General features: G+C 38.8%; 2 protein-coding genes across 5 annotated transcripts; both read right to left on the minus strand.

Annotated features, from left to right (window-relative positions):
* Positions 1 to 31,399: 31,399 nt before the first annotated feature.
* On the minus strand, positions 31,400 to 33,617 carry TCEAL8 (transcription elongation factor A like 8). Of its 2 annotated transcripts, XM_021932479.2 has the most exons (3): positions 33,489 to 33,617; positions 33,016 to 33,088; positions 31,400 to 32,428 (listed from the first exon to the last, which is right to left on the minus strand). In XM_021932479.2, the coding sequence occupies exon 3, from the start codon at positions 32,388 to 32,390 to the stop codon at positions 32,037 to 32,039; it is 354 nt and encodes a 117-aa protein (XP_021788171.2). In that variant the 5' UTR covers positions 32,391 to 32,428; positions 33,016 to 33,088; positions 33,489 to 33,617; the 3' UTR covers positions 31,400 to 32,036. The 2 variants fall into 2 exon arrangements, with proteins under 2 accessions (XP_021788171.2, XP_021788172.2); XM_021932480.2 differs by lacking the exon at positions 33,016 to 33,088 and having other exon boundaries at positions 33,489 to 33,609.
* Positions 33,618 to 52,123: 18,506 nt separating this feature from the next.
* On the minus strand, positions 52,124 to 55,221 carry TCEAL5 (transcription elongation factor A like 5). 3 transcript variants are annotated; one of them, XM_021932483.2, is made up of 5 exons: positions 55,101 to 55,221; positions 53,709 to 53,776; positions 53,512 to 53,593; positions 53,353 to 53,415; positions 52,124 to 53,025 (listed from the first exon to the last, which is right to left on the minus strand). In XM_021932483.2, the coding sequence occupies exon 5, from the start codon at positions 52,996 to 52,998 to the stop codon at positions 52,378 to 52,380; it is 621 nt and encodes a 206-aa protein (XP_021788175.1). In that variant the 5' UTR covers positions 52,999 to 53,025; positions 53,353 to 53,415; positions 53,512 to 53,593; positions 53,709 to 53,776; positions 55,101 to 55,221; the 3' UTR covers positions 52,124 to 52,377. The 3 variants fall into 3 exon arrangements, with proteins under 3 accessions (XP_021788175.1, XP_021788174.1, XP_003918092.2); XM_021932482.2 differs by lacking the exon at positions 53,512 to 53,593; XM_003918043.4 differs by lacking the exons at positions 53,353 to 53,415; positions 53,512 to 53,593 and having other exon boundaries at positions 55,101 to 55,220.
* Between the last annotated feature and the right edge of the window lie 16,868 nt (positions 55,222 to 72,089).

The following is a 72,089-nucleotide window of genomic DNA, read 5'->3' on the forward strand; positions in this document are numbered from 1 at the left end:
ATTCTAAATACCTACACACCCAACACGGAAGCAACCAGATTCATAAAGCAAGTTCTTAGAGATCTTCAAAGAGACTTAGAACTCCACACAATAATAGTGTGAGACCTCAACACTCTACTGACGGTATTAGACAGATTATAGAGGCAGAAAATTAACAAAGTTATTCGGGACCTGAACTCAACACTGGACCAAATGGACTGTTAGACATCTACAGAACTCTCTACCCAAAAATAACAGAATATACACTCTTCTTGTTGCCATGTGGCACATACTCTAAAATCAAACACATGCTTGACTGTAAATCAATCCTCAGCAAATGCAAAAGGGCTGAAATCATACCAAACACTCTCTCAGACCACACTACAATAAAACTGGAAAACAAGATTAAGAAAATTGCTTACAACCATACAAGTACATGGAAATTAACCAACTCAATCCTGCATTACACTTGGGTAAATAATGAAATTAAGGCAGAAATCAAGAAGTTCTTTGAAACTAATGAGAACAAAGATACAACATACCAGAATCTCTGGGACACAGCTAAGGGAGTGTTCAGAGGGAAATTTATAGCATTAAATGTAGACATCAAAAAGTTAGAAAGATCTCAAATTAACAACTTAACATCTCAACTAAAGAACCTAGAGAACCAAGAGCAAACAAACCTCAAAGCTAACAGAAGACAATAAATAACCAAAGTCAGAGCTGAACTGAAGGAGACAGAGACACAATAAAAATCATTCAAAACATCAACAAATCCAGGAGATGGTTTTTTGAAAAAAAAAATTAATAAGATGGACAAACTGCTAGCTAGACTAATAAAGAAGAAAAGAGAAATGATCCAAATAAACACTATCAGACATGACAAAGGGAATATTACCACTGATCCCACAGAAATACAAATAACCATCAGAGAATACTTCGGATACTTCTATGCACATAAACCAGAAAACCTAGAAAAAATGGATTAATTCCTGAACACATAACACCTTCCCAAGACTGAACCAAGAAGAAATTGAATCCCTGAACAGACCAATAATGAGCTCCAAAAGTGAATCAGTAATATCTTACCAATTAAAAAAATCCTGGGACCAAATAGATTCACAGCCAAATTCTACCAGATGTATGAAGAAGAACTGGCACCATTCTTACTGAAATTCTGCCAAAAAAAAATTGATGAGGAGGGACTCCTCCCCAACTCATTCTATGAGGCCAGCATCATCCTGATACCAAAGCCGGGCAGAGATACAATGAAAAAAGAAAACTTCAGGCCAATATCCTTTAAGAACATTGATGCAAAATCCTCAAAGAAATACTAGCAAATTAAATCCAATAGCACATCAAAAAGCTAATCCACCATGACTAAGTGGGCTTAATCCCTGGGATGCAACATACACAACATACACCAATCAATAAACATGATTCATCACATAAACAGAACTAAAGGCAAAAACCACATGATGATCTCAATGGATGCAGAAAAAGCTTTTGATAAAATTCAACACTTCTTCATGTTAAAAACTCTCAACAAACTAGATATTGAAGGAAAATACCTCAAAGTAATAAGTGCCATCTATGACAAACCCACAGCCAACATCATATTGAATGAGCAAAAGCTGGAAGCACTCCCTTAAAAATTAGCACAAGTCAAGGAAATCCTCCCTCATCACTCCCATTCAACATAGTACTGGAAGTTCTGGCCAGGGCAGTCAGGCAAGAAAGAAATAAAGGGCATTCACATAGAAAGAGAGGAAGTCAAATTATTCCTGTTTGCAGATAACGTGATCCTATATCTAGAAAACCCCATAGTCTCATCCCAAAAGCTTCTTAAGCTGATAAACAATTTCAGCAAACTTTCAGGATACAAAATCAATGTGTAAAAATCACTAGCATTGCTATACACCAACAACAGTTAAGCTGAGAGTCAAATCAGGAATGAACTCCTACTCACAATTGCTACAAAAAGCATAAAATACCTAGGAATTCAGCTAACTAGCAAGGTGAAAGATCTCTACAAGGAGAACTATAAAACACTGCTCAAAGAAATCAGAGATGACACAAACAAAAGGAAAAACACTCCATACTTATGGATAAGAAGATCCAGTATTACAAAAATGGCCATACTGCCCAAAGATATTTATAGATTAAGGCTATTTCTACCAAACTATCAATGACATTCTTCACAGACCTAGGAAAAACTATTTTAAAATTCATATGATATCAAAAAAAGAGCCCAAATAGCCAAGGCCATCCTAAGCAAAAAGAACAAAGTAGGAGCTTTACAGTACCCAACTTCAAACTATACTACAGGGCTACAGTAACCAAAACAGCATAGTACTGGTACAAAAACAGACACATAGACCAAAGGAACAGAATAGAGAACCCAGAAATAAGATTGCACACCTACACCTACAATCTATCTGATTTTCGACAAACTAGACAAACACAAGCAATAGGGAAAGGATTCCCTATTCAATAAGTGGTGCTGGGATAAGTGGCTAGCCATATGCAGAAGATTGAAACTGGACCCCTTCCGTATACTACATACAGACATCAACTCAAGATGGATTAAATGTAAAACCCCAAACTACAAAAACCCTGGAAAACGATCTAGGCAATACTATTCTGGACATAGGAACTGGCAAAGATTTCACAACAAAGACACCAAAAACAATAGAAACAAAAGCAAAAATTGACAAATGGAATCTAGTTAAAGAGCTTCTGCACAGCAACTAGCAACAGATTAAACAGGCAACCTACACAAAGAAAGAAAATATTTGCAACCTCTACATCTGACAAAGGTCTGATATTCAGAATCTACAAGGAACTTGAACAAACATACAAGCAAAAAACAAACAACCCCATTAAAAGGTGGGCAAAGGACATGAGCACACACTTTTCAAAAGAAGACATACATGCAGTCAAGAAGCATATGGGAAAAATGGTCAATATAACAAATCTTTAGAGAAATGCAAATCAAAATGAGATACCATCTCACATCAGTCAGAATGACTAGAATTAAAAAGTCAAAAAATAGCAGATGCTAGTGAGGTTGTGGAGAAAAGGGTATGCTTGTACACTGCTGGTGGGAGTGTAAATTAGTTCAACCATTGCGGAAAGCAGTGTGGTGATTCCTCAAGGAACAAAACCAGAACTACTGTTCAACCCAGCAATCCCACTATTGGGTATACACCCAAAGGAATATAAATTGTTTTACCATAAGGACGCACGAACACATACGTTCATTGCAGCACTATTCACAATAGCAAAGATGTGGAATCAACAGCAGACTGGATAAATAAAATGTGGTACATATATACCATGGAATACTACACAGCCATAAAAAAGAATGAGATCATGCCCTTTGCAGGAACATGGATGGAACTGGAGTCCATTATCCTTAGCAAATTAATGCAGGAAGAGAAAACCAAATACCACATGTTTTCACTGATAAGTGGGAGCTAAATGATGAGAACATGTGGACACAAAAAGGGAAAGAACAGACACTCATCTTACTCAATGGTGGAGAGTGAAAGGAGGGAGATGTTCAAGAGAAAAAAAAATTGGGTGCTATGCTTAGTACCCAGGTGACAAAATAATCTGTTCACCAAACTCCCAAGTCACAAGTATACCTGTATAACAAACCTGCACATCTAACCCTGAACCTAAAATAACGGTTAAAAAAAACCCACACAATAAAATACCAAAACAGTTTGCCTCTTTCAGTTCTTTCAGTCTATATCTACATGGGAGTAATTATTTTAGCTTTATTGGTATATAACTAAAGTTTACAAAGCACATATTTAAAGTATTCAATTTAATCCAGTCTGTCACTGATGGACATTTGGGTTGATTCCAAGTCTTTGCTATTGTGAATAGTGCCGCAATAAACATACGTGTGCATGTGTCTTTATAGCAGCATGATTTATAATCCTTTGGGTATATACCCAGTAATGGGATGGCTGGGTCATATGGTACATCTAGTTCTAGATCCTCTCGGGAAGGGGAACATCACACACCGGGGCCTATCTTGGGGAGGGGGGAAGGGGGAGGGATTGCATTGGGAGTTTTACCTGATGTAAATGACTAGTTGATGGGTGCTGACGAGTTGATGGGTGCAGTACAGCAACATGGCACAAGTATACATATGTAACAAACCTGCACGTTATGCACATGTACCCTAGAACTTAAAGTATAATAATAATAAAAATAATAAAAAAATTTTAAAAAAGTATTCAATTTAAACTATTTTGTCTATATTTAATCCTATGAAACCATGACCACAATCAAAATAGCAAAACTAAAAATTTTTGAAATTAGCAAAATAGCAAACACTTTAATCACTTCCAAAAGTCTCTTTTTTCCCATTTGCAATCCTTCCTTCCTTCCTTCCTTCCTTCCTTCCTTCCTTCCTTCCTTCCTTCCTTCCTTCCTCCTTCCTCCTTCCTTCATTCCTTCGTTCCTCTCTCTCCTTCTCTCTTTCTTTCTCTCTTTCTCTTTCTTTTTTTTTTTTTTGGACACCGGATCTCGTCAATTTGCCCAGGCTGGTCTCAAACTCCTGGGCACAAGCAATCCTCCCTTCTCAGCCTAGCAAAGTGGTGGGATTACAGGTGTAAGCCACTATGTCTGGCCAAGAGCAGAGTTTTCAATGGAAATTTTAAACAAGTGTGATCAAGATCCTGAAGCACTTCTTCAAAGAATTGTAACAGGAGATGAAACATCACTTTATCAGGATGGTCCTAAAGACAAAGCACAATCAAATAAATGTTTACCAAGAGGTGAGAGTGGCCCAGTCAAAGCAAAAGGAACAAAAGTCATAGCAACAGATTTTTGAGATGCTCAATGCATTTTTCCTGTTAACTTTCTGGAGGGCCAAATAATGATAACATTTGCTTATTATGAGAGTATTAGAGAAATTTAGCCAAAGCTTCAGCAGAAAAATGCCCAGGAAATCTTCACCAGAGTCCTTCTCTACCACAACAATGCTCCTGCTCATTCCTCTCATCAAACAAAGGGAATTTTAGGAGAATTTTGATGGGAAATCAGTCTTTAGGTATCCACCTTCTAGTCCTGATTTAGCTACTTTCGTCGTCTTCTTGTTTCTTTTCTTTTTTTTTCTGAGACGGAGTTTTGCTCTTGTTGCCTAAGCTGGAGTGCAATGGCTCAATCTCCGCTCACCGCGATCTCGGCTCACTGCAACCTCCACCTCCTGGGTTCAAGCCATTCTCCTACCTCAGCCTCCCAAGTAGCTGAGATTACAGGCACGTGCCACCACACCTGGTTAATTTTGTATTTTTAGTAGAGATGGGGTTTCACCCTGTTGGCCAGGCCTGTCTCGAACTCCCAACCTCAGGTGATCCACCCGTCTCGGCCTCCCAAAGTGCTGGGATTACAGGCGTGACCCACCGCGCCCGGCCTGTCTTCTTGTTTCTTCATCTTAAAAAACCTTTAAACGGTACCCATTTTTCTTCAGTTAATAATGTAAAAAAGACTGCATTGCATGGTTAAATTCCTGGGATCCTCAGTTCTTTAGGAATAGACTAAATGACTGCTATCATTGTTTACAAAAGTGTCTTGAACTCGATGGAGTTTATGTTGAGAAATACATCTTATATGTTTGATTTTCAACTTTGAATTCCATTTTTCCATGAACATTTTGAAGTTGTATGTGGAATGTATGTATGTATATGGAATGTCTAATACAGACAAATCTGTTGAGACAGAAGGTAGATTAGTGGTAGGTGCTGGCTGAAGGGAGCAGGAATGAAGAGTGTCTACTGAGGGGTATGGAGTTTCTTTCGGGGTAATGAAAATGTTCTGGAATTAGATAGTGGTGATGATAATACAGCCTTGTAAATATACTAAAAACTACTGAATTACATAATTCCAAAGGTATTTATTGCATATGAGTTACATCTTCTAAAAATTGTTATTAAAAATAACATATGGCCAGGTGCAGTGGCTCATGTCTGTAATCCCAGCACTTTGGGAGGCAAAGGGAGGAGGATCATTTGAGCCCAGGAGTTTGACATCAGCCTGCGCAACACAGCAAGACCCCATCTCTATTTTTAAAAAAATATATTACAGGTCGGGCGCGGTGGCTCAATCCTGTAATCCCAGCACTTTGAGAGGCCAAGGCAGGCGGATCAGGAGGTCAGGAGATCGAGACCATCCTGGGTAACACAGTGAAACTCTGTCTCTACTAAAAATACAAAAAATTAGCCAGGTGTGGCGGCAAGCACCTGTAGTCCCAGCTACTTGGGAGGCTGAGGCAGGAGAATGGTGTGAGCCCAGGAGGCAGAGCTTGCAGTGAGCCAAGATTCCGCCACTGCACTCCAGCCTGGGTGACAGAGTGAGACGCCATCTCAAAACAAACAAACAACAACAAAAACAAAACAAAACAAAACAAAGATACTATTACAAAGAAGAACAGCAATAGCCAGACAGGACTGTTTTCTATAAATAAAACAGTTTGGTTGTCTCCCAATAATACAAAAGTATGTAAACAGTAGCATGAAAAATATAGACATATTTAAGTATAAGAAGCATTTTACTATATGATAACGTTGCTATGTCAAATTAAGAAGAAAATATGTGTCATTTATTAAATTTTCTTTTTCTTCTATGTTATGCTGACTTGGGAACCAGGTAATTAATGTAGCTCCCAGAACTAAGCTTCTCAGCCCAAAAAGAAAGCATTTCATCTCCAGCCTCCCTCCCTGTTAAAAGGTGTTGCTGAAAAAATCCCCACCTATGTATGACAGGGTATGGATACATAGGTGGATACCCTGTCATACATATAATAAACCATATAATAAAAATTTGTAATAAATAATTTCATCATCTAATAATCTGGAATATAAGCTACAATCCCAGTTCTACCATTTATTAGGTGTATGATCTTGAAAAACTTTTCTGAGTCTCAGTTTTCTCATCTATCAATTGGGACCAATGATATTTAACTGTGGCTGCAGGTTCTTTGGAGAAGTACATAGTGGAGAAGAACTAGTATGTATTCCTAGTACATACTTATGATGTTATAGTAAGGTCCTCCCTCAAGGGGCTCTGGGTATGATAGTTGAACTGACTTGAGTCTTGTAATTAAGAGAGAACCTAGACTATCTAGTAGCTTATATCAGCCCTCTGTTTGCTATGATTAGGAGTTTTTGATCACCCAATCAAGTAAAAAATTAGTGGGCCACCTGTATTAGTCAGAGTTCTCTAAAGAAACAGAAATAATAGGACAGATGTATATATAAAGGGGAGTTTATTAAGGATTTTTGACTCACACGATCACAAGGTGAGGTCCCACAATAGGCCATCTGCAAGCTGAGGAGCAAGGAAGCTAGTCTGAGTCCCAAAACCTCAAAAGTATGGAAACCAACAGTGCAGCCATTAGTCTGTGGTAAAAGGCCCAAGAGTCCCAAAGCTGAAGAACTTGGAATCTGATGTTTGAGGGCGGGAAGCGTCCAGCACAGGAGAAACATGTGGGCTGGGAGACTAAACCAGTCTAGTCTTTTCATGTTTTTCTGCCGGCTTTTATTCTGGCCGTGCTGGCAGCTGATTAGATTGTGCCCACCCAGATTGAGGTGGGTCTGCCTTTCCCAGTCCACTGACTCACTCAAATGTTAATTTCCTTTGGCAACACCCTCACAGACACACCCAAGAACAATACTTTGCATCCTTCAATACACTCAAGTTGACACTCAATATTAACCATCACACCACCTATTCATTTCTCTCCTGGTAATACATAGATGACAAAGTAGGCTAATTACTATACAATCATTTCCAAAATCTCAGAGGTTTAGCAAACTTAATTTTTAATTTTCATTCAGATAGTAGTTCAATGCAGGTCGGACGGGATGGGACCAGCCTCGTGCAATCGTTTAGGGACTATGGTTTGCAGGAAGCTTCACAATCTGTAAATGTGATTTCCAACGTTGCCTTGGGTGTTTACATTCATCAGGAAAACAGATGAAGGGAGAGGACTCATGGAAGATTATGTTGGAGCTTTCATATGGAAGAGACATGAAGTTGGTAAATATAACTTCTGCTCACATTCCAATGGCCAGAAACCAGTCACCTAACTGCAGCATAGTCTGGGAAAAGCAGTACCTGAATATGAACCTCAGAGAAAAATGGAACATAATTTAGTTAACAAACATACTGTCTCTACCATTGTATCACAGGATCAATTAGCTGCAGATAAAATTTCCTCCAACTCAAAGTATTCTGTCTATCATGACATTCCTGGTGCATATTAAGGTAACCAGACCTTCCTTGGTTAATCACCCAAGTGATTAAGTTCAGCCTCTTAATTTACTTTATGTGAGATCCTGGCATCACTGTTGAAATGAAAATGACATATCAAGCTTTAGAGTCACTCTCAGCATCCTCTGCCTAAGGAGAATAGCCATTTTAAGACTTTAAAAATATACTTGCCTGTTCATTACTCAATTTCTTGTTAGCAGTAACATCTTATGGCCCTCTCTCCGGGCATAGTTAGGAAGTAGATGTACTCATAATACATGATAAATACACAACAACATTCCCTTTTCCATGATTATTCAGGTTCTTGCCTCTACAGCATACCAAGCAATCTCTTGTATACCAATCTCGTTTAGTGTGATCCATCAGAAACCCATATTTCAGTCAACCAACTGAGCAAACAATTAGAATCCAGCTGCATGAGATAACAGATTGAATTTAGAATCTCTGCTGTATGCGCAAATATTGATTAATAGCTAATTATTATATATAACATAATATATATTATATAATAATAAAATAATAATTATTATTAATAGCTAACTAATATTAAATAATAATTTAACAGATTATTATTCGGCACTATGTGTCTGGTGCTGTCCTAGGTGTTGAGGATTACTGGACTGAACAAAACAAAAGAAAACAAAATATTTTCAGTCTTTTGGAACTTAAATTCTTATTGAAGAAAAAACAAAAGAAGGCTTGTGAGGAAACAGCTGAAGGAGGTGAGGGAGTGATACAGGTGGATATCTCAGCGTAGATTTCTAGGCAGAAGAAATAACAAATGCAGTGGCTCTAAGTTGAAAGGATGCCTGACTACAGTAGTTAAAATTATGTTCCTTCCTACCTTTAGCTAATATCCTCAGAAACTATTCTCAAACATATTCTGGAGATTATTGGCAATGTGGCAAATACATTAAATAAGCAGAATCTGTAGGATGAATAATATACCAACTTTTTTTTTTCCTGCTGCCTATGCAAACCTGTTCTTTGGAACTAGTTCTACTCTTGTCCCTTGGGTGAAATCTAGGGTATGCTCCATAACTTTTCTGCCTGCTCACGTAAAGTAAAAAATCCTTCTGTCAGTTCCAGTCATAAAACAGTTTCTATTCAATGAGGGCAGAGACGATGTGAGAAGAAATTAAAATCTTATATAATTGATACTGTTACAGCCATCCAGTATCAGCACTTTCTATGACTCCTCCTCTTGTGTGACATTTTTCAGAGTATATAGGGAGTCTCCCATTGTTGAGGAGCTCTCCCTTGCTGTTCTCTTGAAAAACATATCCCTGGGCTAGTTGCTTTTGACTCCTTATTTAGCCTTTAACCTTCCAGCAATATATCTCCAGGTTTTATTTTAAGGTGGTTTTTTTTTTTCTTCTCCAAAAGACCATCATGATCTAAATCTATGACATCTCCAAGCTACTTCTGTCTTCCATATGGCCCATGTCAAATCTATGGGAAGCACTTACACATCCTTTGCCCAAAATGACTCTCAAATACAAAGAGTCCAGGCTCTCCCCAAACTTTCTTCACTCTGATATCAAGGTAGCAGGTCAACCAGTCTCTTGTGTTTTGGATTTCTCAGGGATAATTCGGATGCTTACTATGTTATCAAGTTCCAAGAACTCTGAATGGTCAAATTGAAGATTTTTGCTGCAAGCTTGATGTGATATGAAAAGCCCCTGTGCCTTCCTCATGTGGGGGCACTCATGGAATACCAACAGCTCTCATTAGAAACTCCTTTCCAGGCCAGGCGCAGTGGCTCATGCCTGTAATCCCAGCACTTTGGGAGACCGAGGTAGGTAGATCACTTGAGCTCACAAGTTCGAGACCAGCCTGGGCAACATGGCGAAACCCCCATCTCTGAAACAACAACAACAACAAAAACCCACAAAAATTAGCCAGCTGTGGTGGTGCAAGCCTGTAACCCCAGCTACTTGGGAGGCTGAGGTGGAAGGATGGCTTGAGCCTGGGAGGTGGAGGTTGCAGTGAGCTGAGATTGTGCCAGTGCACTCCAACCTTTGTTTTTTTTTCTCGACAGGAAAAAAAAAAGAAAACAAACTTTCTTTTAACCTCCAGCAATCTTCCTGGCCTCTCAAATGTCTTTTGTAGGCTGCAAGTCGGTGGTTATTTAAGTGCAGCAAAATCAGTGCTCATTCATGTCCATCGCAAAACCTGCTTTTATCACCTTACTCTCCACTTTGGAATTTAGCAGTAGTTGACACCCAGTTGTCTTGGGGCCTCAACCAAAAAAGAGGCTGAAATAGGTAAGGTTATATTTCCCATTATAACAATATAAATATTAAAAAGTTTGTAATTTATCTGGTGTGTGAGCTATTTGATTTTCTAATTTCAATCTTCCCATTTTCCCACACTCCAGCATCCTGGGATTTGATTCTAATTATAGATTTAGAGAAAATAAGTACATCTGTGGGACAATGAGGAGGGAATGAGGACAATTGGTCTCCCTTACAAGGGACCTTGAGGCAGGTTGTTATGGATCTTCAAACAAAGTAGGAATAGCCTCACTTATATAGGGGAAGAGGAGTTGATTTAGCTAGTAAGGAAGACCTAATAAGGGTTGAAGGAAGCTGTTAAGGAAGACCTAATAAGGGTTGACCTAGGGGTATTCTGAAGCAGAGTTCCATTCTCCTCCTTCTCTGTCTTGGCTTCCTCTTCCTTGCACTACTCATTTCTTAAGGCCCAACCCTGAACATAGAGTGTCTGAGATCATGCCAACTAGAAGCAATCTCTTCCATTTCGGTCATTGATGCACAGCATATGGGGCCTTGACCTCTTCTGTGGCCTTTAACAAAGGCTGCCCTGTCTCTTTCATCTTAGGTGTGTGTGTGCATGCGTGCGTGTGTGTGTGTGTGTGTGTGTATAGAGAGAGAAAGCCCACCTCCTCAGAAAGTTACGTGCCAGGATAGTAGGCAGGTGCCCACTCTCATTCTGCTTTAGTAGCATCTGTAATGTTTACTTGGTGTGTCTCCAGAAATCTCTTGGAGGCTTGAGAGAAGCTGTTTGCTGATTGGCTCACAAATATACCTTTTTTCTTCCTGCACCAAGTTAAACACAAAGATTCTATTGACTCCTCTGCTGCTTACATGTAGTCAGAGGCAACCTTACCATCATTTTAATGCAGTTATTGACAGAGGATATCCTCAATTGGGCATGAAGATGGTGATCCGTTTGTGATCAAGTGCTGTTTTCTGAGAAGTTGCACCACACATGGGCTATACTTACTTTTGAATTTAACTTAAGCCCAAGGCTGCTTACATCTTTTAGCTTGGTAATATAGTTACATAGTTCAGTCATAAAACAGAAATAAACGTTTGTTTTTCTTGTCCTCAGCCCTTCCCTTCCCTTTCTCACAATTCAGTCCTAACACTGTCAGATGGGGAAGGTCAAAGTAGGTGTCTTTATCAGATGAGAGGAGGGAGCTGTGTCTGCCTGAGCAGGGTGAGGAAGGCATTCATGCTGGAAGAGCAGCTCATTGCAGGGTGTCAGAGCCTAAGAATTATGATGAGGGCTTCCCAGACAGGAGACAGCCAAGTGAGGGATACATGAATTTTATCTGGTTGAAAAGGGTGTCCATGTGGAGGAAGTGTGTGGCAGACTGGAGCAGGGTTTTAAAGTCTGAGCAGGTTAAGAAGCATGGCCATGCTGCCAACAGTGTGAGGAAGGTACCTGTATGGTAGGAGTTGCGTAGGGAGGAAGTCTGTTGCACTATGTCTCAGCCAGAACAGGTTTACAAAGTGGGTCGGAAAGCAGGGACTGTAATCCACAGTTGGGAGGATGTCAAGTGGAGCTTCCAAGCAGAGAACAAGGAGTGCAGGAAATGGGAGATTGTTTACATATAGGGGGATTGATCAAATAAAGGTAATGGGATCCAAGGTTCTAATTGTCATAGTAGAAGAGAGTTACAAATATAGAAAGGGAGAAAACTAGAATGAACCTGGTGGTATAGTATTGGAGTTAGGTATCTGTGTGAAGTCATGGCTTCAATGGATAGAGAGACAGAAATATAGATGTAAATGTGTGAATGTATATTTATGTGAGAATTTGTGTGTGTCTTTCTCTGTGTATATACAAATATTGCCTGATTCCTTCCACTTAGAGGGCCTGGGGCCACAACACCCCAATAGCAATAAGCACACCTAATTGTTCATATCTTGCTTTCAAAATGCCATTATTAAATAAAAGGAACAAAGAATCCTTGGAGAATTCCTTGGATGGAATGTTGGATGGGACAGGAAAATAACACAATGAATCTGGAACATCTTGATGTGCCAGAAAGCAAAGTGCTAAAGAAATGATGGAGGCATTCCAAAAGGACGTGGAAGCAAGCCTGAAGAAGTTTCTACGAGTCAAGTAGCAGATACTATGAGCATCAAAATAAAGAAATATGGAACACATTATAGCCTGTTGAATCAAAAAAGGAAAACATGAGTCAGTATATAAATAAATATACATATATAAATACACGATAAATATTTACATAATTTCAAAATTCCTTACCATAAAATATTAATAATTACAACGGAAAAAAGAGTACCGAAATGACCTGGCAGTCACTATCTTAAACAAATGATCAGTGCGGATATTATAAGTAATGAGACAAATCAAAATTGTGTGCCACCTGATAGGACAGAAAGAGAATACTACAGGCCAGGTGCAGTGGCTCACTCCTGTAATCCTAGCACTTTGGGAGGCTGAGGCGGGCGGATCACGAGGTCAGGAGATGGAGACCATCCTGGCTAACATGCTGAAACCCCGTTTCTACTAAAAATACAAAAATTAGCCAGGTGTGGTGGCGGGCGCCTGTAGACCCAGCTACTTGGGAGGCTGAGGCAGGAGAATGGTGTGAACCTGGGAGACGGAGCTTGCAGCAAGCAGAAATCATGCCACTGCACTCCAGCCTGGGTGACAGAGCGAGATTCCATCTCAAAAAAAAAGAAAGAAAGAAAGAAAGAAAGAAAGAAAGAAAGAAAGAATACAACATCACTTCCATAATAGTCCTGCCAAAGATGCATAACCTGAATCCATTCAAGAGGAAATATGAAGCAAATCCGAAATAAGGGACATTCTAGAAAATAGGAACTATAAGATCATGAAAGTCAACGAAAGCCTAAGGACATACTCTACACAAAAGGATGATAAAGAGTCACCAATGAAATGCAACAGGTGATTGTGAACTGGATCCTTTTGCTATAAAGAACATTGCTGGAATAACTGGTGAAAATTTATTGGGTTCTAAGTTTAGATGGCAGTAATATATCAATGTTAATTTTTAAAATTTTGATCATCGTATTGCAGTTATATAGGAAAATGTCTGTGTTTGGGGGAAATATGCACTAAAGATATTTGGGGTTATATTTAGTTTCTATCGCATGTAACATATTACAACACACTAAGCAACTTGTAACAACACTCATTTATTAACTCATAGTTCTGCAAGTCAGTATTCTGGGTAGGGTTGGCTGGTTTTCTGCTTAGGGTCTCCCAAGACTGAAATCAAGGTGTTGGCTGTCTTGGGCTATTATCTGTTGGGCCAGGAGAAGAATCCCCTTCTAAGATCATTCAGGTTGTTCGCAGAACTCAGTTCCTTGCAGTTGTAGAACTGATGGCTCCATTTCTTTGCTGGTTTTTGACAGGCAGCTGCTCTCAGCTCCTAGAGGCTTCTTTCTGGTCCTTGCATGTGGCCCCCTCCACCTTCAAGGCCAGCAATGGAGATGCATTTAACCCTTATCATGATTCAAATCTCCCTGACTTCCCTTTCTGCCATCAGCCAGATAAAACTTTCTCCTTTTAAAGAGCTTACGGGCTTAGATTAGGCTTACCCAGATAATTTCCTTTTTGCTGTGTAATGTAACATAGTGATAGGAGTAACCCCAGGAGGTGAAAGTCATAGGGATTATCTTAAAATTCTGCCTCTCATAGGATAGATGGGACATGAGGCTGGCAACTTACTTTCAAATAATTCGGGAAAAATTATCTGTACTGTCCCTGCAATTTTTTATAAGTTTACTATTCTTTTCCTTCAAAATTAAAAAAAAAAGGAAATATAAAAATTTATACAGTGCAGTTCTGATTCTAGGTAACACGGAATAAACACATTTCAACTTTCTCTAGCAGTGAACACAGCTATGAAAACCAGACAGAATGTATGGTGTAGATATTTGAGATATCTGAAAAGTAAATATTAACTAGAAGATGTATCAGAGAAGAAGATCAGTATTTGAAGTACCATCAAACTGGTAGATTTGAACAAGACCCAGAATTTCAGAACATAATATTCAAAATGTTCAGCATGTAAACCAAAATTATTCAGCATATAAAGAACCATAAAAATCTCAAAAAGCATGGGAAAGGGCAAATCAATAATACAGATGTTGCAAATATCTTACAGACTTTAAAGCAGCTACTATAAAAAAGCTAATAAGAGCCATCACTCTTAAAATAGAAATTATCAGCAAAGAAATGGAAGACATAAAAAAGAACCTATGGAAATTTTAGAACTGAAAAATGCAGAAACCAAAATTTAAATCTCACTGGATGGACTCAGTGGAAGGATGGAAATGACAGAGGAGAAAGACAGTTAACTTGAAGATAGATCAAGAGATACTGCTCAGTTTGAACAACACCCTAGATTAAATAGATATCTGAAGAGCCCTATTACTATTAAAGAAATTCAGCTCATCGCTAAAAACCATCCAAAAACAAAACTCAAGGCCCACATTGTTTCACTGGCAAATGCAAACTAACATTTAAAGAAGAAATAGCACTAATTTTATATACTCTTCCAGAAAATAGAATATGTGGTAGCAGAATAATGTTCCTTTGGTTCACATCTAATTTCTAATAGATCCGCATCTAATTTCTGCAAACTCTACACTACATTGCAGAATGGATTTTGTGCTGATTTGATTAAGGGTTTGAAACTTGAGTTGAGGAGATTTTCCTGGATTATCCAGATAGACCCAATCTAATTCTTAAAAGCAGAGAACACTTCCCAGATTGATTAGAGAGATAAGATGAAGGAAGGAGGAGGAAAAATTCAAAATGTGAGGATCTGACCAGCCTTTGTGGCTCTGAAGATGGAGGAAGAGGGTCATAAGCCAAGAAATGTGGGTTAGCCTTTGGAAACTGGGAATGGCTCTTAGCTTTAAAGTCTGTCAGATATTTACAACATCTATGTTGTTGATTTGCCCAAGAAAACAGAGATCTCAGTTCTACAAACACAAGGATTTGAATTTTGCCAACAACTTCAGTGAAGAAGGAATAGATGTTTCCCTAGAGCTCCCAGAAAGAAATGAGACATCTTGGTCTCTTCCTGGTGAGACCTATGTTGTTCTGACCTAGATAATTGTAAGATAATATATTTGTATTGTTTAATATGTTAAGCTTGTAGTAATTTCTTATGACAGCAATACAAAACCAATACAGAAGAAGAGGAAATACTTCCCAACTGATTTTACAGCCCTAACATTACCCTGACACCAGTGAAGACAAATATAGCGCAAATAAAGAAAACTAAGACAAATATCCCTTGTATTAGTCAGGGTTCTCTAAGGGACAGGACTAACAGGATATATGCATATATGAAAGAGAGTTTATTATTTATTATTTATTTTTTTGAAACAGCGTCTCATTCTGTTGCCCAGGCTGGAGTGCAGTGGCACTATCTCGGCTCACTGAAACCTCCACCTCCCGGGTTCAAGCGATTCTTCTGCCTCAGCCTCCCGAGTAGCTGGTATTACAGGTGCATGCCACTACACCTGGCTAATTTTTGTATTTTTAGTAGAAACAGGGTTACACCATGTTGGCCAGGCTTGTCTTGAACTCCTGACCTTGTGATCTGCCCACCTTGGCCTCCCAAAGTGCTGGGATTACAGGCGTGAGCTGCCGCACCTGGCCAAGGGAGTTTATTGAGTATTGACTCACAAGATCACGAGAAGTCCCACAATAGGCCTTTGGCAAGCTGAGGAGCAAGGAAGCCAGTCCGAGTCCCAAAACCTCAAAAGTAGGGAAGCCAACAGTGCAGCCTTCAGTCTGTGGCCTAAGGCCCAAGAGCCCCTGGCAAACCACTGGTGTAGATCCAAGAGTCCAAAAGCTGAAGAACTCGGAGTCAGGTGTTCGAGGGCAGAAAGCATTCAACATGGGAGAAAGATGGAGGCCAGAAGACTTAGCTAGTCTAGTCCTTCCATGTTCCTCTGCCTGCTTTTATCCTATATGCACTGGCAGCTGATTAAATAGTGTCCACCCAGATTGAGGGTGGGTCTGCCTCTCCTAGTCCACTGACTCAAATGTTAATATCCTTTGGCAACACCCTCAGAGACACACCCAGAAACAATACTTTTCATCCTCCAATCCAATCAAGTTGATACTCAATATTAACCACCACATCCCTCATATTACCAGACTGAATTTGTCAATATATAAAAGGAATAATTTACCACAACTAAGTGGGATTTATCCCAGGAATGAAAGCCAGTTCAATAGTTGAAAATCAATCAATACAATCTAGTCTAAAGAAGAAAAACCACATGAGCATAGTCATTGATGCAGAGAAGTCTTTTGACAAAATTCAACTTTTATTAATGATAAAAACTCTCAGCAAACTATGAGTAGAAGTAAACTTCTTCAACCTGGTGAGATGCTTCTACAAAAAAATCCTCAAGCTAACATAATATTTAATGGTGAGAGACCAAATCCTTTCCCCCGTGACTGGAAACACGGCAAAGGTATCCATTCTGAGCACTCTTATTCAACATCATAACAGAAGTCTCATCCAGTGCAACAAAGGAAGAAAAAGAAATAAAAGGCATACAAATTGGAAACTAAAAGTATTTTTTTTTATTTGCAGATGACATGATTGTCTATGTAAAATCCCAAGAAATATAGATTTGAAAAGAAGGAATCAATTGAAACAACGATGCATGTCCAAAATACAAACTTTAATACATGCCTCACAGCTTACAGAAAAATTAACTAAAAATGCATCATATATTGAAATGTAAATGTGTTAAGTATAAATTAAAAACAGAAACGGTAAATGTAAAACATAAACAATGTTGTAACTTCTAGAAGAAAATGTAGAAAAACTGTGTGATCTTGGCTTTGACAACATGGGTTCAGGTATGACACCAAAAACATTATCCATAAAAGAAAAACAAAGACAAATTGGACTTTAGGAAAATTAAAAGCTTTTGTTTTATAAATGACACTGTTAAGACAGTGAAAAGATAAGACACACTGGCAAAAGTGTTTGCAGATTACATATTTAATAAACGACTTGTGTCCTGGATATATAAAAACTCATAAAACTTGACCAATATAAAACCAATTAAAAAATTGTCAAAATATCTGAACAGTCACTTTAACCAAAAAAGATATACAGATTGCAAATAAGCGTAAATGAAAACATGTTTAGTATTGTTAGTCATTAGGGAAATTCATATTAAAACTACAATTAGTTATCAGCACAGACCTATAAGAATGGATCAAATAAAAACAATCTTCCACAATTGCAAATGCTGGTGAGGATGTAGAACCAGAGGAACTCTCATTCATTGCTGGTGGGAATGCAAAACTCTCACCAGCAGCATACAATAATTCTGTTTACCGACACCCAGACAAGCACAGAATCTTATCAGTCTTTTAAATTCTTTCTGATTTGAGAGGCAAAGGAAGAATTTTGTTTGTTTCCATTTGTATTTCTTTCATTGTTAGAGTTTCTATTTGTTTACTGGCCCTTTATGTTTCCCTTATTTAAATGTCCTGTTCATATCCTTTGTCCATTTTACTCTTTAGTTGTAAGAGCTGCTGAAATAGTAAAGTTATAACCCAAATCTGTAATACATGCTGTAAATATTGCATTACATTATTTATGTGTAGTTTAACATGCATTACGATATTATTTTTAAGGCATTTGTAATACTTGGTATGGTATTTTCAGATTATAATATTAGCACATGATTATGGCAAAAAAGAAAATTTGAACATGTTAATTGTAAAAACAAAATCAAATACTGATGTGTGCTAAAACCTTTTCTAATATTCTAATGGTAAAAGCCACTGATTTGGCACTGAGGGTGCAACAGGACATAGTTGTTAAGAAGTGTGACTTTAGATTTAGGCAACTTGGGTTCAATTATTGCCTAGCACAATTCACTTAACTTCTTTGTCCTCCAGCTGCCTTTATTTGTAAAAAGTAATTCTGATATATTTCAAAGGGTTGTTGTTAAAATTAATTTATTTTATTCATTTATTCAACAAACTTACTGAGTGCCTACCAATTACCAGGCATTATTTTAGGCTAGTGGTTCTTAAAATGTAAGAGTACACATACACACACACACATACATATGTATATATGAGATGATTTCAACTTAAGGAAACAGGCAAATAAGGCTATGTATGTCAGAGTGTCAGGGTAGGAGCAATCCTTACTACAGCATGGTGGGTGTCTGTTGCTCAAATGTATCTGTACCATCTTCTCTATTCGCCTACCCCCATGCATTCATTATGGAAAGGAGGGCCCTGTACGTTAAAATGACTTTTTTTTTTTTTTTTTTTTTTTTGGTTTTTGGTAATACATCAGGTCCCAATAAACATTGGGACAGTTCCTATCTGGGTAACTATATTGTCAAAGTGGAAAGAAATACATTCCTTACTTCTTTGGCCCACCAGAGCCTCCAGATAAATCAGTAAAATTTGTGTCATCTTGAAGACTCCAATAAATCTGCAACATTGCCAAGCAGCACATGGCAGTTCCTTAGGTAAGTCGGCACGTGGAATTGGATGGTGTATAGTACCAGAGGAATGAAAAACTGTTTACTCACCTCTGCTGTCTGAACTTGTTCCTACTGAATTCTGCCCCTACTAATAACTGAAGGAAATCTGAAGGGAATTGAGGCTCTGCATGTACTGAGGTTGGGAGAAGGGAGCTAATCAAACAGCTCATATTCATTTCATACTCATTACTTCACTTGATCTACTCAGCAGTTCTATGGAATATTTTCCTCATACAGTACATAAAAGACTGATTGTGAAGTGAATGTATGTGCAAAATTACCTGGTTTGTACTTCTAGCCTAGAGATTCAAACATCACTTGAAATTTATCCTTTTTAAAGTTTTTTTCAAGTATTTATTAAAGTGTTCTCTATTGCCTTTATAAGCCAACTGACCTACTTTCATTTTTTTCTTTTTAGACTCTTTATTAATTTTGTGACACAAGTTAAACATATTCTTTTGAAAAAATGAAAGAATACAGATATTCAAAACAGAAAATTTTCCATACATCTGCCCCTTAAAGAGAAACCAATATTATTAAGTTTTTCCTGTGCATCTTATCCAAATTTTTTCTATGCACACATGTAACATATAAATATGCCTATTTTAAATTGGGATATCATATATATGTGTGTGTGTCTGTGTACTTGTGTATACATATATGAACTTTTTCTATGCAAATGGAAAAAATCCCGTATTAAAATGTAGACTTGCATATGAAACCATAAAGCAAAATCTAGTGAGATACTGGTGACAACAAAAACATCTAAAACCAATATCATCAAAAGGTTAAAAACACAAAAATGAGCCAAAGTATGACTAGAAAATGCAACCTAAAATAAAAGTGAAGCCCTAAAAATATAAGAAAAAATAATTCAAGACAAAAAGCACTAAATGGGATAAGGCCACTTCCTGGACTGTCTTTTCATCCAATGCATTACTCTAAATTTATTTCTTAATTTTTAAAAATCTGTTCTGGACACTTTTCTTCTCCTCCTCTTTCTCCTCCTCCCCATCTCCCTCCCCCCTCTTCCTCCTTCTCCTCCTCCTCCTCCTCCCTCTCCCTTCATTGTTATTGACATGCCTATGGGACATGCCCGTCTCCATCTTCCTGGGTAGGTGGTGCTTGTTCCTGGTGATTATTTCCTCTAGCTTCCTGGCCTTCAATTTCTTCCAAATGTAGCTCTTCCTCTACATTATGAACGCTTTCTTCATTTTCCTGGTGGGAATTTTCCATGTTGAAAGTTGTTTTTCCCTTTTCCTCTTTGACTGCAATTACTCCTTGGAGAAAAAAGGGAGGAAATACTGAATGTGTGCTGTTCATTCCAGTACCCATGTGTTTTCCCGAATTAGGGGGATGAGTGCAAAGGTCTCACCTTTGCTCTAATTCACTCCTCTATTCCCTCCAGGTTTTTGCCCTTCTCCCATACCTAAGGAACACATACATATTCTCTCAGTCTCTCTCAACAATTTTTCCTCTAGATCATTCTACCAGCCTCTCCCTGGACTGAATGAAACGTAAGTAGGAGCAATGTCTCCTCCTAGTTATGTTCTGGCCTGGGCCATTTCCATCCTTTCATCCCCAACCCTCAGAGGTTCTAGTCCAGAGCATGGCACATAGTGACCTGCCCAAATCCCAGTCAGTTTCCTATTCCCCTTTCCTTTCTTGAGCCTAATAGGCATTTGGACCTGCAGACAGAAGAAGGATAGTGGTACTGAAGTGCTTGGTGGATGGACCAGTATACTAGACAAGGGCCTCTTTGAAGACTGGACACCTAACCACTTCAAGTCTCAAAGCTCCTTTTCCCACCCCTGTTTCATCCCCATCTCCTGCTCTAAAATGCCCACCACATTGGATTAAGGGAAGTAGTTTCAACGATTTCTTAGTATCCATTTGCCCACATCTGCACCCCCTACATAACTACCATTTCTTTTACGTCCTTCCCCTTTCATCTCAACACTCCTCATCTTGGTGCTTATGCAGCACTCCCTTGCAGGCAGGGTGTAAAAGAAGTGAATTATTTACAAGCTACCCCCAGGTCTATGTGTTTCCTCCTGGCCCTCTTTCTCCAGCCCTTCCCTCCATCCCAAGGCATATCATATCTGTTTCAAAATATTGAAGAGGTGTCAAAGCAAACAGACCTGTACCTGCTTCAGTTTTTGCCTTCCTTCCCTTTCACATGTACCCCCTTACACCACCACCACTGACGCACAGCTCCAAGTCCAGCTGCTCACACAGACCTGCTCCATTCTGGGAAAGTGTCTTTCTCCCCCTCATCCTCTGGGCCAGACACTAGCCTGTCTCAACAGAAAAGAGGAGTGCTGCAAAAATAAAAGAGATCTGAATAAGAGGAATTTACTCACACCTTGGCTCCTGGTCACGTGAGGGTCTCAACTAACGGCAGAGTTTAATTTCCCAACCCCCGCACCCCACCTCTAGGCTGGCAGGCAGTGCAACAGAAATCCCCACCACACTACCACCATACACACAGAGAGACCCACCTCCACCCCTCTGTGAACAGTGCCTCAGTGCACACCACCCTGTCACTCTGGTCTTTGCCAATCTTGAGGGGCCACAAATGGCATCACCGATGAAGGTTGGCATTTGCCCTTCTCTGGTTATTAATGAAGGTCTGCACCCCCTATCCAACCAATCCTCCTACACCCTACCCCACCAGGCCTTGCTTCTTATTACCTGTCCCTCCTGTCACCACTCTTCCTCCTCACCCCACCCCAAGCCACCAGTGCCCACCAACTTCCTTGATTTTGTCATGCACAGTGTCAGGGATCTATAGTGCAATTTTCAATAATTCTCAATATTTTCCTGCATAGTTTCTTTAAAAATCATAGATATAATAAAGCTACTTTCATTTGGGAGGGGAAAAGGTTTTTCTTAAGGCCTTTATTTAACATTCCACTAGCTCCAGATTCAATTTTTGCATTACTCCTTTCACACTTCTTGGTCATTGTTACATATTTTACTTTAGAAACTTTAGTTAGAAGCAAGAGTTTTGAAAAACAGTTCAAGTTTATGCTCTTAGGAAGAGATAATTTATCGTTAATGTAACCATGTAACCATTTCAATGTAAATGTTACCTGAAAATTCTAAGAAGAGGAGAAAGGAGAAAGACCTTAATAGAGAATGTGGCATTGTTCTCACAGATATAAAGTAACTATCAAAGTAGAAAAAGATTTTACTACTGTCTCAAATCCTCAACAAGCTGCATTTTGGCCTGTTTGGTCCCAAAAGTACAAATGCAACACACACATGCACACACACACACACACACACTCACAGAGAGCGAGAGAGAGAGAGAGAAAGAGAGAGAGAGAGAGCAGTCCACATAGATGCTTTATTTATTTATTTATTTATTTATTTATTTATTTATTTATTTGAGATAGAGTCTCCCTCTACCACAGGCTGGAGTGCAGTGATGTGATCTTGGCTCTGGCAACCTCCACACCTCCCAGACTTAAGTGATTCTCCTGCCTCAGCCTCTCAAGTAGCTGGGATTACAAGCATGTGCCACCACACCCGGCTAATTTTCTTTTTTTTTTTTTTTTTTTATTTTTAGTAGAGATGGGGTTTCGCTATGCTGGCCAGGCTGGTCTCAAACTCCTGACCGCAAAAGATCCACCCGCCTTGGCCTCCCAAAGCGCTGGGATTACAGGCAAGAGCCACCATGCCTGGCCAGATGCATTGTTTATTTATTTATTTATTTATTTATTTATTTATTTATTTATCTATTTGTTTGTTTGTTTGTTTGAGATGGAGTCTTGCTCTGTCACCAGGCTGGAGTGCAGCGGGGCTATCTTGGCTCACTGCAACCTCTGCCTCCCAGTTCAAGCGATTATCCTACTTCAGCCTCCCGAGTAGCTGGGACTACAGGAGCGCCACACCCAGCTAATTTTTGTGTTTTTAGTAGAGACGGAGTTTCAACATGTTGGCCAGGATGGTCTTGATCTCTTGACCTCGTGATCCACCCACCTCGGCCTCCCAAAGTGCTAGGATTACAGGCGTGAGCCACCGCGCCCAGCCCAGATGCATTATTTTTAACAATGCAGGCTTTGGTCCCAAGCCTTCATATAGTCTCTTACATTGCTGAACTGAGATGGATAATTCAATACAACTTCTCTAAAAGAATAGCATTCAGTGTTGGTTTATCGCCACATTAAAAACATTTATTAACTACACAGTGATTATCAGCTGTAAATCATGCTAACACACTTGCATCTCCAAAGCAACCACTTATGAATCACTTGCTATGTACAAAGTACATTAATTGGATATTAGCATTTAATCCTGACAAAAGTCCCTTGAGGTATATGCTATTATTATCCCAATTTTACAGGTAGAAAAACTCAATATATCATTTAAGTAACTTGTACAAAGTCACATAGCTAGTGAGTATAGAGTTGAATTTGAATACAGATCTCTTTGACACCACTGCTTGTGGTCATAGCCAATAAACTATATTGTAACCCAACTGAAATATCAGTACCCTTCAGGTATTCTTTCATAGACCTTTTCTTCTTTCTCAAGATGTTTGTATTAGGTTTCTATTGCTGCTGTAACAAATGACCATCAATTTGGTGGCTTAAAACAACAGAAATTTGTTGTTTTACAGTTCTGGAAGACAGAACTGTAAATTGAGTCTTACAAGGCTAAATTCAAGGTGTTGGCAGGGCTGGTTCCTTCTGTACCTTTCTTCTTCCAGCTTTGGTTCTGGCAGCATTTTTTGGCTTGTGGTTTCATTACTATAGGTTCTGCTTCCATTATTGTATTGGGTTTTTTACTTCTGAAGTGAAATCTCCCTCTGCCTCTCTCTATAAGGGACACTTGTGATTGTATTTAGGGCCCACCAGAGTAATCTCCCCATCTCAAGATCTTTAACTTAATCACATCTGCAAAGTCCCTTTTACCACATAAGATAAAATTAACCTAGTCCAAGGATTGGGACGTGGATATCTTTGGGGGACATCATTAGCCTACCACAATGTTCAAATATCTTATGGCTTTCAGTACCATATTAAGCATTGACTCCCAAATCTGCATCTCCAGCATATATCTCTCTTTTGAGCTCCATAATATTTTACCCAACTTATTTTGAACTTTGACACTCAAATATCTCACTTTGAAGTAAATATAATCTTCTCTTTCAGTTCTCTCACTGCACCTCAAATCTCACTTTGGGTCTCTATCTATATTAATGACACCAAGATTCAACTAGTTCCCCACGCCAGACTTTCTTAGTGTTCACATCCAATCAACCACCAAGACCTGTTGTTTTTACCTCCCATAAACTACTGCAACAGCTCCTTCCTGGTGTCCCTACCTGAAGTATTGTCCCATCACATAAAAGAATGACTCCAGAATACCATATAAAAAGATATCACATTCAATAATCCTTAAAACAACACTATGAAATTGATATTTCTTTGGGAAATCCTCATTCTGCAAAAGTAGACTTCTGTAAGACAAAAAGAAAGTGACTTGTGGAGAATACTTTCATGTATTCTTATATCAGCTGTTTTTGGAGATGAACTCCACTTGTGGAATGTTTAGAAGATTGGAGGAAAAATATAGCTCTTGGGAAACAACTTTATGTCCTGAGGGATTACTATACTATATCCCTGATACATTTTTAGTCTGAATCCAGTTTCACCTCTGGTCCTTGTGTAAATACAGATTATGTTACTTTTACTTTGGAGTTTTGCTCTATTCCCATCCTTCCTACATCTTCACACCACCCGATACTTCATTCCTATCATTCTTAAGTTTCCTTCCACTCTCTTTCTGAACACTTGTTCTGGAGCTGCAGATCACTGTTTTCATCCCATAATAGATGGTGGTTGAATGGGACAAGGCCAGCCTTGGTCCCTGTGACCAATATATCAATATATGTTCTCGTTGCTGGCAAAGCAGCTCACACATTGTCTTTCCACGTCAAAGTCTGATACAATAAACTAGGTTTTTCTTACTAGAACATTATCTTTTTTGTCATAATTCTTTATGGTTGCTTCCAGTCTACCTAAATTGATATTAAGAAATTCTCAAGCTCCCCAACTCTCTTCTTCCCACAGGAATCAGATCATATCTATAATATATAAATACTGCTATTTTAATTCTTACAAAAAGTCTTGATGACATGTGGTGGTCTGTTTCAATAAGCCGGCCTATAGAATGATTTCTTAAACTACCACCAGAAGCAGGCATCAACCTGCTGTCTCTCTCTTTTTGTTACTCTATAAAGGTGTTACAGCAAGCTATCTTTTCATGATTTCATATAACCTAATTTGTCAATCTTATGCTTGTTCTCATTCAACCACCTTTTCTTCTGGAAGGCTGACAGATATCATTGCCTCCCTCCCCATCAAAGTTTTGTTTTGACAACAATTCAGACCGACAGAATGTTTCAAGGATAATAAAGTAAATTGAAATATACTTTAAATTTCTTCATCTAGACTGTGTTCGCCAGTTAATATTTTGCCAATTGCTTTATCTCTCTCTATATATATATATATAAATATATAATATATATATTTAACTTTGCTGAACTATTTGAAAACCAACTATAGATGATGTAGACATCATCATAATACTCCAGCATTTTATCTCCTGACAACAAGGACACTCTCCTAAACAACAATACAATTATCACATTCATAAAATTTAAAATTTATATAATACCATTATATAACCTACAATCCTTATTCAAACACTACATGTAGTTGGTATGTCTTTTAATCTAGAACAGTTCTCTATCCATCTTTCTTTCATGACATTGATACTTTGCTGAGGATGTTGAACAACTGAGATTCTCATACATTGGTAGTATGAAATGGTACAACCACTTTGGAAAACTGTTTAGCAATTTCATATCAAATTAAATGTTTGCCTTTTCTATAATGCAGAAATTCCACTCCTAAGTATTTCCCAAGAGAAATGAAAACATATATTCACAAACAAGCTTTCACAAGAATGCTCACAGTAGTTATATTTATAATAGACAAAAATGGATACAACTCATATGTCCAATAACATCTTGAATAGATATACCAAATTTTTATATATTCACACTATGCAGTACTATACAACAATAATTTTTTAAAAGAATAAACAACTAATACCTAAAATTATAAGGATGAATCTTAAAAACCTTATACTGAGTGAAAGATGCTGGACACAAATGAATATATACTGTGTGATTCCAATTATCTGAAGTTCTACAACAGAAAAATTTGTAGAAATAACCTAAGTGGTTATTGGAGAAAAGGTGGCTGGGAAGAGGGACAGGAAACTTCCTGGAGTGATTAGAAATATTCTATTTTACACAGTTAATTGTATATAATTGCACACTTAAGATCTGTGCATTTCCCTGTATGTGAATTTTACCTCATTTTTTAAAAGAGTGTAAATTGGAATATAAGTATCATGAAGGCAGAAACTTTGTTTTGTACACTATGTTAAGACCTAGTCAAAGGCCAAAGCAGTTAGCAGGAGCTCAATAAATGTCAAAACTACAAGAAGCAGGCCTTGGAAATCATCTATATCAATGGTTGTGAAATGCATAATAGAAATTTTTACTCTCAATCCTAGATAATATAGGTATGTCTTTTATTTTAAAACCATGTATAATAAGCCATGTTATTAATCTACTTTCTGGGTTACCAAGAATCCTGTTGATCAATTACAAGAGTTCTGAAGTAAGAAAATGGCCATTTCAACAGATTTTCCTGACTCTCAATCCCAGGCTTTCCCTGCGTTTTCATACTGCCTCCACTTTACATGGTGAACCTCCAGTTTTAAGGGATAGATTGGCTAAAAGTGATGAGTATGTGTCCATGCAGGGTCATGTCCATATGGCTGGATAACATTATCTTGGTCCAAGTGGTCAATTTGAGCAGGCAGTTGAATATAGAGGTTTAAGGAGAAAAGTTTACAATGCATGAATGGATTTTGGCTAGCACAGTTTTACACATTGTAGGCTTCCAGTAAATATTTGTTGAACGAGTAAATAAATGAAATGTGAACTTGGGAGCCTCAAGAAAATGCAACTAAAGGCATAGCCCTCCATTATTTCTCTACACTTACATATTTTTAAAGCGGTACTGGAAATCAGTTTCATAATGGTCTTTGAAATTTATGTTTATTACTACTGTATATTTTTGAAAATTAACATAAATTTATTGGAGAATATTTAGAAAGTAGTTATGAATTGCCACCATGTGACCAAAGACAGAACTACATCATAAATTTAGTTGACAAGGAAAAGTAGCAAGCCAGGACCCACAGAAATCTGACATTTTACCAGGTTATTCTTAGAAGTAAGATGAAACAGGTAGCAAATGATGAATTGGAAGAGCCAACAGTCCCTATATCAGCTAAAGCAAAAGGAGAAACGGAATTACACTGTTTTCAACTTTATGACTTTTTTTCTAATTATAAAAGCTCCACATGCTCATTGAAAAAAATAAAACTGGAAATACAGAGGATGAAGATGAAACTACAAATTTCCCATAATAATGCCATCTAGAAATATCCACTTCAAGTATTTTGATATTTATCCTTAAACTGTGTGTGCGTGCGTGTGTGTTCTTAAGCAGGTTTTTTCCATGTTAATGATATATTTCTATATTATATTTTGCAATTCATGATAGTTAAGATTTTTCCTTATGATTTGAAATTTTTCTGGCAGGTAACTAAATAAAATGGAAATGTGGAGGAATTTTTTTCTCATCCTGCAATAAACAGCATTGGAGTGCATAAATAATGTAAATGCTTATAGAATTCAATTATTGTTTTTCAATTCCAAATGAATGACCATTATTATATTTAGCTTATATAAAAGTTGCTTCTTTTATGCAAGAAAGGAGGTTGGATGAAAGGAATGAGATTAGGCTTTTGCTTTAGAAGGGTGGCATGGGGTCAAGAAAGCATAGACTTTTTCAGTTCCTATTTGAATATTATCTTAACATCATCTGATGACAATGATGATGATGATGACACTGATAATAATGATTACTGCAGATCTAACATTCTCTGAAGTCCTATTATATGCCAGGCATTTCATACAGTTTTCTGCATTATTTCTCACAATACAGTCTTGTAGGTTATATATGGTCATACTCATTGTATAGATGAATGTACCAATTTGACCTCACACTTCTTATGAACAGGAAGTCCAATTCTTTTCCTATTATATTGGGTCCACCTTTTTAGATGATGGACTTCCAGGGCAAAGTAACTGATTATGTCAAATCTTCTCAGTATGTGACCTGTCCCCAACCAAAATCCATTGAATATTTACTCAACACCATCCCTGGATGATGATGATGATGATGATGATGATGATGTTGACAGCAATGATGGTGGTGGAGAGGACATTTTCTGTTTGATCTAAGAGTCTTATGTCTGAGGGCCCCATGAATGACCAGGTCTCCGAGAAGGTAGTTATCTTCCAAGAAAGAGGATAAATAATTTATACAAGGTCACATACCAATAAGGAGAAGAGCCCAAACTGGAACCCAGGTTTATCCGACACTACGGCCATATACTTAAATCACTTTTTTCCTTCCTAAACCCAAGGATTTGAATTTCATCTTTGTCTTATTGTTCAAACAATCCTTTAGGCTGTCAGAAATTTCGTAATGTTTCCTCAGATGACAGACCTAAAGAATAAGGCTCACAGTTGGATTACTTTCTGCATGATCAATGCCTTAAAAAGGCATCTTCACACCAATTCGCAGTTGACTGTCCTGACCCCCAAGTCGTGAGCTGGGCCTGCAGTGCAAGTGGGTTTTCAGATAGGAGGGGACACCCATTTTCTCCTGAGTTATAAGACCACATGTCTTTGCAAGTTCCCTTTACCTGGTGTCTCCTGTGCTTCAGGGCCTGGGCTGGCTCAGGCATCAGATGCTCTGCACCAGGAAGACACAGAGCTAAAGTCCTTGCAGAACCAACCAAACAGGCCAGGGCACATCGAGGCCTTTCTAGGAGTCTGCACAAGGTGGGTGGGAGAGGGATGGGTGAGGTTTTGTGTGCTGTCTAACTCTGTTTTTGCCCCAGTTGTCTTGTGGGCTACTTCACTGGACTCTGAGAGAAGGGTCAGACCCTTCTGCTTCAACCCCAAGTTACCTGGTCAGACCTGTTCAGACATCTGCTTGCTCAAAGATTATCCCAACCAATGTTTTCAACTGGGAAGTTATGGAGCTTTTTCTTTTTCCCTACAAAATGTTCCCCAGAAGAGAAAGGGAGAAGGAGGGAAAGGCAAAGTGCTCTGACCTGAAATAGGACAGTCATCCTCCTCCACATATGTCTGTTCAGGATAGCCTGGCCGTTAGCCTTAGGACAGCCTAGTACCTGCTGCAGACTAGAGTGGAAGGACAAAGTCAGAAGTCTTGCTCGGGCCAACCCTTTAACATCCTGTCTGAGCACCACCCTCTGAGGGCTGGGGGGAGGATTTATCCTCTCGTAAAACTGGTTCTGGTGAACCTGGAACTTTATCTCACTCCAGTTAGAATTCCAGTTCGACCAGCACCTATCAGGCTGCCATCACCTTGAAGAATGGTCTGGAGACATGAAGATTCCCTGAAAACGACATCATATAGTGAAAAAATAGAAACAGAAGAAAGCCAAGGGTGCAGGGTTGGCTCAATTGCTTTTTTGAGATGATTACTAAAAGGTAATTTTGAATTTATTTCTGATACATTTTACTCATACTGGGAGGAGGCAATGCATGGCTAAACATGGTGTTCACTCAATAAAAAGGCATCTTATGTTACATTCCTCCCCCTAGCTTTTTATCTTGTCTTTCATTGTTAATAGGAACCTTACAAATTTTATGTATAGATGTGTCCATCTTTTCCTTTAAAAATTCATACTTAAAACAGTAAATGCCTGTATAGGCCTTCTATTTCCTGAATGTCAGCAAGCATTCACCAAGATTTCCTGCCAATTATTTTGTAGTTAATATTTGTAATAACGAAAAGCATATTGTATTACTAGTGGTTCTCATTCTTCAATCCATATCATTATCACCTGCAGGAGTTTGCAAGCTATAATTTTACAGCCTACCTCCAGAAAATGTGGGTCAGTGGGCCTTATGTGGGGCCCAGACATCAGCATTTTCAAGATACTCCCCAGCAGATTCTGATGCAGGTGATTATGTGAGATACTTTGATAATAAAACATTTGGAGTACAATCTATTCTCTGCCCTGTTTCTTCTTGGAATTGCTTGTCATAACTCTAGAGAAAGAAAAATACTTGTAGATTATTCAGCGAGTAATCTGATTTGGACAAACCTGCTAGCTCTTAGTAGCAATCAAAAAATCAATTAAATATTAAAACACAATGTGCCAGCTAAACACCTACAAGTATCCATATGTGGGATACCAAGAGGAAGAGGTAGTCTTTGCTTGTTCTACAGGGGAAATATAATCTCTAACATTTATATAATAGTATTCTACTTGAAGTACATTTATAAGGTTCTTACCGACTTTGAAAGTTTTTTTTAACCACAGGTCAACAGGAGAAGAGATGGAATTAAGGGGACTGTTCCTTAAATCTGTTCCCTGCATCACTTTGTGTAATTTATATATGTTCCCCAACAGTCTTCTGAACTAGTAAAGCCTGCCCAGGAGCCTTCAGGAAGAGATCATCCCAAGAGGACAAATCCTCATTCCTTAGACTTAGAGCAAAAACTGTGATTACAACATGATGTCTTTGACTCAAACTTATACCCCAGTCCAAATCCCAGATGGAGTCATCACATCTGACTCCTGTGGAGAGGAAGGGTCTTGTGATTGAAAACAGAAGGGGTTGTTTTGCTAAGGGCTCCGAAGGACATTGTGGCCCAAGCAACCCTAGAGAAGTCCCACCTGTGTTAAGTATCACTATAAAGCAGAGAGAAGCTTTAGAAGACAGTGAGAGTTCAACCTACTGAGGACTCCAGGGAACTCGGTGGAGTTTTGGCCCTCAAGGACTGCAGTGCATCAGCAGGAGTGGGGCCAGCAGAGAGCACAGCATTCAGCAGAAGAGGCAGCAATGTTAGGCAGGCATGGCAGGACCCAAGGGAGGAGATAGGGTTCACTAGCAGAGGACTGATAGGGAACCCCCACCTCTGCCTACTGGACTTGTTCCTGAGTACAAGTCGCGTCATGCCAGGCCCTCCCTTAAATATTGGTGCTTCTATAGTGGGTTGGGATTCCGTACGCACGAGTGGGAACGAGATCCCACTGAGCACAACTGTTACTGCCTCATTTCTTCCCCACTGCAGCCCCGTGAAGCAAATATTTTCCCCATGAAAAGACTGAGTCTTAAACGTGTGTATCTGTAATAATTGCCAGTTTATTCCTCTGGCTAAGAGATCCAGAGGTAATTGAAGGTTTACATTTCTTTTTTATTGTTCTTTCATCAAGAGTTTAGGTGCCCCCATTGCCCTCATAAGCTGGTTGCAAATTATTTGACTCTTACTTGTAAAAAAAATCCTTAATTCTTTTTGTGTGTGAGACACGTGTTCATTAAAAAGCACATATAATATAAGCAAAAAGAATAAAAAGAAGAAAACAAATAAAATTTCACACCACACAGAAATAAGCTTGGTTAAGTTTTTGATATATGTTATATGGATGTATGTATACACACACGCACACACACAAAGTTTGGAATTTTATCCTATATATGTGAGCTGATATTAAATATGCTGCTTTGCCATAACCTGTTATGTTTCACTTTACAACATGGAATGAACACATTCCCATGCAAATGTGTGAAAGTTTCCAATTGAAAAATAGACCTGGAAAATGGGTCAAAATCCAAAATCCAATGAGATGCTGGTACCAAGGAAACTATCTAAAACAAAATTTCATCAGATTATTAAAAGTAAAATGGAGGTCAAAGATACATCAGAAAATGCTAACAGAAAGAAAGCTGGGGCCAGATTTTAATATTAGGCAAAAATGAATTCAAGGCCTAAAGCACACAGGATAAGGACGGCTGCGTGAATGTCTTTGCTTCCAATGCATCATCACAAACTTGTTTCTTACTCTTCTTATCTCTTCCCTAAGCCTTTCAAGCTCACCTACTCCTCTTATCATTTCTTCAGGGTTCAAATGCCTAACGGGTGTGTCCTCTTTAAATCCCTGGCCAGGTTGATTCGGCTCTCCTCTGGGGTTTCCTTCTGCCTCCTGGCTTATACCTTCTTCGGAAGGTTGAGGATTTCCTTCTGCCTCCTGTGGTACATCCTCCAAAGGGCGATCTTCCTCGGCCTTTGGCATGTTCTGTGGTTTTCCCTCATTTTCTTCACAAGACTTTTGCATATTGAGTATTTTTAATTTCCTTTTTGAATAAATTAATCCTAGAAAACAAGGAAACAAAACTACTAGATTCCAGGCAAACAGACCAGCAACCAGAGTATGGGGTCCCATAGCGACTGGCCTTTTCTGACTCAGTACCCTAATTGTCAAAAGTTTTCCAACTAGAGAAAGCTGGATCCTCAGGCTCAGAACTCCCCTGACTCCACCTCCCTTCCCGCCCCCTTTAGTTCCAGCTCCATCTTTCTCCTCCTGCTCCTGCCCACCATCTTCCCAGCAGGCCCTGCTACAAGCCTCTCCTAATACTGAAATGGGAGCAGTACGGAAGCAATTAACCCTTCTCCCGCCTCTGGTTTCCAACACTCCCGCCCTTCAGACTTTCCCAAGCCCTCTCAACCTCCAGCCTCTCACCTGAGAGGGTTGGTCCAGTCTCTGGTCTCCCCTCCCAGTTCAGCGTCTCTTAAACCTCCCCCTCCCCCGCCTCATTTCCGCTGCAGGCTCGGCACCGGCCTCTGGCGCTTAATCCGGATGGGGAGAGGCTGCTGCGACCCCGGGATGTGCTTTGGTGTCACTCACACTTCCACCCCCACCCAAAGAGACCCGAAGCAATTGCACCTTTACAAAAACTGACCTGCAGGGATTCAGGGGATTTTCCTCTCTCTTCCCTCACCTCGATTTGTGTCGCGCCCAAAAAACCAAATATCCTGCAGACAGATGGGAGTGTTTGGTGAGCAGGCTAGTACCTGGATCACGGGTCTCTTTCATGATTCTAGGCCTTGTTGGTGTAAAGTTTCCCACGTCCTCATCCTCGCCCTCCTTTTATGGCAACCCCGCCCTCATCCGTGCCCACCGTTTTTCTGCAAGCAGGGAGTAGGAAAAGCAAGTTTCTTCCAAACAGTTTCTATGTCTCTCTCTCAGGACCCTTAATTAACTACCCTTCTCTCTCTCCACCCGCCATCCCCCACCAAACAGCCCCAAATTTCCTGCACAAAATGGGAGTTTGGCGGAACAGCAGTGAGGAAAGCAGTGCCGGCCCCGCTTGCTTTCTGCTCTCAGCCTCCTCGACCCCAGGGTCTCCAGGTCAGCGCCCACCTTTATACTAACCTGAAAGGATCTTGGGCACTTTTCTCCTTCTCCAGCAATAGGGAGCTGCTACAGGGAAACAGGCCCTGGACTATAAGGACTTCTGCACACGTCGACTCCTGGTCACGTGAGAGTCGCGTCATCACTGAGCTCGAGTCCCCAGTTACCCCTCCCATTAACACTGCAGCCCGCCCTCTGCGTTCCCTCCACTTGATACTGTCAATCTTTTTTCGTATTTACCAATCAGAGACAATAAACTGTTATCTTCTCCCTGGAGTATTTATTCGCCTTTCTCAGATTACCAGGAGGATCAGCCTTTTAGGGGTAATCGATCATTTCTCCTTCTTTGGGGAATCATCTCTTTCTCCGGCTCCCAATACTCTCACCTCCCCTCCTCCAAGACCCCTACAGTCCACCATTTCCCCTGGAATCCTATCCAGCATTGAAATGGGCAAAGGTGGTAGATCGGGAAGCGGGGCTGGAAAAGAATCTAAGGTTGAAAGTGGAGGATTTGACTAGTCCTTTTGAATAGTTTTCTGTTGTGTTCTATGTTTTCAGCGATCAGCGTACTTTTAAAAATGGTATCAGAAAACGGATGCCTCATAAGCAATATGTAACACTTAATATGGAGGATAAATTAGTTATGTCAATGTGTAAGACTTTGGAAAAGTTTTCTAATGGCTGGAAATGAAATGACAGTATTCACAACATATTGATGTGTTAGAATTTTTTAAAATCTTACCAAATGGCACTTAAAAAATTGACTCCCAAATTAATGTGTGGAAGGAGGCCCAGTTTTCTCTTGTTGGCAATTTTGTATAGGTAATCTACTACTCTTTCTATTTCTGGCAGAACTCAAGTTATCAAGTGTTCGATGTCTGATCTTTTTCATTGATGGTGGCATCCACTAAGGTTTCACTTGGAGACTTCAGGCAGACTTCCTCCCCATTTCCCCTGTAGGATTCAGTATCTTGTTAATCAGATAAGTCCACAGAAAAGCTTGCTTTCCACTGAGTAAACTTCTTTTGGAACTCAAAGAAAAATGTTTCTTGGAAAACATTTTGTTGTTGGGAAATAACTCATATATTCATGAAACACTCAGAAAAGAAAGAGTTCCCTGTATCTCACCATCAGGCATGAGGCTTCTTTGCGTGGCATTTTCATTCATTCATGGCACTCTTGAGATAGTCTGGTATCATCCACTGTGTCCCATTAAAAGAACTATTGACATGCATAATTGTTATGATTAGAAAGCAAAGAGAACAACATTGCTGTAAAAACTAATATTAAACAGGAAACTGATATCCCTGCAACTCAGAATCCACTGGTACTTGGAAGGATGGTGGTGCCTGGAGTGGCATTCTGGCCAATGGAGCCAGCTGGAGAGTCAGAAGAAGGCAGACGGGGTCTTTTGTCTAGGGTGGTCACAGCAGGATACCTCAGTCAACAATAACACCCACCAGAGAAGAGAAAGGAAGGGTTGGAAAAAATAAATATTTTTTGGACTTAATGATTCATAGTTGAAGCATGACAAATTTCTTCCACATTTGAGGGATAAATGTTCTATTGTTTGAGAGAGAGTTTTTTAATATAAATATAACTAGCAAATTATAAATATTTAATCACTACCTATCACCAAATGTTTCCACTCTTTTAAATGTAACCAATTCAGTGAGGAACAACTCTGATCTTTTAAAAGAAAAATTATTAGCAGCAAAATGGACTTTGTGTGTGTGTACACTTCTATGAAGTTTAACCAATGTATGGATTTGTTTAACCACCACTGCAATCAGATCACAGTTCAATCACCCCCAGAAACTCCTGCATGCTGTCTCTCGTAGTCCTATTTTACTGCCTTCCCTAAACTCTGGCAACCACTAATATATTCCCCATTACTATACTTTTGTCTTATTCAGAATATTATGTAAATGATTTCATTTTCAAATTTCTGTGCACTGGCTTCTTTTGGGATTGGCTTCTTTCACTCAGCATAATGCCCTGGACATTCATTTAAGTTGTTGCATGTATCAATAGTTTATTCTTCTCTTTCTGCTGAGTAGTATTCTGTTATTTAGCTATTCCACAGTTTGCTTATTCATTCACCTGCTGAAGGACATTTGAGTTGTACCCAGCTCTAAGCAATTATGAAAAGAACTGCTATAAACATCCATGTACAGATTTAGGCCCTTATTGCTTCACTTCTGGACTTCCTGCCTCCAGTGCCTCCCTCTCTCGCTTTAATCCACCTTACACATTACCTTGTCCCTGCTTTCAATGGTCATTCTCCTGCTCAGTGACCCTGGATGGTAACCCCACCACTCACCACATAAATCCTACACTCCTTATCTTGACATTCAGCCTCCATCAGAATTGAGCCTCAGGACATGTTTCTAGCCTCATCATCTCCTTCTCTGCCCCATCCAAAATAAACCCTTACTTCAGTGTCTACAGAAACAGTGAGATCAAATTAAAAATTTTAAAAATAATAGTATTAAACCCTTAGTCACTGTGCCCAAGCATGCCTTATACTTTTCTCTTTGTCATTGTTTGCCATTTTCTTCTTCCTGATTGCCCTCCTCTTCCTCCTAGATCCTGGTCCTGCTCGTTCTTAGAGGCCAAGACCTGATCATCCAGCCTCTGAAGCTGGAAGTGATCTCTCCCTCCTCTGTCATTGCTGCACATGAGATCTGCACCTTTCGTGTAACCCTTAACAAAGGTTACCTTGTACCTTTCTGTGTGTGTGTGTGTGTGTGTGTGTGTTGAGAGTGGAGGGTATCTAACCAGAAAGATGGTCAGCTGTGAGTTGAGGGTAGGGAGCAAGCATCAGGCTCCAGCTATTATGCTTCTTTGGTGGTTCTAGTACTGTTAAACAGTGGGTCTCTCAGGCATCTCAGGGTCTCAGAAAGAGCTATTTGCCATTTGGCTCACAGACAAACTTCATTTTGCCTGCACAAAATTGAAGCAGAAGTTTTATTGTACTCTCCTTTACTTATTCTGCTTTACACATAGCCACAGCAATACTAATACCATGTTTATGGAGCTATTGGCAAAGGTTATTGACCTTGTCTTCCTAAATACTCACAGTAGAGATTAGTTAGCTCACTGGTACACACCTGACAAAGAGTCAGGTGATACAGGCCTTCACCTTCATCCTTGTTCCTGCGCAATTTCAGTGTGTCAATATAACACTCAGCTGCCTTTGAAATTAAGTCAGTCAGAGTAGATTTTAAATATAAGTAAATTTTTGAAAATAGCGTTCTACTTAAGTAAAAACTGTATCTTTTTAAAAAGGAAAGAAAAAGGTGTACACATTAATTTTAACAATAAGGGTATGAGTTCTGGAGAGTAGAAACCCTGGGCCTCTGAGCCAATCAATGTCCTGTTTTTGTGCACCAAGAGAGAACTAGAAATAGTTCCAAAGTCCAAAGTCCTCCAGGTTATGTGAGAGGAGGAGAAAGCAGTCAGCATTTTACCATTCGAGTATCCAGAAAGCTCTTATATAAGACCATAGTATCCAGAATAGTGTTTTCTATGTTCCTTCCATAGTCTTGCGTTCTGACACTCTATATTTACCAACTCCTCCTGCATATTTTTTTTCATTGCTGTTTCAAGGCTCATCCCATAGAACTTGAGCTGACCATTCTTATCTATCACTTCTTTAGCATGATCTGTACGGCTTGAAAGTATCACTCCTTACATGGCAAAATCTTCCCCAGATCCAAAGCTTTAGCTACCAGATCCTAAAGTGTGCACTCCAGCAGCCTCCATCTGAGATGATTTGCCCCTTCAGAATGAAAGCAGATTCAGTACATTCCATCACTTTGCACAACCAAGGGTAGCCATGTTTTGGTGCAACTGGTACACACAGAGCCTGGGCTTATTTCTACTTAGATTGTGCTCCAGAAAGAAGAAATTCTTCTGCCATCCCCCATCACCACATTCCCTGACATAATGGTATGTTTTTCAAGTTTGGCAACAATACATTTCAAAAATTCTGCAAAATATCCAGAAAAGTCATTGGCCACATTTAGGTAAGTGAATATAACTTGAAGCACAGCTTGTATGATACTTATGATCTTTTCCACATGATTCTGCACACTGCCTGAACTCACAGCTAAATGCTGCATACATTGTAGATGATTGTGGCAAGAAGTTTCTAGTTATCCAGATCATAATGCTTATGAATTGCTATGAACCTAAAGTGCTGTGTTGTAACTACTGCCATTTCAAATATCCCTGAGTGGGTTTGCTTACACTTATTTTTCTGAGACAGATTTTCACTCTGTTGCCCAAGCTGGAATGCAGTGGCATAACAACTCGCTGCAGCCTTAACCTGCTGGGCTCAAGCCATCCTCACGCTCGGCCTCCCAAAGTGCTGGAATCACAGGCCTGACCATCATGCCTGACTGCTTAGACTTTTAATATGTAACAGCATGCTCAGGATTCACCTCAGCAAGATTTTTGAGATTGCTTTTCTTAAGGCTTGAGGTCTGCATCTATGTAGAGGATCATGCTGGGTTGGTGGAAAAGCACATCTCAGCTGGCCAGGCAACTCTTTCCTGTGGCAGAAGCACAGTTGTAGGGGAGAGTGTGCTGTTGCTGCAGATCAGGTGCTTCTAAAAATTCAATTTGTAATGCAAAGAAAGCTTTGCTGACCTCTTGATTCTGCATTAGTTGTCAGTGCCACATGACTCTTTAGACCCCGTATTTACCCATTCTAATACTTCCACCCTGTTTTGTTGACTTTCTACTGTGTATCCCTCACTAGTCTCGAAGTGCCACAAGGACAAAAACTATATCTGGTTCAACTTTGTAAACCATTCCAATGTGGAAATGTCAAGTTGGTGGAAAAAATTAAAATTTCCATTAATATGGGAATTGTTAAATAAATTATAGTGTGGAAATTTTTCAGATATAAAAAGGAGTAAAATTACACACATGTAGTGACATGAAATTTTATTAAAGCTGTATTTTTTAGTGAAAAAAGTGACAGAACACTATTTAGAGAATAGTTCCATGCATATATACATATAACACATACATATATATGTATGCAGCTAGTTTAGTAAGTAGTTCCAATTTTTGATATAAGTATGGAATTGTTTCATTTTTTCTAGAAATTGCTGTCAATTGTGATCTGTCAACCCCCCCTTTCTCACTAGATAATAAGTTTCTTTAATGACGTGTTCATGTTCACTTATTTCCTCAACTATTAGGTCACTTTCTTTCATTTAGAGTTTTATTTTGAGTTCTTAAGATTCAGTCTGTACCAAAGGCACCCAAAGAGAAGGAAAAAAAAGTCTGGTCTGTTTTTTGAACGTTTCATTTTGAAATAACTTTAGCTATAAGGAATGCCGCAATTTCCATATACCTTACACCCAACTTTGCCTAGTAATTATGATACATTTATAAAAACTAAGAAGTTACCTTTTGTGCACTGCTATTAAATAAAAACGATTTATTCACCAGGTTTTCTACTAATGTCCTTTTTCTGTTCCAGGATTCAATTCAGGAAACAATGTTGCATTTAGCTAACATGTCTATTTAGTCTACCTTGTGCCAGTTTCTTAGTCTTTCCTTGTTTTTCATTACCTTGACACATTTTAAGAGTCAAGTGTTTTGTAAAATGTTCCTCAGTTTGGGTTTTCTGATATTTTCTTATGATTAGATTGGGATTTTTGATTTTGAGAAAGAATACTACAGAGGTAAAGTGCCCTTTTCATCTAATGTCAGGATTATATGATATTAGAACGAATTATCACTGGTGATGTTAACTTTGATCATTTGGTTAAGGTTCTCTTCTGGGTTTCTCCACTTGTAAAGTTACTACTTTTCCCTTTTCATACTCTTATTTGTACTCTTATTTGTTAGAAGCTAGTTTCCAAATGTAACCCATACTAAAAAGGTGGGGAATTAAACTCTACCTCCTGGAGAGAGGAGTGTCAATGAATTTGTGAATACATGCTTGAAAACAACTACAGTAACCAATAAATATTTGGGGGCAGATAATTTAAGACTACGCAAATATACTGTGAATTTTGCCTGCAGCAATTACTACTATGATGTGCTGATGGTGATTTTTTAAAAATATCCCTCATTCCTTTTACATTTAATATTTCAAATTACCCTGTAAGAAGACTTTCCCATTCTCCCCTGCCCCATTTATTTATTGATACAATTATTTCTTTCTGTCAGTATGACTCATGGATTTGTAAAAATTCTTTGGGCTGTAATCCAATACTATCATTTGTTATTGTTATTGCTGTTCAAATTGTTTGAGCCTTGGCCATTGGGAGCTCTTTCAGGTGGGCTTTCTTTCATCCTTTTTCTGTCTCCTTGCTTTCTGGCACTACAAGATGTACCAGATTCATCTTTTATCTTCCTTTTCCCAGCCCCATCATCAGCCATTTATCCAGGGAGTCTTCGTTACTTTAATTGGATAATCATATTTAGTAATTAAGATCTGGGCATTGATTGTGCTGGTTACTATTGGGGTGTCATTGATTCTAGGACTTCTCAGTTGATAGAACAAGTAGATACATGTGTATATGTATATTAAACTGTTTATACACCATACTTGCACATATGTTAATTATATATACACATATATAAGCTCATACTGACACATTGACTCTAATCCATTACCACAAGTATTCATTTAGCTTTCTCAACTCTTGCTTATTTTCACCTTCTATCTCTGGCAGTGAGAAACCTGGTTCTTCTTGTCTATCATTTATTTACTTATTTAATTCTAGTGTATAAAGTAGTTTAAAATGGCTATCATGTACCCCATGAGAAATAAAATTCCCAACCAGAATACAACATTATGTACAGTTTTTTTCTTGAGCTTTACAGTATGCAGTCAAAACAGTGGTTTCCAAAGCAAATTAGGTCAGCTCCTTTTTCCCACACCCTTTTTAGTGAAGTTATGTCATACATCTGTGATACAGTGAGATTCATGTGCCACAGTATGCTTTCCGTTTTGGGTTCCCCCTACATTTTTAATTGACATAAAGCGAAAGTCACCTTTCATGTTTTCGCGGTTCTGTGGAATTCAACACATTCACAAAATCGTGCATCTACCACCATAGTATCTATACAGAAGAGTTTTAGTATCCTGAAATCTCCTTTGTGTGGTGCTTTTGTAGTCAACCCATCTTCCCATCTCTACCCCTGACAGCCTCTGTTTTGCATCCCTATAAATTAGCCTTTTCATAATGTCATGTAAATGAAATTGTACAATAAACATCCTTTTGAATCTGGCTTCTTTCACTCAGCAACATACATTTGAGATGCATATTTGAATCAGTAGTTTGTTCCTCTTAATTATTGAATAGTGTTCCATTGTACAGATATACCACAATTTGTTTATATTTTCACCAGCTATAGAATACCTGGGATATTTCCAGTTTAGAGAAATTATGAATAAAGCTGCTATGAATGTTTCGGTACAGGTTTTTGTATGAACATACATTTTAATTTCACTTGGGTAAATACCTTGAAGTGGCATTGCTGGATTGTATGGCAATTGTATGTATAACTTTATAACAAATTGTCAAAATGATCTTTAAACTGGCTGTAACATTTTGCATTGAATGAGAATTTCTTTTGTTCCACAGCCTCACTAGAATTTGTTATTTTTTCATTTGAGGATTTTTATTTGTTTGTTCACTTTTTACCATCCTAAGTGTACAGTAGTATCTGTGTTTTTAATATGTATTTCCCTCATTACTCACGATGCTAAGCATCTTTTCACCTGCATATTTGTTGTCTGAATATATACTTTAATGAAGTCTCTGTTCATATCTTTACTTCCCATACCCTTTTTTGGGGTTTGCTTTTCTTTTATTGGGTTTTAAGAGTCATTTATTTCTTCTGGATAAAAGTCTTTTATCAGATATGTGATGTGCAAATATTTTCTTCTAGTGGGTGGCTTGTATTTTCACTATCATAACAGTGTCTTTCATGGAGCAAAAGTTCTTAATTTTTATGATATCCAGTTTTTAAAGTTGTTAGCTTTTGGTATTATATCCAAAAACTCATCACCACACCTAAGATCATATAGATTTTCTCCAATATTTTCTTCTAGACATGTTATAATTTTACATTTTACATTTAGGTCTTTGATATATTTGATTTAATTTTTGTGCAAGATATTATGTATGAGATAAGGTTTTTGTTTTTGTTTTTGCAGATAGATGTTTAGTTGTTTCAGTGTCATTTGTTGAAAAGACAATTCTTTCTTCATTGAATTACCCTTGTGCATTTGTCAAATATTAGTAGAATGTATTTGTGTGGGTTTATTTCTGAGCTGTCTTGTTTCATTGACCCATGTACCTATTATTTTTCTGTTACCAAACCATCTTGCTTAATGTAGCTTTATAGAAAGTATTGAAATTGGTTAGTGTGTATCCTCCAATTTTGTCCTTCTTTTTCTGTATGTTTTGGTTATTCTATTTCCTTTGACATTTCATTTCAATTTTGCAACTAACTTGTTGATATCTACAAAAATGCTTGCTCTAATCCCATTACTGGGTATATACCCAAAGGAATATAAATCATTCTACTATAACGACACATGCACACGTATGTTCATTGCAGCACTATTTACAATAGCAAATACATGGAACCAACCCAACTACTCATCAATGATAGACTGGATAAATAAAATGTGGCACATACACACCAGGGAATACTGTACAGCCATAAAAAAGAATGAAACCATGTCCTTTGCAGGGACATGGATGAAGCTGGAAGCCATCATCCTCAGCAAACTAACACAGGAACAGAAAACCAAACACCACATGTTCTCACTCATAAGTGGGAGTTGGACAATTAGAACACATGGACACAGGGAGGGGAACAACACACACTGGGGCCAATTGTAGGGTGGGGGCAAGGGGAGGGAGAGCATTAGGGCAAATAGTAACGCATGCGGGGCTTAAAACCTAAATGACATATGTTGACAGGTGATGCAGACCACCATGGCACATGTATACCTATGTAACAAACCTGCACCTTCTGCACATGTATCCCGGAATTTAAAGTAAACTAAACTAAAATAAATAAATAATTAATTTAAAAAAATGCTTGCTCTGATTTTCATTGGGATATACACCAAAATGAGAAGCACTGACTTCTTAATAATGCTGACTCCTCCAATCTATAAACACAGAATGTTTCCCTCTTAAAATGTCTTCTTTAATTTCTTTTTATCAGTGTTTTATTGTTTTCAGTAAATAGGTCCTGCACACACTTAGTTAGATTTACACCTAAGTGATCCATTTTTTGGTGCTATTGTAAATGGCATTTAAAAATTTTAAATTCTAATTTTTCATTTTTTGTATATAGGGATAAAATTGACAGGTTGACCTCATATCCTGTAACCTTGCTAAACTCACCTAAGAGTTCTAGAATTTTTCAAGAATTCTTTAGGATTTTCTACTTAGATAATCATGTTGTCTGTGAACCAGGTTTTATTTCTTCTTTTCCCATTTGTATGTTTTTTATTTGTTTTTTCTTGCCTTACTTCATGGACTGGAACTTAGATTACTGTACTAAATAAAAGTAGTGGGAAATTTTAAAAAATCCAGATGGGAAAGAAAGAAGAAAAATGATGTCTGTTTGGAAATTATATGGTCTTGTATATAGATAATAATAAGGAATACACTAAATTTATTGATCTATAGATTCAATGCAATCCCTATCAGAATCCCAACTGGAATTTTTTTAAAAGAATTTGACAAGCTAATTCTAAAATTCACATGCCATTGCAAGAAACCCTGAATATCAGAAAGTTTTCAAAATAAACAAAACAAGAAGAAACAAAGCAGCAAAGTTGGAAAGAGTTACACTTCTGATTTCAAACTTACTACAAAGCACAACAATCAAGACAATGCAGTACTAGCATAAGGATGGACACTTAGATCAGTGGAATAGAATGTAACCTGTAGATCAATGGAAAGTATTAGTATTTTAAAAATATTAAGTCTTCCCATCCTTAAACATAAGTTGCCTTTCCTTTTATTTAGATCTTTAATTTCTTTCAACAGTGCTTTGTAGTTTTCAAGTTACAAATTTTGCACTTCTTTTATGAATTTCATACCTAAATATTTTTTTCTTTTTGATGCTATGGTAAATTGAATTGTATTCTTAATTGCATTTTCAGTCCAATTATTGATTCCATATACAAACACAATTGGTTTCTGTGTGTTGATTTTGTATGCTACAACATGCTAAACTTGTATATTAATTTTAATAGTTTATTAGTTTATTCCTTACTGTTTTCTAAATATTAATACAAGATCATGTCATCTCCAAATAGAAATGTTTTCATCTTCTTTTCCTATCTGAATGCTTTTTCTTTCTATTTCTTGCCTGATTGCCCTGTCTAGAACCTCCAGTATGATGTTGAATAGTCATAAGAGCAGATATTCTTGTCTTTTTCCATGTTTTAGGGGGAAGCATCCAATGTTTCACCACTAAGTATGATATTAGCAGTGGAATTTTTGTAGATGCCCTTAATCAAGTTGAGAAACTTTTCTTCTATTCATAATTTGTTGCATGGTTGTTGCAATTATGAGAGGGTGTTGGATTTTGTTGAACTATTTTCTGCATTTTTGGAGAACAGGGTGGATTGTTTTTATTCTATTGATATAGTTAGCTTACAGTATTTTTTCAGTGTTCAAATTTTATTTTTAATCTTGTGATTAGTTGTTCTATTCATTATTGAAGGTAGAATATTGAACTCTCCAATTATTGTGGATAAATTGTCTATTTTTTTCTGTAAATTCTGTCACTTTTTGCTTCATTCGTTTTGGGGCCCAGTTGCTAATTGCATATATGTGTAATACTCTTGCATCTTGTGATAGATTGCATCGTATTTCTGATTAAATACATCTTATCACCATAAAATATCACTCTTTATCTCTAGTAATATTTTTTATTTTAAATTCCATTTTGTCAGATAATAGTATATCTACTCCAGCTTTATTTTTGTTGTTTACAGTATATATGTATATATGTGTGCGTATGTGTATATGTGTGTGTGTGTGTGTTTATATATCCTTTTACTTTCAGCCTATTTGTGTCTTTGAATCTAAAGTGTGTCTTCTGTAGACAGCATATAGTTGGATCTTTTTAAAAATCCGGTCTGACAATCTCTGCCTCTTGTTTGAATTGTTTAATCCTTCACATTTAATGTTATTATTGATATAATTGGATTTATGTCTGCCAACTTACCTTTTGTCTGTCGTATGTCTTCTGTCTTTCTTGTTTCTCTTTTGCTTTTTTCCTGCTTTTCTCTTGCATTAAGTGAATATGTTTTGAGGAAGCATTTTAACTTCTTTAATAATGTTTTCATTATATTTTTGGAATTTTTTTTAGTGGCTTCCCTAGGATTTGGCATATATATATTAACTTATCAGAATCTACTTCAGACTGATACTAATTAACTCTAGTGATATATAGAAACCTCACTTCTATATAGCTCTATTCCCGTTTCCCACTTTTTGTGGTATTATTGTTTTCATATTATGTCTATGAATGTTATAATGTATAAATATTATAAATACAACCATTGTCATCATTATTACTTTATATAATTTCATCTTGCATGGAAGATGAAAAAAGAAAAGAAAGCAAGCATGTATTTATAGAATATATTTTCCCCCACACTCCTGCTGTGTAAAGCCTCTTACATCACTCTTCATAGGGCACAGCCTTAAGTCTGTACACAGTCAATCTGGGTTTTTGCAATTCTGTCTTTCACCATCTCTTTCCCTGGATACACCTGGCTGTTGAGCTACACTAATTGCTGGTTGATTGTTCTATTGTTTTTGACAATGCACTAGGGCATAGAATGCTCCACAGGTTCATGGTATTAAATTTGCTCTTCTTTGCAGAGATAGCTTTTCTTTTTTTATTATTTTTTAATTTTAAACAGAGTCTTGCTCCGTCACCCGGGCTGGAGTGCAATGGTGCAATTTCGGCTCACTGCAACCTCTGCCTCTCGGGTTCAAGCGATTCTCGTGCCTCAGCCTTCCCTGTAGCTGGGATTACAGGTGTGTGCCACCACACCTGGATAATTTTTGTATTTTTAGTAGAGACAGGGTTTAGCTATATTGGCCAGGCTGGTCTTGAACTCCTGGCCTCAAGTGACCTGCCCGCCTCGGCCTCCCAAAGTGCTGGGATTACAGGCATAAGCCACCGTACCCAGCCTGCAGAGGTAGTTTTTGAGGTGAGTGTTCGAGATCTGCTTTGACCCCAAGAGCACTCTACTTAGCTGTGTCTTTCCCTGGTTCTCTCTGGTCAACTAGCTGGTCTAACATTTAGCTTGCATCTCTCATGAATCTACCCACTTCCCCTTAATTGCTTTTCACTACATCCTCCATTTTTATAGCACCTTAGCCTTCAGTTTCTCCACACTGAGTGACAAATGAAATCAGTTCCTTTGGAAAGAGATTTAGAGCTCTGTGTTTTAAAGTATGACTCCCTGGCCAAAAACTCTTACACAAGGCTCTGGAGCTGGGGATGGGAATGGTGGCACAATTCTCTCTGAATAGAACTTCTGCTTTAGGATCTGGGCACTTGACTGTGAGTGGGCATTACCTTCATGTCTTCTTAGCTTGCCCCTCCCAGGCAATTTGTGCCCCAGTGTTCTCAGCACGTTATGCTAGAAGTAAAGCCACCTTCTAATGAGTGGGGCCTGGGCAGAAGGAAGCCCTCACCTCTCAGCTGCACTCTTCCAGGATTTAGCTTCTGCAACAGATAGCTCAAGGCAGGATGAGAACTTATGTCTGTCTGGGAAAAATAGCGTGACCGTCCAAGTGTGAGCTGGTGGGAGAGAGTGAGACCTGTGTTTTTGGCTGTACCCTTCTGGAGTGTTTTCATCATGCTGAATTGGAAGTGAGAAGACAAGAAGAGAATCTTGGTTCAAATGCCACAGATTTCGTTGTTCTTATTAAGTTTGGTGGATATTCTTGAAGAAATGTTTCTTTATTTGCCCTTAGGACCATTTCCAAAGAGTTTAAATAGTTATATTCTTTCACCAGTTTCACTGAGGAGTATATCCTCAGACCTCATGTTGCCATGGCAGTGGATCATCAATCATAGTTATTTTAAATTATTGGTCTTATTGTTCCAAAATCTGTGTCATATCTGATTCTAGTTCTGGAGATTAATTTGTTTGTTGAGAATGTTTTATTTTCTTGTCTTTTTGTATTTTTCATAATTTTTACTTGAAAGCTGGGTTATGTATAAGGTAGTAATAACCTAGGTAAATAGATTTTATGCTTGGGTATGTCTATATCTTTCCTTCTGCTATGTTTTAGGTGGAAGATTTGCTTAAATCTACTCAGAAGTTGGGCTGAGTTTGACAGTTTGTTTCCCATATATATCTAGTTCTTTCCACCTGGCTTTGCATTTTCCCTTTCTACTGCTCCCTAGGAAGGATATGTCCCTTGCTGTCATTCACTATATTTTTACTCAATATTTGTTAGCATGGTTCTGGGGAGCAGAAAGGGCATTCTCTGATGTTCTGATCATGTCTTCATCTTTGGTAAGCACTGAGAGCCTGAGTTTTGGTGGTGTAGACTTCACATGTGTTCATGCCTCTCTTCCACATGTAATGCTGGACCTAGCACACATGCCTGCACCCTCCCCTTCATATAGCTTTTGTTTTCCTGTTTGCTTTCCTCAGCTGCAGTGGATTTCCACCAGTAACTTCATGATATGGGTTTTGTTGTCTTTCTTCCTGCAGATCAAGACTTTTGTTTACTAAGAGAGATGGATCTAGTTGAAATGTCAGCAAGGACTGCTATTTCCCTCTCTTAGCTGGCGCTAGAGGGCAACCTTTTTTGGATTCCCACTGATCTTCCCTGGGAACATCTAGTGGAGTTTCTAGAGTTAAGCCTGAAGGAGGGTGCAAGTTCCTTTATGTCTGTGACCCTCAGAGACTTCACATACTCCCATGCTGGTCCTCACTTAGTCTTTAGAAATCAATTGACAATTTCTAGGTCAATTTTCTTTAACTGACCTACGTGGCATTTGATGTTATCTATTTCAGGTAAGGAAATGCTTGGTTACTACTATTTCTCCCACCAAGTGTCTTTCTCTAGATTTGAGGATAATTATTTGCCCTGTGACCTGAGTTCTCTGGTGGTTTTAAGAAAAAATGTTGTATTGCAGTTTATCCAACTTTTCCCCCTATTGTAAATGTGTAAGTTATATTGTTTTCTGCTCTCTGTTTGGAGCTGAAACTGGCAGTTGTGTTGTTCATTTTACAACATAATAGTATATTCAATTTAAGGTTCCCTCTAGTTCCCATAAACAACATATACCCTTTTGCTCTAGGAGCTTGTAGCGGACAGGCAGTTGGAATCTATTCTTAGGAGCATTTTTCTCCTTATCCCAAAAACATTTCCTAGGTTTGGGAGAGAAGTGAGGGAGAAGTAAAGTTCATATCCTCTATTATATGGTTGTGCTTAGCAACATTGGCCATTTTCTATTGGCTTGAATGAACTGGTGATAAATTCAATAGTCTCCAGTGTTAAGAACTGCTTTCATTTTTCTGTCATAAAGCTTTGATTTTTTCCCTGTCCTCTTTCCTTTTGGGATGTGAAGGAGACTTCTGTAGGGATGGATATAAAACTTCACAGCATAAAAAATTTAAAGCATTTGTCCTTGTCACAGCCAGCTGCAATCTGAATTTGACCAGATAATTTGGGGTTAAGGTAGGAGGGTTGAACTATTCTCTCAGAGTGCAGTGAAACAGCCCCTAAAACGGTTTGGGTAGGTATGTAGTTGGAAAAATAATCCCAACCTATTTTGCTCAGACTCTCAGAAGAGCCTTGATTGTGCCTAGACCTGTGTTGGTGTTTATGTGGTGATTTCAGTTCTGTGTTTTCTTGGAACAATGCTTCTAGTGTTTGAGTCAACTCAGGCCTCAAAATTTAAGGAACCCCAAGCAAAAAGACCTTGCCTGTAGGAGCATGTGTTCCTACAGTTCAAAAGAAAAGGGATGCTACTACCTGTCTGAACACCCACATTCACTGCAGAAACAGTTTACAATTTGGGGGGCAGTACAGTAAAGCTGTGAATTGGTGTGAAAATGCCTTTGTAAGGCATTGATGATGGAGGCAGCAATGCCACTGTGAGCCTTGTTCTTTAGGTTTGTCATCCAAGGAAACATCACTTTGCTGACATCCTAAAGGACTGGTTGGACAATAAAGTGAAAACGAAAATGAAATCCTTGGTTTAGGAAAGGAAACTGGCTGGGTGTGGTGGCTCACACCTGAAATCCCAGCACTTCAGGAGGCTGAGGCGGGTGGATCACTTGAGGTCAGGAGTTCAAGACCAGCCTGACCAACATGATGAAACCCTGTCTTTACTAAAAGTACAAAAATTAGCCAGGCACAGTGGCATGTGTCTGTAATCCCAGCTACTCAGGAGGCTGAGACAGGAGAATCACTTGAACCCAGGAGGCGGAAGTTGTAGTGAGCCGAGATTGCACCACTTCACTCCAGTCTGGGTGACAGAGCAAGACACCGTCTGGAAAAAAACAAAAGGAAAGGAAAGGAAACTAGCTAAGAATTATTGCATTAGAGCCAGATAAACCTGGATTTCAATCTGGGCTCTTCTCTTTATTGGAATGGAACATTGAATAAATCATTTTCCTCTTTGAACCTCAGTTCAATCACCTATATAGAGGGCATAAATAACAGCTCTCTTAGAAATCAATCATCTATATAGAGGGCATAAATAACAACTCTCTCAGAAATCAATCTCTTATGTAGAGGGCATAAATAACAGCTCTCTGAGAAATCTTGTCAGAATTAAAGGAGCTAGAAATATGAAGAAGTGGGCTATGAATAGTGGTGATTTTTGTCACTTCTAGACCACAGTGTAGAAAAGTGACTGTGAGATCCTCATACACGCTCTTTCTTTGCTGCAATGGATCCTGACAGACTATGAGGAGCAGAGCTTCTCTATCCCCAACCTTCATGAAGTTTGAGAAACCTTTGCTGTGTTAAGCTACTGAGGTGTAGGAGCTGTTAGCTACCTCAGCATAAACTTAGCCTAACCTGACAAACACAAATGGTCCTCCAAGTTAAGCAACAGAGTCACTGGGATGCTTGCTAAAATAAACATTGTATGTGGTAAAGCTATATTGGGGGTAGGCAATAGATAATGGGGTTATGATGGTAAGAAAGAATTACTCCATTATCATATCAGAAAATCTTAATGACTAAAATAAACAAGTCAAGAAATAGCAGCTGCAAGTCATATATCTGATAAGGGACTTATGTTCAGAATAAACAAAGAACTCTTACAACTCATCAATAAGAAAACAATCCAATTTAGAAAGAGACAAAAGATCTGAATACATATTTCTCCAAAGAAGAGATGCAAATGGCCAATAAGCACATAAAAAGATGGTGAACATCATTAGCAATTAGAAAAATGCCAATTAAAACCACAATATGATGCCACTTCATATCCACTAAGATGGTTTAAATCAAAAATACAGGCAATAACAAGTGTTGGTGAGGATATGGATAAATTGGAAACTTCCTACACTGCTGGTGGGATTGTCAAATACCATAGTTGCTTTGGAAAACAGTTTGGAAGTTCCTCAAAATCTAAACAGAGTTATCATTACTTTGCAATTCCACTCCTAGGTGCATACACAAGAGAATCAAAAATATATCTACACACAAAATATGTATACAAAGTTCAGTAATGATATGTGCTATAACATGAATGAACCTTGAAAATACGGCAAGTGAAAGAAGCAGACACAAGAGGCCAAATATTGTATTATTCAGTTAATACGAAATGTCCAGGATAGGCAAATCCATAGAGAAAGAAAGGAGGTCAGTGCTTGCCAGATGCTAGGAGAACACGGGAGTGGGCATGACATTATCTGCTAATGGATATGGAATTTCTTCTTAAGGTGATGAAAATATCCTGGAACCAGATAGTGATAATGACTTCAGAAGTCTGCTAATATACTAAACACCACTGAATTGTATACTGTAAAAGGGTGAATGTTATGGTATGTGAATTACCTTTTAATAAAGCTGTTAAAAAATAAATAGCAGCATATACATATTATTCAGAAACATGGAGGTAAATGTCAAAATAAAACAAAATTATGGTAGTTGCCTATGGTAGTAGCCTCTGGGGAGTGAGAATGTGGAATGGCAAGGAAAACTGCAGTTTTTAATAATTAAAAAAACTCTTGTACTATAGGATTTAAAAAATTTGTGTGTGTATTCATTTGATAAAAATGAAAATGAGCTAAAAGCAAAAGGCACATGCAGACACACACACACAAACACATACACACATACACACACACACGCACACATTGTGGAGACAAATCAGAAGAGATTCTGACGCATTGGGTCTGAGGTGGGAGCCAGGAACCTGCATTTTCAACAAGATATTTAGGTGATTTAGATGCAAGAGGTCTGCTAGTAAGTAGCAAACTTTGAAAAACACTACTATATCCAATGTTAAAATCATTTAGCAATGAATTTTGATATAATCCATCTCCCGCTGTGTTCTTTTTGATGTGGCAAGTATCCGTTGCTAAAGAATAACATTACAGTTTCAAGGCTATGTGTTCAATCAGGGGCAGAACTGGGCCAAGAACTGAGGCCTTCTGACTCAATAACTAACATAGTTACTTTTTAAGCTTCTATTATGTGCTATGGAGTAACAAAATGAGTAAGATAAACTCTGCTTTAAAGGGCAAGTCTAGTGACGTAATTGTAATGCCTGACAAATATATTAGTTAAGATTTTATGAAGCATTTTTCCCACATTTCACATCAGTATTAACATAACTATAAAGAGAAAAGAGGGACATTTTCCACAGAAGGGTACCTATTGGGAATTCAATTCACCAGGGACTTCAGGTGAATCTAAAGGGCTTTTTTACCTTGAAGACTCTAGCCCACCAGCAACAATGGGGGCCTTAGAGGGTGCAGGATCCTGAAGAGGGGGCACAATACCTAACAGATGTGGCATCACCCAGGGGAAAGTGGCACCTATCTCTCAGGTTCCTGTACCTATTTTTAGGCACAGGTGAGATCTCCCTCAGCAACACTCCACACCCTCACCAACTGTCTGACTTGGTACTATTAGTGCAGGGGAGAGGGCAGGAGCCAGCCTAACATAGGTCACAGACTCAAGCGTCACATCTGATCTACTCCACAGTCCTGGGAGGTAAGTTTTAGCCCCATTTCACACAAGGCTGTCTCTTACAGCAATGAATCTGTAGTAACTGCCTGGTTGATTCCTCCAACTTCAAGTCCCAGGAGTAATGTGAGTTTTATCTACCATTTTGTGTTCCAATAACAAGAATTGTAAGTGTCTCCACTGCCTTCATATCATCAATGAATAGTTCTTTTGATTGCTTAGTATTTACTGTTTTCCTATTTTGTTTACCTTTTATTACTTCCTTTAAAACGAAAATAGCCTGTGTTTTTTAGATTAGAAAAAAGTACAGATGAGAAAAAGAATAATTTTCAGTCCCACCACACAAAGAAAATCATTATTTCTCTTTGTTCTACTCAATTGCATAGTGTCCCCCGTGTATGGATGTATTATGTAAACATTTTATTTTTTCAGAAATGGACTGATACTGTATACATGGTTCTGAAAACTCTTTTTTATTGTTATTTTACAATGTACCATGAACATTTATTCCATGCACATGGGTGAAAATCCTCTACTAAAAGACAGAGCACTGTAGGTAGGTCAAAAGTCTGCTGGTAACAAGAGTGACACCTAAAGGAAAGTATCAGCTTAAGGTTAAAGCACATAGCCCGGCAAATGCCTGCCAGGAAAAGCAGGACTGGCAATATTCCCATCAGAGAAATCAGAATTAAAGGCCAAAGACATTAAACATATGGGACATCTTCTAAATCTTTCTGGCCCCTACCTCCACCTCTCACTCCCCTTACACCCCGTTGGCCCCTTGGGGCGAATGGATCCTGTACATCTCTTTGCATCCAATGAAAACCACCCATTTTCTGCTTTTTCCTTAGCTCCTCCTGAGCCCTTGACACATCTCCACATTCTCTCATCATCTCCTCACTGCTCAGATGCCTTTCTTGTAAGTCCTCCTGAGAGTCCCTGGGGGAATCGTCTGTCCCCCTATCTGTTTTTCTTTTTGCTTTCCGGGGCACATAATCTTCAGCCGGGCGCTTTTCGGCGGCCCGCGGCTGGCTCTCTGGCTTTGCCTGGGAGGCTGACTTACCCTCACTTTGTGGCTTGCCCTCACCTTCGGACTTGCCCTGCTTTTCCTGGCTTCCCTCATCTTCCGGTTGTCCCTCATCACCTGGCTCTCCCTCATCCTCTCTCTTTCCCTCGCATTCTGTCTTCCCCTCCATGTCCGGCTTTTCTTCCTCGTCTGACTTTGCTTCATCTTCTGTACTTCCTTCATCTTCTGGCTTTCCCTCACTTTCTAGGTTTCTTTCATTCTCTGGCTTTCCTTCATTTTCTTTGTAGAGCTTTTCCATGTCAAGATGTTCCCTTCTTTGCCTTTCCTAGGAGACAAAAAGAAGACACAGGACACTAGGGCTTTGGGAGTTGAACACAGGTCCTGCTAGTACTTGCCTTTCTTAACTTAAGGCTTTCCTGACCCTATCCCATCTTCCAGGTACACTCCCACCCTTACATTCCTTCCTTTCCTTTTCACTTTACACATGTTCACACGAGCCAGTCTTACAGAAACTTCCACAGGTGCTTCTCCCTACATTTAAGGAGGATGTCCTGAGAAATGCGTAGGAGCATATTGGCCCTTAAACTTTGCTCTGGCCTTGGCTATGCCTACCCATACCAATTTTAACTGAGTAGTTCCAATTTACACTGACCTGCAGAAATCCTGGGCAGTTTTCTTCTTTTTCCCCTTACAAGCAGTTGTAAGACTTATAAAACTGCAGACAGAACAGAACCATAGCCAGTTCTCAGATTTCAGGGCTACTCTTATATCCTCAAGGGGCATCACAGATGCTACATCTCCATTCTCTTACTTTCTTATTCTCCCCTCTATCCTCACCAGCCATAGATCACCATATTCCCTTAGGGTCTTGACAGCAGTCATGTATCCTGAAACTGCAAGAGGGAGGATTGGAGGAGGGGTGGCAGGCAGTGGCCTCCCCAACTTCTGTTCTGGCTTAAGTCACTCCTACTCCCAAGGGTCCTGGTGCAGTAGCCCTCTCCCACTGACCTGCACTGATACTGCAGGTCTTTCCTTTTCTTGTCTGGGTTAGTGTCCACAACCACAGACCTGAAGACCTGCAGAAAGACAAGAAACAGGTGGGTGAATGAGAAATTGAGAAAGTGAATGACTGGTAACTTGGACACTGGTTCTTTGGGACCTTATTTGTCAAAACTTTCCCAGCTCCTATCACCTCCTTGCCCTTTCCCTTGCCTTCTCTGATTCCCCTCCCGCAGCTCCTTCTTAAGAGCCTCCATTGTTCTACTTCTGGGAAATAGGGGAGAAAGATTATTTCCAAAGCGTTTCTATGTTTCTGAATCTTCCTCCCAAATTTTTATCTCACTTTTCTGGCACGAAAATGAGTGGGGTTAGAGACAAGGATGTTCTGAAGACAGAGTGTTCTGCTGCACTCAGATCTCTACATTCCAAATCCCTCACCTCAGGGTAGCCAAATAGCAGAGCCCACCACTTCTCTGAAAATGGTGGTGACAGAGACAGGGGGCCAGGCAGAAATGTCCAAAACACCCCTGCCACCTCCTTCCTCCCCACATACACAGAAAGCCCACATTTTTCTGCAATGCAAGAGACAAATTATTTCCAAACCCGGTAACATTTTTGGTCTTGCTGCTACCTCATCTTAATCCTCCTAGTTCAGAAGCCACTCCTCCTGGATAGGGAGCTGATCCCCAGATCAAATCTCTGTCTCCCTTTTTCTACAGCACCTCCTTCCCCTGACCCCCTTAGCCCACCATTTCCGGCTCCAAAATGGAAGGAGGATGGAGAAAAGACACCGGGAACTCAGGCCTGGACCCGTTGCAGGGTCCGCCCTCCGCAGCCTGGGGTCACTGACTGCGCCCGCCTCCCGCTGCCTTGCAGGGATCAGGCTGTTTTCTCGCCGTTTCATCGCTGTTCTCTTCCCTGGTCCTCCTCCTCCTCCATCAGACATCGCCGGTGGCCCGCTTCCTAGGAGTTCCCAACTGGTACCCAAATCTCAACCCTTGACCTCTCTCGAGTTCCGCCCCCCTCCCCCCTCCCCGCCCCGCACCAAGCCCTCCATTTCTTGCACCAAATGAGTGAGCGTCGGGAAAGGAGTGGAGAGAATCCAGTCCTGGACCCCCTCTGGTCTTTGCCCTCTGCCATCCCAACCACAGGGATCCACAGGCGGCTATGGGTTCGTAGCCATCTCGGGAAAATGACTCTTTCTCACATTTCCTTCTGCCAGAAGCCTGCACTTCTCCAGGGAAATAAAAGCTGGTACCCATACCTCTTGCCCAACACAAAAAAATTTCTGCGCCAAAATGAATGGGGGTGGAACGGGGCGGTATCTAGAAAGCAGATCCGATCCTCTGTAGCCTATGTCCATTACCATCCCTACCTCAGGGGTCCGCGACTTGTACCGACCTGCAGGCTGTAGGGCAGTTGCCTTCTCTGTCCCTCAGTCTGAAGTCTGCCTTCCTCCACGGAAACAGAGAGCTGGTACCTGGAGGAGAGGGACTTCTGCACACGTCGGCTTCAGATCACGTGAGAAAAACGTCACCAGTGGGCTCGGGTCCCTAGTTCCCCTCCCACCCGCAGAAAGTGCGTCAGGAGCCAGCCCACTTCTTCCCTTCACTAGTCTCTCCGTCTGAGCGCTCTCCGCACCCCCGACCCCCGCTTAGCCCTCTCTCTCGCCCCACAGCACGGGGCCCTGTCACTAATTTTGGTCTTTGCTAATCCCAGAGGTCAAATGTGGCCCTTTCTCTGTGTGGTATGTATTTATTCTTCCGTGGTTATCAGGGAGGGGCTGCACCTTCTTCTAGAGCTGTTGGCCATTGGTACATCTCGGAGGAATTTTTTTCTTTCTCTCCTTTTATCCGAAGGCACCTACTCGATCTAATTCTACACGCAGCCACTGATGTTCATTCTGCCTGTGGACCAGGTCTTCTCATAATGGGTACAAGGTGGATTGTCAAGTAGGGATACAAGTAGTCAAAATAGGGGTTTTATTTAAAAATTTTTTTTTTGGTCTTATTTAATTCACTCTCCTCAGCATGGATTATTCTTATAAGCACAAAATTAAATAAAGCAATTTCATTTATGAGAAAGTGTTTAAGAGAGAGAAAAACTTAAAAGATTTCAAAATTTTCTACTCAGAAGAGAGACCAAATTAAATTCATAATATTATCTTTTGCCATGTACACAAGGAATTCAATTGGCAACAAGCAAAATATACATTAAAAAATTTCATAAATAGCTGGTTCTCTCACGTTCTATTTAAAACACACACCGCAACACACCACACACACACACACACACACTTAATGTTCCCAAACGATTACTGAGTGCTAAATAGACTTGCTGGAATCTGATGGTTGACAGAAAATTCAAAAATGTCTCTTTAAAAAATTTGGCCCATGGCTATTTTCATTCAAAGGTTTAGCTCTAGGCAAAGGGAAGAGCTGTGAGACCAAGGCAGCAAGATATGTGAATGATGCAGCAATGGTCCTATCCTCCCTGCTCTGCCAAGATCAGGGGAAGGTGTTGTCCTCCACCCCCTCATATTCTAGAATTTCTCATCCCCTGCATTCAGGCACATGACTCTGTTGCTCACTCCAAGAATATACCTGGACAGGTGACCAAGGTGGTGATATGAGTCACTTTGGCTCCTTCCTTCCTCCCTGCCTCTAATTCCCACAGGGATAACCCAGCCCCAGCAGAGAGTGGAGCATTGTTCCTGCCACTAAAAAACCAGAACAGATCTCTTCTAGACCCTTGCAGCTGAGGGCCTCCATGAGGCCTGAAGAAGTGGTTGCTGGGGTAGAGTCCTCTGCAACCTGCCTGTTCTCTGCCCTTATTCACAGTGCCTGAGTGAAAACCTCCCTAGACCCTGTCTGCTGCCTCCTGCCTAGCCTAAAAGGTGCAGTCTGGTGCAGTCTGGTGAGCCTCTCACCCCCAAACTCTGTATCTCCAGGGAACCCAGAGGGAGCCTAACCTTGCTGCAGGGTTGCTGCCTGTCAGTCCATACTAAACTATGACTGTCTCAGCAAATTTAGGCCAGTGTCTAAGGAGTTCTGCCATGCTGTCCATATTGACCTAGACCAAGTATTCCCAATTGATGAAGTCTGTGGGCCACCTGAAATGGTATGTAAAATTGCATATGTTGAGGAAGTAGTGGAGTATGCACACTCTTGTGAGAAGATCTGTACCCTAGGAACCTGAATAATATTTTGTCCTATGTGCACACCCCATTCTGATTATCCATCATGTTGATGAATATTTGGGTCATTTTCATCTTTTAGCTGTTGTAAATAATGCTGCCATATACAATCATGTATAAGCTTTTGTGTGGATGTATGTTTTTATTTTATATAAGCAAGTTGACATCATGAAAAAGAGGAAACCATAAGGTAAGGATAGAAAGAAGAAGAAGCTGCTTGACAAAGAGATAAGAAGGGGAAGACACAAATAGCAGCTGAGCCATGTTAAAGAGAGCTCATCTATTCCTTGGGTTCAGGCATTATTAACCTATGAACCCCTAAAATTATGTTCAAACATGTGTGTGTGTGTGTGTGTGTGTGTGTGTGTGTGTGTGGCGGTTTCACTCTGTTGTCCAGGCTAGAGTTCAGTGGTGCAATTATAGTTCACTGTAACCTCGAACTCCTGGGCTCAAGGGATCTTCTCGCCTCAACCTTCTGAGTAACTGGGACTACAGGTGCACGTCACAACTCCCAGCTAATTTCTTTAAATTTTTGTACAAACAGTGTCTCCCTACATTGCTGAGGTTGGTCTCCAATTCTTGATCTCGAGTGAGACCCCTGCCTCAGCCTCCTGAAGCACTGGGATTACAGGTATGAGCCACCGCACCTAGGCTGGATATATACATTTTTATTGTATGTGCACATTTGCTGAGAATAGCGTCCATTGCTCTCATTAGATGTTCAAAGGGGTATGTAATATTAAAAGGATGAAGGCCGTTGACCCAAAGAATATACTTCTGTATACATTTTTTTTCCAAATTGTGCTATCTTTATTCTCTTTTTAAAAGAGAAATTCATGTAACATAGAATTAACCATTTTAAAGTGTACAGTTCAGTGACATGTATAGTACACTCAAAATATTGTGTAACCATCACCTCTATTTAGTTTCAAAACAGTGTCATCAGTCTGAAAAGAGACCCCATACCCATTAAGCAGTCATTCTTAATTCCCTTTTCCCCCAGTCCCTAGCAATGACTTATCTGCTTTCTATCTTTATGAATTTACCTATTCTAGATATTTCCCATAAATGGAATTGTACAATATGTGACCTTTTGTGTCTGGCTTCTTTCACTTAGCATAATGTTTTCAAGGTTCATCTACGTTGTAGCATGTGCAATACTTCATTCCTTTTTATGAATTAATATTTCATTTTATGTGCATATCACATTCTGTTTATCCAATATACGTTGATAGATATTTGGATTGTTTTTGACTTTTGGCTGTTGTAAATAATGCTACCACAAACAATTATGTATAAGTTTTTGTGTGGGTGTATGTCTTTATTTCTCTTGCATATATAGCTAGGAGTGTAATCATTGGGTCATATGGTAATTCTATGTTTAAATTTTTGAGAAACCGCCAAACTGTGTTCCACAGTAGCTGCAACATTTTGCATTCCTATCAGCAAGATTCCAATTTTACCATATCCTTGCAAACAATTGTTAATTTCTATTTTTTATATTTATCATCCTAGTGGGAGAGAAGTGGTTTTGATTTGTATTTTCTTAATGACCCATGATGTTGAGTATGTTTTCTTGGGTTTGTTGGATATTCATATATTTCCTTTGGAAATCTATTCGAGTGCTTTGCCAATTTTTGTTTTTTATTTTTTAACTTTTATGTTAGGTTTGGGGGCACATGTGCAGCTTTGTTTCATAGGTAAATTGCATGTCACAGGGACTTGGTATACAGATTGTTTCATCAGTCAAATAATAATCATAGTACCTAGTATGTAGTTTTTTAATCCTCATCGTCCTCCTATCCTCCACCCTCAAGTAGGTCCCAATATCTGCTGTTGCCTTCTTTGTGTTCATGAGTTCTCATCATTTAGCTCCCACTTGTAAGTGAGAACATTTGGTATTTGGTTTTCTGTTCCTGCATTAGTTTGCTGAGGATAATAACCTCCAGTTCCATCTATATTCCTGCAAAATACATGATCTCGTTCTTTTTTTACGGTTGCACAGTATTCTGTGGTGTATATGTACTACATTTTCTTTATCCAATCTGTCATTGATGGACATTTAGATTGATTCCATGTCTTTGCTATTGTGAATAGTGCTGCAGTGAACATTCGTGTGCATGTGCCTTTGTGGTAGAATGATTTACATTCCTCTGGGTATATACTCAGTAATGGAATTGCTGGGTCAAATGGTAGTTCTGTTTTTAGCTCTTAGGGGAACCGACACACTACTTTCCACAGTGATACTGAGCATGCATGTATGTCTTCTTTTGAAAAGTGTCTGTTCATGTCCTTTGCCCACTTTTTAATGGAGTTGTTTTTCTCTTGTAAATTTGTTTAAGTCCCTTATAGATGCTTGATATTAGACCTTTGTCAGATGCATACTTTGCAAATATTTTCTCCCATTTTGTAGGTCGTCTGTTTATTCTGTTGATAGTTTCTTTTGCCGTACACAAGCTCCTATGTTTAATTAAATCTCGTTTGTCAATTTTTGCTTTTGATGCAATTGCTTTTTGTGTCTTTGTCATGAAACCTATGCCCATTTCTATGTCCAGGATGGTGTTGTCTATGTTGTCTTCCAGGGTTTTTATAGTTTTGGGTTTTACATATAAGTCTTTAATCCATCTTGAGTTGATTTTTGTATATGTTGTAAGGAAGCGGGGATCCAGTCTCAATCTTCTGCATATCCTTACTCATTTTTTAATTAGGTTGTTTGGCTTTTTGTTGTTGAGTTGTAATAGTTCTTTATATATTCTGGATATTAGTTCCTTATTAGATATATGGTTTGTAAATATTTCCTCCCATTCTATAGGTTCTCTTTCACTTTCTTAATAGTGTCCTTTTATGCACAAAAGTTTTTCATTTTGAAGAAGGCCAATTCATCTATTTTTCTTTTGTTGTTCATGGTTTTGGTGTTATATCTAAAAATTTATTGCCAAATCCAAGGTCATGAAGATTTACCCCTTTGCTTTCTTCTAAGGGTTTCATAGTTTCAGCTCTTGCATTTAGGTTTTTGATTCATTTTGAATTAATTTTTTATGTGGTATAATTTAGTGTTGTTTTATAAGATTTTAAGATTATTTTGATGGCATGACACAACACACGGTCACTTGGAAAAATGAGAGGCAGAACTTTTGTTACTTATGGCTCCAAACTAGAGAAGGCTACAAGGCAAGACCACACAGGGGGTTGCATCTGGGTAACAGCAAATTGGAGCTGTAAGGAGCAGCTTACTTATGGCAAGTGGGGTGGGATTAGCTAGGTTTCACTGGTTCCCTGAGTATTGGCTAATTTGAATAATTTCTCAGGCTCCAGAGTATAAGGGCTGTCCCTAGCTGTCTATACCTGGCCCCTAGGTGGTTAGGGCTGGTTTGAAGTGGCCCAGAGCGTGAACACCTGATAAGGGAAGCGATTAGAGTGTGGAGTTAATCAGCAGCCCAAGAAGGGGAACTGACAGGTCTCTAACCAGGGCCTCAACAATAGGCCACGACAGCACTAATATAAAAAATACATTACAATTTATTCTTTGATGTCTTGACCTCCATTTCGAGCTCAGTTATTTGGGGCATTTGAGTGGCCTGAAGTGTAGAGGAGATGTTCAGAGATTAGGGCAAAAGTTGCCCTAAGCAGCATAAAAAAACATTTTATTATGAGAGTAAAAAGGAGGAAAATATGTGGAAGTATAAGAAGTTTTTGTCAGCCAGTCATAACCAAGTTTCCTATTTATATGCCAGTAGGCAAGAAAATAGATCTGAAATTTTCAGGATCCCTAACAACATCTTTAATGGCATTGTAAAGTGTGCTTTAAGCATAAATTATATTTTTTATTATAATAATATTTTGGTGTATTAATTAGGTCAAGGTGACAGGGCCAGTAATGTTGTTGGAGGATATGAACTAATAGTTTAGTAAAATATCTGTAAAGGTTAGTGATATTGTTTGTAACCAAATAAAAGGCATAGATGGTCATGGTTGAAAATGTAGGGCAGAAGGTAGTGATAGAAAGTTGGACATGGGAGGCCCGGTGTGGCGACTCTTGCCATAATCCCAGCACTTTGGGAGGCCGAGGCAGGAGCATCACTTGAGGCCAGGAGTTCAAGACCAGCCTGAACAACATAGCAAGACACTATCTCTACACAAATTTTTAGAACTTTACTGAATTCATTTGTCAGTTCCAGGAGCCTTTTGGCAGAGTCTTTTGGGTTTTCTATGTATAGAATCATATAGATGGCAAAAGAGATAGTTTGACTTCTTCTTTTCCTATTCGGATGCCTTTTATTTCTCTCTGCTGCCTGATTGCTCTGGCTAGGACTTCCAGTATTATGTTGAATAAGAGTGGTGAAAGTGGGCATACTTGTCTTAGTCCAGTTATTAAAGAGAATAGTTCCAGCTATTGCCCATTCAGTATGATTTTCTTTGCTCATTTTAAAATTAGATTGCCTGCTTTTTTTGTTGTTGTTTAGTTGGAGGAGTTCTTAATATATTCTGGATATTAACCCTTTATCAGATATAAGATTTGTAAATATTTTCTTTTATTTTGTGCATTGGCTTTATGCCATGTTGATAGCGTCCTTTAATGCACAAATGTTTTTAATTTTAGAGCAGTCCGATTTATCTATTTTTTGTTGTTGCCTGTGTTTTGGGTGGCATATCCAAGAAATCATTGCCAAATTTAATGCCATGAAGTTTTCTTCCTGTATTTCCTTTTAAGAGTTCTACACTTTTAACTCTTACATTTAGGTCTTTGATCCATTTTGAGTTATTTTTTGTATATGGTGTAAGGCAGTGGTCCGACTTCAGGTTTTTGCATGTGGATATTTAGAGGGGTTTTTTTAAAACTACCATTTGTTGAAGATACTGCACTTTCCTCATTGAACGGTCTTAGCACCTTTGTCAAAAATCATTTGACCATATATATGAGGGTTAATTTCTGTGCTCCCAGTTCTACCCCATTGGTCTTTCTGTTTGTCTTTCTGCCAGTACCACCCACACTGTTTTGATTACTGCAAGTCTTATGGACTGAATGTTTATGTTCACCCAAAATTCATGTATTGAAGCTCTAATCCCCAGTGTAGCTGTATTTGGAGTAAGAAGGTAATTAATGGTAAATTAAGTCATAAGAGTGGGGCCTTGATCCTATAGAATTAGCACCCTTATAAGAAGAAACATGAAAGCATTCTCATATGTCCTCTCTCCTCCCCCCAGCCCCATCAAGCATGCACACAAAGAGGAGGTCCTGTGAGCACACAGCAAGAAGGCAGCCATCTGCAGCACAAAGCGAGAACCCTCACCAAACACCAAGTTTGCTTGCACCTTGATGTTGGACTTCCAGTCTTCAGAACTGTAAGAAAATAAATTTCTGTTGTTTAGGCCACCCAGTCCATGGTGTTTTGTTATGGTAGTCCAAGCAGACAAATACAGTAGCTTTGTAGCAATTTTTCAAATCAGAAAGTGTAAGACTTCCAACTTTGTTCTTTTTCAAGATTATTTTGATTATTCAGGCTCTTTTAGATTGATTTTATATTAATTTTAGGAAAGATTATTCTATTTCTTTAAAAAGTGTTTGATTTTTGGTAGGAATTGCACTGAATCTGTATATCATTTTGGGTAGTATTTACATCCTAACAGTATTAAAACATTCCTATTAGGTCCCACCTCCAACAACACTTGAAATCAAATTTCAACATGAGATTTACTGGGGTCAAAGAAACCAAACTACATCACCTAGTATGTTGATTTTTTTTTTAATCAAGAACGTGTGTTGAATTTTGTCAAATGCTTATCGTGCATGAATTTAGATGATCATGTGTTTTTTCTTCATTCTGTTAATGTGATATATTACATCAATTGGTTTTCATATGTTGAACAATCCTTGAACCACAGAATAAAGCCCACGTTGTCATAGTGTATAATCCTTTTAATATGCTACTTAATTTGATTCACTAGTATTTTGTTGAGTATTGTTGCATCAATATTCACATGGGATATTGGTATGTATTTTTCTTTTCTCATTTTAGAGAAAAGTCTTCATCTCGCTTTCATATCAGGGTAATGCTAGCCTGATAGAGTGAGTTAGGAAGTATTCCTTCTTCTTCAATTTTTTGGAAGCGTTTGAGAAGGATTGGTGTTAATTATTCTTCAAATGTCTGGTAGAATTTACCAGTGAAGGCTTTGGTCCAAATCTTCCTTGTTGGAAGGTTTTTGATTACGGATTCAATATCTGTATTAGTTATGGATCTATTCACATTTTCTATTTCTTTATGATTTATTCTTGGTAGGCTTTGCATTTCTAGGATTTTTTTCATTTCATCTAGCTTATCCAATTTTTTGGTGTACAATTATTCATTGTACTCTTATTATTCTTATCATTTGTATAAATTCAACAGTAATGTTCCACCCTCAATTCTGATTTTAGTAATTTGAGTCTTCTTTTTCTTAGTCAACCTATCTACACATTGTCAATTTTCTTGATCTTTTCTAAGAAGTAACTCTTGGTTTGGTTTATTTTCTCTATTGTTTTTCTATTCTATTTTATTTATATCTGCTCTAATCTTATTTTCTTCTTTATGCTAACTTTGACTTTAGATTGTTCTTTTTTTTCTAGTTCCTTAAGTTGTAATGTTAGTTTGCTAACTTGAGATCTTGCAGATATTTTGTAAGTCAGGGGGCTTTTTGGATGTACAAGTAGCAAAAGTGATGTCAGTATCCACAATACTGTTGTAATTGGAGTAAAGTTTTAGAATTTGACTGACACAAATAAAGCCCTAATTGAGGATGACTAAATCTCAAAGCTCCCAACAGTCCAAGGTTTTGCCCAGATGGTTGATGAGAGAGTTTCTGCTCTAAAAAGACTTTAAATCATATGGCTTGATTTGGGAGTATGTTGTTAATATGGCGTCAGGTTGTTTGCCAATTAAAATATCTTTGGCCAAGGTTGGAATTTCAGCATTAGTCTGTAGTCAGTCCCTACCATTTAACCAATGACAACTGCCTCAGTTGTCAGTTCAGTTGGTGAAGGAAAAGCCAGTGAGGTGTTTGGGCTGTAGGGCTTGCATTAGCCAATCTTGACGGCATGTGGGCCTCAGTATTTGCCAGGTTTAGTTGAAACAATGAATTATTTTCGAGTTTTGGCCTCTGGACTGCAAACCATCAAAAGCATCCAGACCAATAGTAATAAGATCAATATCCAATAAAATGGTGTGTAGCTGGATATGACAGACTTTTGTTTCTTGATGTTTATTCTCTCCTTCCCTCACGTGTGTTATTATCAAGGAGGAGTTGTCTGGTTTTGTCATTAGGAGATTTGGTGTTGATTCCATTACGCTCTCCAAATGTGATTTTTATTTGCTAAGAGGAGTTTTCTATCTCCTTTCTTGGTAGTCTACACTGTCTGTGGGATTCTTGAGCAATGTTTGTTGTTAGCTCTTGAGCGCTAATTTTAATTTTCTGGAGGGGAGCAGAGATAGATCTCAGATTAATTATCCATGCCTTATAACCCAAATGTTAATAATGGTTTTGGGGTGGTAGAAGTTTAGTCACAAATGGTTCTCATATAAGATGGGCAAGTGCCTGACCCATGGGACAATCTATGGTTAACAGATCTTAGGAGAGCATGCACCCTTGACCTGGCCTCCAGCATTAATGGGATGGTGCAGGATTAAAAATCCATAAAGATAGGAGGAGACAATATTAAAGAGCTGCACATATATAATGAACTTTTATAAGCATGGAGGTGACACATATCCCTCTTTGAATAGACGAAAGGGTGATGCAAAGGTTTTCTTTTTTTAATGTTGTGAGGTGTGAGTTGGCCAAAGATCTTAAATTAAGAGAGATTAAGGCCTGGAGTAACAGCAAAACCCACTTAGTGGTCCATATGCCAGACTGGAGTTTTAAAATGAGTTGTTTGTGGAAACCATTAGATCTCTTTTGATAAAATTGGCTAGCTGGGACCCATCAGGGAGTCAAAAGTTCTATTGAATGCCTTTTCCAAGAGCCCAGCATTATGTATTTTGAGATACGAAATGTGTACTTTGGTTACTATCAGTAATGTCTGAAACTCCAAAGAAGATAAGGAGTGCCCTGGTGAGACCTTGTATTGTGGCCTTAGTATATGTAGAGACATGTGGGATTTCGATTCATATTTTGGATGTCTGTGAGGCTAGAGATTCCCAAAGTTCTTTACCTTTAAGGGAAAACCTCTTGGGCCATTGCCCATGTTTGTAAAAATGTGGAGATCATTTGCTAACCAGGGCATCCAGTGCTAAGATGACTGCCTGCAGTTTCGCCAATTGTGCTGATCCTTGGTTCACATTCTTTATCAGGAAATTCCTGTTAAGGGATGAAAAGCAGACCCATTCCACTGAGCTCCATAACTCATGATAGTGGCAACGCCTTCCCTATAGTCTATTAACTCCCATTGTTTTTCATTCAGTTAATCCTAAGGGGGTCGCCAGGTAGCTAAGGGGTTTGGAGAGGGGTGACCTCCATGAACATGGCATCTGGCAAGGGACTGAGGACAGGGGATACCATCCCTTCCTGCAAGTGGAATATATCAGAGGACCCAGGTTTGGCTCTGTCCTGTATCAAGGAGGCCTCCATCACTGTGCCAAGCTTGTGATGTGCTGTTTCCATTATCCAGGGCATATTCAGCAACTAGGTACAAAAGATCACAGGCTCAAGGTCTATGAGAGCCTCTGTTTTCAGAGAAGCCTGGTATATGCCCAACAATTTTTTACTCTCATGGTGTCTAGCACAGAGCTGAGAAAGGCAATTTTTCATATCAGAAGGCTATGGGCAATTTATGGCCATTATAGGTGGTTCAGAGATACCAGGAGGCATGAGAAGAAGTTGAAGTTGGTGAAGTCTTTCCAGTGAAGGAGTCTCTGAGGGCATTAATGGAAGTGTCTGTTGATTTTAATCTAGACAGATTTTAGAGCCTTCTGTTCGAGAATATCTCATTTAGATTGGGCTGATTTGTAAGTGGCAGCATCAGTGAGATTAAGTAAAATTTGCAAATGAGGAATATGTTGCTTCCAGAACCCCAAAATAACTTAAGGATGTTGGACTCGTGTGTCCTTAATGAGTATGTCAAATGAATCTCCTAGGAAGAAGATGTTATCATTGTAATGCCATAGCTGTATTCCTGGAGAAAGCTGGGTGCAGATAAGATCTTGTCTGTAAAAATTGTGCACGATGACAAAGCTATCGAGGTACCTCATGAGAAGCTTAATAAAGGTGTATCATATCTCTTTGAAAGGGAAGGCAAACTGCAGCTGAAAGGCTGCTGAAACAGTCACTGAATAGAACATACTAGTAAAAACTATAATGGCAAAATATTTACCGCTTGCTGATTAGATGGAGTTAGTAGTTTTAATAATATCGACTATTGGATTTGGGGGCCTTAATGGATAGGACCACTGCATTAGGGTTATAGTAATCACCATGAAGTACTATCCATTTTTCTTTAGGTTTAAGAACAGGCAAGATTGGGCTACAAATGGAGAAGCAGTGGAGATAATTACCCACTAATTAATTATGTCTTATACAATAAGTTTTAATCCTTGAAGGCCCTGTTTTAGTTTATATTGGACCATCTTAGCTATTTTGACTGAGGAGTGCATGGGGTCCCATTTTTTCAAGTCGCTTTGTAAATACGAAAGATTTAATTTAAATTTAATGTATTATTAATTGTTTCAGAATATCTATGTCCACTATGGGAAATATTAGGACAATGGATTTTATTACTATGGGAATTTTTTTGAGGGAGAGTCTCACTCTGTCACCCAGGCTGAGTACAGTGGCACAATCAAGGCTCACTGCAGCCTCAACCTCCCAGGCTCAAGCTCCTACCTCAGATTCCTGAGTAGCTGGGGCTACAGGCACGTGCCACTATGCCCAGCTAATTTCTTATTTTATGTGAAAATGGAGTCTCGCTATGTTGCCCAGGCTGGTCTTGAACTCCTGGACTCAGGTAATCCTCCCATCTCAGTTTCTCAAAGTGCTGGGATTACAGGTGTGAGCAATAGCACCTAATGTTGGCCTACTATGGAAAATTTTGGCAAAGCCATAGTTAAAATGAGGCATACCTATTTTTCACTATCTTATATTTAGTTACTTTCATAAGATTATAAGGAATACCATGTTTAAATTTAGTGGGATCCCCAGGAATAACTGTCTTTTGAACACCAGTACTAAGTCCATGAAGTTCTGTCAACTGATGCATTTTACAAAAATGTTAAAGTTAATTCAGAATCTATGTTGTAAGCACACACACACAAATACTTGTGATTCCATATGAATTCTAGTACTGGCTTTTCCACTCTAGTTTCTATTTATTTTCTATTTCCATTTTTCTACCTTATATTTTCTTTCTTTTCTGTTTCTGCAAAAAAAAAAAAAAAAAAGAAAAAAAAAGGTGGGCGTTGGGAATTTGATAGGAATTACATTGAATCTGCTGATTGATTTGGAAAGCATTGCCATTTTAATGGTATTAGGTCTACTAATCCATAAATATGGGATGTCTTTCCATTTATTTAGGATCTTTTAAATATCTTTCAATAATCTTTTATAGTTTATAGTATATAAGTTTATACCTCCTTGGCTAAGTTTATTCCTGAGTATTTTATTGTTTTTGATGTTTTGTAAGTGGAGGTGCTTTTAAATTTCCTTTTTGGATTGTTCATTACAGGTTTATAGAAACACAACATATTTTTGTATTTATATTTTATCCTGTAATTTTGCTGAATTCGTAATTACTGATTCAATCTCTCTACTTATTGCAGGTCTATTCAGGTCTTCTATTTTTTTTCTAATTATTGTTTTATACATTTGTCTTTTAAGTTGTATAGAAAAAAAGAGCAATTCCATACCAAAATTACAATAACACTGATTTTTATGTTTGCCCATGTCTTTTCATTTCAACCTGAAAGACTCTCTTTAGCATTTTCTTGTAGTGTTGATATAGTGTTAATGAACTCCCTCAGATTTTGTTTCTTTGGAATATCTTGATTTGTTTCTCATTTTAAAAAATCCTCGGGAACAATGTCTGCTCTGTTACCTCTAAATCCAGATATCCACATTAGAAATGTAGGGCGCTATTTTCAAGACCACCACTGTACTAGCAAGTAGGTTGAGGCAGGGCTAAGTTAAAATGTCACAAAGCTTTTCTATCATGGTTGTTGCCATATTCTTGATTCAATGCTTGCTTGTTTCCTATAAACCTTTGACTATTTTCCAGAGTCCTGGTAAAATTTATTCTTACTGCTTTTGTTCCCAGTGTTTCCATGAAGGGACAGGCCCTTGGAGTTTTCTATTCTGTCATTTTCACTGACTCGGTTTATTTTCTTTTGACATTGAAGGTCATGCACAGTTATTGTGAAGTATATCTAAACAGTGCACAAATGTATTCATTCATTATCTTAGAAAAATATGTGCTAGCCACAAGAAAAAAGCAAACAATCCCATCAAAAAGTGGGCAAAGGATGTGAACAGACACTTCTCAAAAGAAGACATTTCTGCAGCCAACATACAGATGAAAAAATGCTTATCATCACTAGCCATCAGAGAAATGCAAATCAAATCAAAACCACAATGAGATACCATCTCAGACCAGTTAGAATGGCAATCATTAAAAAGTCAGGTGCTGGAGAGGACGTGGAGAAATAGGAACACTTTTACACTGTTGGTGGGACTGTAAACTAGTTCAACCATTGTGGAAGACAGTGTGGCGATTCCTCAAGGATCTAGAACCAGAAATACCATTTGACTCAGCCATCCCATTTCTGGGTATATATCCAAAGGATTATAAATCATGCTGCTATAAAGACACATGCACACGAATGTTTATTGTGGCAGTATTCTCAATAACAAAGACTTGGAACCAACCGAAATGTCCATCAATGACAGACTGGATTAAGAAAATGTGGCACATATACACCATGGAATACTATGCAGCCACAAAAAAGGATGAGTTCATGTCCTTTGTAGGGACATGGATGCAGCTGGAAATCATCATTCTCAGCAAACTATCACAAGAACAGAAAACCAAACACCACATGTTCTCACCCATAGGTGGGAAATGAACAATGAGAACACTTCGACACAGGAAAGGGAACATCACATACTGGGGCCTGTTGTGGGGTCGGGGGAGGGGGAAGGGATAGCACTAGGAGATATACCTAATGTAAATGACGAATTAATGGGTGCAGCACACCAACATGGCACATGTATACATATGTAACAAACCTGCATGTTGTGCACATGTACCCTAGAACTTAAAGTATAAAAAAATAAAATAAAATAAACCAGTAACGTAAGAAAAGGAAAAATATGTGCCAGACATCTAAAAAGTGTCAGTGTATAAACAACACAAGGGGAAATCCAGACAAATACACACTTTATTAATAAAACATATCTGTTTTGGTCTCAGAGTCCCTGTGGTTCCCCCACCTTGGTGAGCTGAGTGAAACAGTTACAAAGGAATAGCATTCAGCATTGAACATGCTCTTATAAAAACTTAATGCTTTTATTGATTAGCTAACCTATAGCAGTCTTCATGCTAACATAAGAAATGTTTATGGCTCACTAGAACTACAAGTTATGAAACCCGTACTCTGTAATCTTTTCTATAAATAAATATTTTCATGGAATCCTGAAAAGTATCCTATAATGTATGGTCAATAACTATGTTTTTGTCACAGATTAGAAAAATGAGGCACAAATAGTTTGAAAGATTTGCCTGGGATCACAGGGCTAGTAAAGGGCAGAGAAGGGGTTTGGACCTGGCTACATGTGACAGATTAAACTTTTACTCTTAGCACATGAGCTATGTTGTTTCCCTAAATGATGGAATTCTCGGTCTCTATCTTCGCTGACTGATCTCACCCACTTCCGTAGTTTTTACTATCATTCTAGCAATGATGACTTCCAACCCCTTATCTCCAGCCCATACTTCTTTCTCCAGGACCCCAGACAGTTACCCAGTTCTCTGATGGACCTCTTGTGGTTGTCACAAGTGTACTTCAACATCAAAAGGTTCAAAATTGGTTTAATCATATCCCTTAAAAAAATCTCTTCTTTCCCAGCCTCCAGCATGTTCCCTTATCTTACATTTGCTCTACCAGTGAATGGCACAAGCATCATTCTGCTGTCAAAATCTAGAAAACTCGGCATGATCCCTTACTCTATTTTACTCCCAACATCCAATCAATTGCCAAAGCTTATTATCAGCTGCTTCTTAATATCTCTTCAATACACTTTTCTTCATCCTCACTATGTCTACCCAGGTTTAGGTTACCATCATATACTTATCTTCTGTAGTCCCATAATAGCCTGCTTATTGGTCATCCTGCCTAAAGTTTTGATTTTTTTTTTTTCACAGAGAATGATCATTTCCACATTCTAAAATATGATTATGTAACCACTCTGCATTTTCTCATTTACTCCTCAAAATAGCCCCTATGTATTAGGTATAGCTTAAAGGAAGTTGTTTTTTGTTTTTCAGAAACCAAAAACATTTCCAAAATAAAATGATCTTTGTCCTTAACGTGTAGTTGTAGGAAGATATAGAAAATCAAATCATCAGGATAATATAGGGAGAAAAGTGAAATGATGGGAAGGGCTTGAGTTAGCTCACAGAATGGAGGGGTAATCTGAAGAACCAGACCCAGTAAAGCCAGGAATCCAAGTAGCAGGAATTAACAGAGAACATCTTCCAGCTATCACTCTTGATCTGCGTCAGAACCAGCTCTTGTGGTGTTAAGATTTTTAGTTCCCTTAATATCCAGGGAGTAGGATTATTCTATCCTGGGTTCAGTTTGGGATGACGAAAAACTTCTGGAGATATATAGCGGTGATAATTGTGATGCAGGACAGGCAAGCCCCAAATTGGGGCTTAGACCAGGAGGGTTCTTGGTTTTACTCAGGAAAAAAATTCAAGGGTAAGCAGGTGGTATTAGCAACTTTTATTGAAGCAGCAACATACAGTAGCAGAAGAGGTACTGCTCCTTGTGGAACAGCACTACCTGATAGGCAGTGTTACCAGAGTAGCAGGTCAAAGGCAGTTCTGTAGTCATATTTATGCCCACTTTTAAATATATACAAATTACGGAGTGGATATGCAAAAATTTCTAGAAAAAGTGTGGTAATATCCGAGCCATCAAGTCATTGACATGAAAAGGGACAGCAACTTCTGGGTGTTGCCATGGTAATGGTAAACTGACATGACCCACTGTTTGGCATGTCTTATGGAAAGCTGCTTCTACTGTCCCTGTTTTAGCTAGTCCTCAATTTGGTCTGGTGTCTGAGCCCCACCTCTGGAGTTGAATCTTGCCTTCTACCTCATTCTTCCCTCAGAGATTAATATTCCTTCTTAATCTTAAAGGGGCTGCAGAAGGACGGAGGCCTATCTTCTGTAACTGCTTCCTGCTGAGTTTATGGGCATATACCCTGCCTAGCACTGGAGGAGTAAAAATCTCTGGATACCTGATCCAAGGAGAATGGAGGAGGACACTTTTATTCTCTAGGTCAGTAGATGGAATGAATTGGAAGCCTTGTGCCAGCATTGTTTTTATCTAGAACTGTTGTAATCTAGAAGACACAAACTTTACACAGAGGTTGAACAAGCAACAGTCAAAAACTAGTAACAACATGATAGCTATCAAAGGTCTTAGGAGACATAAAAAACAGGTGAAACTTGGCAAGGTATTTTTGATAGTCTACCAAATATAATTGGGGTCAGTGTCCTGGTTATATGTACGTAACCAAGTGGCTTGCTCATATATCTTTTGAATGTTAATGTCAACTTGTCTAGATTTGTTAATATATGTGCAGCAGGTTATTAATAACTGCACAGACACCATCTTGTTCAACTAGTAAATAATCTAATGCTAGTCTGTTATTGAGAATTACATTTGCCAAAGAGTCTAGGGACTCTTGAATTCTCTTTAGTGCCCAATCTCTGTTGGTGGCTCAGGATTCCAGGGCTTGAGTCAAGTTCTTTAGAATTGACTGTGGTCAGCAAAGCTGCCCCACAGTGCTGCTAGTCCTACTGCTGTCCCAATTCGCACCAGAATTAACCCAATTGCTCATTTACTTCTGGTGTTCTTGGGTGTTATGGGGTTACAGACTGTGATCCCTGGAGGGGCGAGGGGGACCAAAGTATATTTACCTCTGTTTTAAGTTGTTTATATATA

This window comes from Papio anubis, unplaced genomic scaffold (assembly GCF_008728515.1).
Source record: "Papio anubis isolate 15944 unplaced genomic scaffold, Panubis1.0 scaffold162, whole genome shotgun sequence".
Lineage (NCBI taxonomy): Eukaryota > Metazoa > Chordata > Mammalia > Primates > Cercopithecidae > Papio > Papio anubis.

Excerpts from the sequence above, each read along its gene's own strand:
- TCEAL5 (XM_021932482.2), bottom strand. The coding sequence starts at position 52,998 with ATGGAAAAGCTCTACAAAGAAAATGAAGGAAAGCCAGAGAATGAAAGA.
- TCEAL8 (XM_021932479.2), bottom strand. The coding sequence starts at position 32,390 with ATGCAAAAGTCTTGTGAAGAAAATGAGGGAAAACCACAGAACATGCCA.